Source organism: Amphiprion ocellaris, chromosome 7 (assembly GCF_022539595.1).
Source record: "Amphiprion ocellaris isolate individual 3 ecotype Okinawa chromosome 7, ASM2253959v1, whole genome shotgun sequence".
NCBI lineage: Eukaryota > Metazoa > Chordata > Actinopteri > Pomacentridae > Amphiprion > Amphiprion ocellaris.
The window spans coordinates 2551359-2623123 of NC_072772.1; the positions used below are offsets into that span (position 1 = coordinate 2551359).

At 38.7% G+C, this 71765-nt stretch overlaps 3 protein-coding genes across 8 annotated transcripts; 1 reads left to right on the plus strand and 2 right to left on the minus strand.

The window, feature by feature from the left end:
- The first annotated feature begins 1361 nt into the window (after positions 1-1361).
- LOC111565129 (zona pellucida-like domain-containing protein 1) lies at positions 1362-5260 on the plus strand. The gene is made up of 11 exons (XM_023265139.3): positions 1362-1392; positions 1968-2083; positions 2173-2402; positions 2678-2862; positions 2971-3043; positions 3127-3224; positions 3309-3389; positions 3479-3647; positions 3736-3853; positions 4267-4296; positions 4421-5260. The coding sequence occupies exons 1-11, from the start codon at positions 1379-1381 to the stop codon at positions 4549-4551; spliced, it is 1245 nt and encodes a 414-aa protein (XP_023120907.1). The 5' UTR covers positions 1362-1378; the 3' UTR covers positions 4552-5260.
- A 10483-nt stretch (positions 5261-15743) lies between these two features.
- sytl2b (synaptotagmin-like 2b) lies at positions 15744-37339 on the minus strand. Of its 2 annotated transcripts, XM_023265109.3 has the most exons (20): positions 35716-37339; positions 34204-34361; positions 32585-32748; positions 31922-32033; positions 30834-30882; positions 30645-30747; positions 30144-30546; positions 29863-30062; positions 25890-28226; positions 24043-24156; positions 23903-23953; positions 23704-23798; positions 23490-23606; positions 22186-22352; positions 21011-21113; positions 20769-20930; positions 20588-20672; positions 19622-19724; positions 19331-19536; positions 15744-17599 (listed from the first exon to the last, which is right to left on the minus strand). In XM_023265109.3, exons 2-20 carry the CDS (start codon positions 34302-34304, stop codon positions 17451-17453), a joined length of 4821 nt encoding a protein of 1606 aa, XP_023120877.3. In that variant the 5' UTR covers positions 34305-34361; positions 35716-37339; the 3' UTR covers positions 15744-17450. The 2 variants fall into 2 exon arrangements, with proteins under 2 accessions (XP_023120877.3, XP_035801783.2); XM_035945890.2 differs by lacking the exon at positions 23490-23606.
- A 118-nt stretch (positions 37340-37457) lies between these two features.
- On the minus strand, positions 37458-60550 carry picalmb (phosphatidylinositol binding clathrin assembly protein b). 5 transcript variants are annotated; one of them, XM_023265116.3, is made up of 23 exons: positions 59871-60550; positions 54208-54350; positions 54029-54104; positions 53838-53940; positions 52223-52316; positions 51919-52030; positions 51695-51801; positions 51572-51613; positions 50377-50462; positions 50130-50253; positions 49898-50031; positions 48402-48502; positions 48078-48230; positions 47615-47698; positions 45812-45904; positions 45480-45590; positions 43110-43226; positions 42964-42994; positions 42768-42867; positions 41731-41790; positions 40908-41012; positions 40411-40516; positions 37458-38887 (listed from the first exon to the last, which is right to left on the minus strand). In XM_023265116.3, exons 1-22 carry the CDS (start codon positions 59998-60000, stop codon positions 40424-40426), a joined length of 2199 nt encoding a protein of 732 aa, XP_023120884.1. In that variant the 5' UTR covers positions 60001-60550; the 3' UTR covers positions 37458-38887; positions 40411-40423. The 5 variants fall into 5 exon arrangements, with proteins under 5 accessions (XP_023120884.1, XP_054867927.1, XP_054867926.1 ...); XM_055011952.1 differs by lacking the exon at positions 47615-47698; XM_055011951.1 differs by lacking the exon at positions 40411-40516.
- Between the last annotated feature and the right edge of the window lie 11215 nt (positions 60551-71765).

A 71765-nucleotide genomic window follows, 5' to 3' on the forward strand; every position in this document is an offset into this window, starting at 1 on the left:
TATCAGGCACCTTTTCCAGGCTGTATCCTCATGTTGTATTATGGTGGTGTTCTTCGGGGACTCGGGAGTCTCTTTCGTTTCACGATGCTTCACAAAAGACTTTGGATCTCTCTCGGATAGGTGTGTCTTTTATTCACAGACTGTACAAAACAGCACTGAAAATGTCTATTTACAGTTTACACCTTGAGGCCATAACAAAAAATGATCCATTACAAAACTCTGAAGAACAACACTGAGACTTTTATCACATCAAAAGATCTCAAAGGAGAACACTCATGATCATATCACTGATTCTGGCCTTTCATAGACAAATGAATAATAAAACAATGTTTATCCGTATACATTATAGTTTCCTACGCAACACTCCCTGCTCATACGCAAGACAGCAATCAAGTGTTGTTCCACTGAACAACATTAAGCAATAGCCATTAAGGCCGCATTATCCTACATTAAAAATAACGTTTTATGACAGACCAAATGCAGGATAATTGCTAATGCACTTCTCGAGCTGACTGCTGTAAATGCAGCAACAATGCAAACATTTTGGTACCATTTCTGTTTGAGATAAGTGCTGATTACCCAATAGGTACAAATGATTACTGTTGCATGAAATATCTTATGTTCAATATCCAATTTCCCGTATCTGTCTTTAAATAACAACCTCCCAACAGCTCCTGTTGTGCAGTTTTCTTTCCCACCTCATCGAATTTGTAAAATCTCTCCCATCTGTTACATCACATTAATGATACCACTAAAGACAGGAACAAAGACAGAAAATGTCAGACAAACAAATAGGGTATAAATGAGTGGATTTTTTGACAACATGCTGTATTATAATTCTTTGATTGAAAGTTAAACATGTGATTCCATAAAATGATGATTTCTGATTAAGGCATAGAACTTATGATGAATATCTTCAGTTAAATAGCAGCATAATGTGCAATAATGGCAGTGACAAGGACTATTACTCAGTACAATTTTGAGGTACTTTAGATGACATTTTATACTGCTGTATATTTCTATACATTATCTGACAACTGTAGTTAGTTTTCAGGTTAAGAATTGACATAAAAAAGTGATTTAAGGACTTTTACAATGTTGAATCTCTGCTTTTAATGGATAGAGTATTTCTTCCCCCACAGAGTGATTTTTACCAAATAAGAAATTAATTCTAAAGCCTGTAAAGCATACATATGTATAGAAGTTAACGTGTTTGTGAAAGATTTTTTTGGAAAAAGTGCAAGTTACTTAATTTCTCTACACAATCAAAATGCATGTAAAAGGCCCAGTTCATGTTTCACCATTGTATTCTCTCACACGCCTCTGTGGAGACAGTGGTATAAATGGAGCGATCTGGTGGCAGAGAGCAAGACTCAAAATGAAGACTTGCAGGTGAGTCCCAGAATAACTCTATATGGTAGTCTGATACTTCAGGTTGTATTTATTTGTAATATATTGAATGAAAAAAAGATAATGCTACATGAAAATATTTACATTGAAAAAATAATCTTTAAACGTTGCTATTTTAACAACTTGCAATTTCAATCAAAATCACATTGATCAGATCAGATATAATTTGGGGAGTTAATTTTACACTTTCTTGATATGCAAAATTTCTGGATGTGTTTATAATATTGCATAACTAGTTTTGATCAGTTGTGTCTTTAAAAAAAATCTTTCCATCCTGCAACTAAATTTAAGGATGTCAGTAATTCAGTGTAAAGGAACTTTCTTGTTTCCGGAAAATAAACATACATATATCATGACAGTTCTGAATCATGTTTTTCTTGTATACTAACTATGTGTTGCATATTATCTTAAAGCTTTTCTGTCACACACAGGATTGTTGTCTGGATCTGTTGTCTTTGACATTTAAGACAGAAAAGGCCAGTTTACCTTCAAAGCAGTCTTGTTTGAAGGAAATTGGTGAATGCCTTGGCTCCCATTGTTTTGCTGTTTTCTCACAGGTCCACATTAAGAACAATGAGGCTGGTCATTCTTGTGTGCCAGCTTGGCCTAATTCTGAGGACTGATGCCCAGACGCCACAAGTCTGCATTACCAGTGACACAAACAGACCTCCAGGTTTATGGCATTTTCTTCGATATATTGTTTAGCTAGAGCTATTTTCAAACTTCTTTGATTTACATCTTTTCTGTTTTCATCTCTCCCAGTAAACACAGACATAAAGGTGGTGTGCGGCACCAAGTACATGGACCTGGATATCTACATTTGTCCGGTGTACCAAGCTCTTTACAATGAGTCCCTGATGGTGCTCAATGGTCAAATCAACAATCCTGAGTGTTACGGGACTCCTGACTGGAATGCTACCCCACCACTTTTGAAATTCCGATTCCCCATAAATGCCACCTCCGGAAAGTCTTTCTGCGATAATAGCAATAAGGTAACATTTGCAATAGCTTTTGCTATTGTTTTATGAGTGCACATAAAATGAGACATCTGTGAAAGAAGTTTGGAATAGTTCTGGATGCTACAGTACAAGACAGCACTATGTTGTTAAAGTCTGCTTTTGTTTTTTTTAATGGAAGTGAATAGCATCATATTAAAATCAGGGGTATGAAAGTCTATATATCTTGCATTAAATAATCAATCTAGTGACTTTACTGAAATATTTTTTTTTTTTTTATTGTTTGTTATTTGTCTTTTTTCCACCAATAGATAACCAGTGAGCGTGGCGAAGGAGTGTTTGCTGACTTCTCAAATGTCCAGTACGTCAACATCTCTGGCACCGTTGTCTCTATAGACCCCTCTGCAGGTACCATCACCTATCGGCGGCAAATCATGTACAAGTTTTCCTGTAAATACCCGATGCAGTATCTGCTCAACAACACTGAAGTGGCCGTGTGAGTATGTCATGTGACTCCCAGAATGATGCCTTCATATTTTGATCCATTTTGTTATGTATACATATACGCACATGCATAATATGAATTTATATTCATTTAATGCAGATCAGGTGTGAGTCTTGCCATAAGAGACAACAATGGCAGCTTTATCAGCACACTGAGTATGGCGCTCTATAGAGTAAGGAATGCTCTTCTTTTAGGAATTATTCATTCATATTTTATTATTCAGAGTTTTATATTGATTTTGGATTTACTTCTCAGGATGCCAACTACAAAGACCTGCTAATTGTCCCAGAAACGGGGCTCAGTCTGAAGACCAAGATCTATGTTGCAGTTCATGCAACGAACCTAACAGAAAAGTATTTAAGTTTTCACAGTTTTCACAGTATACCAGTTATGGTAATATAAAAGACACTAAAAATTCCATCTGTCTGTCCTCAAAGCTTCCACGTGCTGCTGGACAGATGCTTTGCAACAACAAAACCAGAGCCCTTCAATAGCACCCATCATGATCTTTTTGTAGGGTGAGTTGCATAAATGGAACCAGAAGATAATAATATCTTTTTCTGTTGCAAGCTTTTTGTACAAGTGCACGTCTCTTGTTTCAACCAAGGTGCACCTTTGATGGGCAGACCAGGGTGGAGATGAATGGGAAGGGACAAAAGGCATACTTCTCCTTTGAGGCCTTCAGATTTGTAGAGCACAAAAATCTGACCATTTCCACTTTCTACGTGCACTGTGCCGTCAGACTCTGTAAGGACGAGGACTGTGAAAATCTGTCCGTGAGTAGACTTGCATTTATAAATTGACCAAATCTTGTATATAGTTTAGATAGACGGGACGGAGTTCAGCTTTTTCTTTGCTCAATAGAATTGTACCAAGAGCCAGAGCCAGACCCAGGCCCTGAGGAGAAAGAGAGGGATCGAGGATGTACCGACCAACGGCACGATCACCTCGACCGTCATACGTGTGGGCACAGGGGAAAATGGTGCATCTTTAGGCCAAAAGACAACATTCTAAATTTTTACAGTGAATTAAGGCACAAACAGATATTTCTTGACTGATTTATTGTTTGTTTGATTTGAGCAATTGTTTAACTTTGAATTATTGTTTATCTTGATGAATAACTTGTGGCAAAATAGAGGATTTGCTAAAATTTTGCTAAAATATCTTATGAAATGTTTTTAGTTATGTTTGGAAACATACACCTTTTTCCTTTCTCGCTGAGAGTTTGATGTCTGTTTGTTAAACTATAGCCAGCTTTGTTGGCATGTTAATTAGTGAACCTTTTAGATAGCTATTTCCTACTGTTTTCATGCTGTTTACTAAGTGTGTTTTTGAAAAATGTACAAAAATGCAATCCTGCAATTTCCTGATCATATTTTTGGTTTATTTTTTTAGGAGATGCTCAAACTTTCGCAGCTTCTCAAGGTAAGACTCTGCATCACGTGTAACCTGTAGTTGCTCAGTCTGTTGTAGCATCGTTATTTAGTGTACCCTTGAAGGATATCATTGTCTGATAACTTAATGCTTTTCTTGTTGCCTGTCCTGACAGGTACGTCACGTGGCTACAGCAGCCCTGTGGTGGCTATAATCATCTGCCTTGCCATTATTGCTATTTTCATCGCTGCCATGGTCATATTCATTGGGGTGTACATCAGACGGAGAAAAGCATTTTCCTCGTAAAATCCCCTGACAGAGAGTGGAGTCTTAACATTTCTCCCAAAACTCAAACTGAAACACTTCATCATCTACAAAGCATGGCATTTATGCCACAGATACAGCAAAAATAAGTCATGAGAAACTATAGTGAGAAACATACAATCAAACATCGACGTAGATTTTCCATTTCACAAACATAGCATCATAGCACGGTGGTCACGCATGCAAGCATAATTAATATAAATCACCTAGCTTGTTAATATGAAGATGAGGATTCAGAAGATGTACAATAACTGTATATTACAATTACATTTTATCATGTTTTATTATCAGAGTCTTATTGAAGTATTTAATGAATGGGGACATGTTTTGTAATCCATAAGAAATGGGGTACTTTGGGAATTATAAACAAAATAATCGTGCTGTATTGTTTAGTAAAACATTAAAAACTGCCAGGTTAGAAAATAACCCAAACTTAACAGTACTGGTGGGTCACCATGGGACACAACATGTCCTTGGTTTTACCATTTAATCCATTAGGTTGGGTTGCTCATTTGGCCCAATCTAGTGAGGGAAATTAAGTCTCTTGATGGGTTAAATATTACCCTTTTACTGCGTTATTTCTTGTGTCATTGTTGTTGTACTTTTATAATTGCTGCTTTTACTTCTGAAGTTAAAGACCACTGTAAGCCCAGGGACTCTGGACTATGTAAATAAAAGTGACTTTAACTAACTTGACTCTCTAGCAAATGAATGAGAATGAATGAAACAAATAAAAAAACTCAAAATAACTTTACCTTAGAAATAAAAATAGAAGTAGTTCATCAAAAGCTACGGTAGGCTACCTAAATACTCAATCATACAAGATCATTATTTCAGTTGCAATACATCTAAATGTGTTTAAACATTAAATCATAGTCAATTTGTCTTTTTAAAAGAATTTACGAAAAATGCTCTATCATGTCAAAGTGAAAAAAGATTTCCTCTGGGGATTCATATATGAAACAATTATACCATGAAGACGAGAACAGAGAGTCATCGGTGTCTTGGTGGCCTTTCTCACTGGCCTCTTTCTTGCACAGCCGCTGTCCTGCTGTGGCTAGCTTTTACACAAGTACCATAATCATTCCATTTTTAAATGGTGGATTTATCTGTAGTCCAAGGAATATTCATCATTTCTTGTATCCATCCACTAATTTTTCAATAACCTTTTTCATGAAGTGCTTGGATTGTTCTTTTGTATTCACGGGGTAGTTATATCCAGGAGTACTGATTTATCAGTGACTGGACCTTCCAGATACAGATGTCTTCATAATCACTTGAGACACATTCACTGCACTCAGATAATCTCTATTTAACTAATTGTGTAACTTCTAGTCCCAATTGGCTGCAACAGTTTTGAATTACATAAGTCATTTCAAGGGGGTCGACGCTTATGCAATCTTAGTTTTTACTTTAACATGAAATAATCTTTGCTGTAAATTAAATTGATCATGATTTGATGTTGAAAAGCAATTAAAAAAGGAAAAGTTCCAATGAGTGGGACTCATTTTTATAGGCATTGTGTCACCTTGTTTAATTAAAGTGACATAAATTTAAGATAATAAACAGGCTCCTGGTGATAAATACTCTGAAAGTGACAAATGAGTCTGCTTTTTCCAGCATCATTCTGAAACTGTCCAGCCACATACAATCACATACCCGAAGTAAAATTTAAGATTAAGTAAATTAGATATTAACAACATCCCGCAAAATTTTCACTATGACTTAGCACTTAAAAAAAAAAAAATTAACAAAAAAAGCATTTTAAAACACGCTTGCAAAGTAACCTTAGCAACCACTTTTTGGTCTTTCTCCTATTCAACAACGATACGGGACAGAAAATTTCACTATTAACAGTTAACATCCAGACGTTACAGTCTTCTTTTAACTTACTTGTACTGTCCACCAAATCGTTTGTTGTAAATATCAGTAAAAACTCCATGTCCCCATACCTTTCTGAAATGACAGCAGAAGAATTCCCTAATCTGCAACTTTAGTCAGCTTGCTAAAGTTACATTTGCTAGCTAGCTAATGTTTTGTTAGCCTACTAGCTAACATAACCTAAAATTGTTGAGATAAAAGTGTGAAATATGACAGATAAAGTTACAGCAAATGATAAAATCAGGAAACTTCCACGCATTGAATTGGAAAATTCAAATATGCTGCAGATATAGAATGCTAACATTATACCGATCGCTAAAGTTAGCCGATGGGTACAATTACTTGAATCATCTTGGTAAGAACCTTCTTACAAGAATATGTATGATAACTGTATTGTAATGATTTTTTTCTTTGTATCATATTTCATTATGAGGATCATACTAAAGTGCTAGATGTATTTAGGCTTGTTTTTTTTCCTTTCTTTTTTCTTGCTCTATCGCCAGGGCAAAGAGGAGCGATGATAATGGACTTCCTTCTCCCATGCCTCTTGTTAACTTGAATGAGACAGACAGATAGATAGATAGATAGATAGATAGATAGATAGATAGATAGATAGATAGATAGATAGATAGATAGATAGATAGATAGATAGATAGATAGATAGATAGATAGATAGATAGATAGATAGATAGATAGATAGATAGATAGATAGAACATTTGTTGATCCCACAGCGGGGAAATTTACAGTGTAACAGCAGCAGATAGAACAGTTTGAATAAAAAAAGAGAGCAGCACACAATGCACACAGTGCATAGATATAAATATTTTCTCCTTCTAGAAGAAAAAATACAATATTTACAGCAACATTCTTATGAAATTGCCCAGCATCATTATGTACATTTTTATTGCACAGTTTGTAGGTGGGTGAACTGAGCTACTGAGAGCTTGACTGTAAAGTCTGACTGCAGCAGGAAGGAAGGACCTGCAGTATCTCTCCTTTAGACAGTGAAGCAGTCTGTCACTGAAGGAGCTGCCCAGTGATGTTACTGTTTCCTGCAGGGGGGTGGGAGGTGTCCTCCATGATAGACAGGAGCTTTGTCATCATCCTCCTGTCTCCCACCACCTCCACAGGATCCAGGGTTCAGTCCAGGACAGAGCTGGCTTTCTTTACCAGTTTGTTTAGTCTCTTCCTGTCTGCAGCCGTGATGCTGCTGCTCCAGCCAGGGATGAGAATGACAAATGGAAAAAAACTCGGAAAATGTCTGCCGAAGTCCCGATTAAGTTCTCTGTACTCCTCCTCACCTCCGTCCGTGATGAGGCCGACGATGGTGGAGTCGTCAGAGAACTTCTGAAGATGGCAGTTTGTGGTGTGATGAGAGAAGTCTGCTGTGTAGAGGGTGAAAAGAAAGGGGGCAAGGACAGTCCCCTGTAGGACCCCGTACTGCAGACCACAGTGTGGGACACACAGTCCTCTGCCCTCACAAACTGTGGCTGGTTGGTGAGGTAATCCAGCAGCCACATCATAAGGTGGGAGTCCACTCCTGTCTGCTCCAGCTTGTCCCCCAGAAGTGCAGGCTTGATGGTGTTGAAGGCACTGGAGAAATCATAAAACATGATTCTCACAGTGCTCTTCGTCTTCTCCAGGTGAGAGAGACATCTGTGCAGGAGGTAGATCACTGCATCATCAACCCTGATTCCGGGCTGGTAGGAGAACTGCAGGAGGTCCAATGATGAGCTCACCAGGGGTCGCAGATGACAAAGGACCAGCCTCTCTCTCTGTGATACAAGGCCATTTGTCAAGACAGAGGCCGTGGGCATTTTATACAATAATTTGATCCAATCTATAAAGCAGGATTTAAAGCCAAATCTCTTCAAAACATCAAACAGGTATTCCAGTTCAATTCGGTCAAATGCTTTTTCAGCATCCATCAAGACCATGGCACCAGGAAGTTGGTAGTGATTAAAAAAATGAATAATATTAATTAATCGTCTTGTGTTTTCAGAGGACATTTGACCCCTAATAAATCCAGTTTGGTCTGCCCCTACGATGTTAGTCACCACCTGATCTAGTCTATGCATCAGTACCTTGGATAGTATTTTCATGTCGACTCTGAGGAGGCTAATTGGTCGATAAGACGGACAGAGTTCTGGATTTTTTATCTTTTTTTAAGATTAATGTTATATTCGCAATATACATAGATTCCGGGAGTTTTGACAGTTCAAATGATTTATTGAAAACCCTTCGTAGTAATTTATTTATCTTGCCTTTCAGCACCTTGTAAAATTCAATAGGGAAGCTGTCTGCTCCAGGTAATTTACCTGAGTTAGGTGATGACACAGCTTTGTCAATTTCTAGTAAGGTGATGGGGCCTTCTAATAGGCTAGCTTGATCATCCGATAACTGTGGCATAGTTAGTTAGATAGTTCAAAAAGTTCCCTTCCTTGAGTTTATCTAAGTCAGTCTCTGAGCTGTACAATTTTTCATAAAACCTTTTAAATCTATCATTTATCTGGTGATGACCATTCTCATCCTGTACTACTGAGATAAAAGATTTAGCGGGGGCTTTCCTTGCTGGACGTGCCAGTAACTTATTTGGTTTATTGCCAAATTCAAGAAGTCTTTATTTAGCAAATAAGATATCTTTTTCAGCTTTCCTTGTTATTAAATTGTTTAGTGCCGCTCTGGAAGATTTCAGTTCCGTTAAAACTTCCTCTGATTTTATTGCATAATACTCTTCTTCTAATTTTTTTTTTTCCATTTCAGATTGTTCAGCTGCTCGCTCTTTTTTCTTCCGGCTTGCCTATAAGATGATAATGCCTCTCATATAGGCTTTATAGGCCTCCCATACAATTCTTGGGTCGGTATCTTTTTTTGTCATTAGTTTCCAAGTATATATCTGTCTGCTCTTCCAAAAATGTAATAAAATTAGAATCCAGAAGCAATAATGTGTCAAGTCTCCAGGAGAACGACCGCTCCGCAGGTCTAATAGGAAGCATCACTAGAGTAACAGGGGCATGATCTGAGAGTGCGATATGGCCAATGTCGCATTGTTCTATTAAGTGACTAAGGCATTTAGATATTAATATATAACCAATACGGGACGCTGATGAGTGGGGTAGAGAATGAAATGTGTAGCTCTTAGAGAAAGGGTTTACATGTCTCCAGACATCCAGCAGGTCCATCTCCTTCATGATATTTTCAATTGCTCTTGTATTTTTAACCCTAACCCAAACATTAGGAGCATAAATGTTCCCCAACAGGACAGTCTCGCCATAAAAAATTCCTTTAACCAGAACAATTCTTCATTCAGTATCCTTGTATGAATCAGTAGCAGTAAATGGCAGGTTCGTATTTATTAATATGGCAACGCCTCTTGTTTTTTTGATTATGATGAAAAATATACCTGACCAACCCATTCTCTAAGGTACTTCTTATGTTCTGCATCGTTTAAATGTGTTTCCTGCAAATATGCAATTTGGATCTTGTCTTTTTTGAGACAGTTCAGGACAGCTTTTCTTTTGATGACATTATTCGACCCCTTTATGTTCCAGGTGCAAATTTTTATACTCATATGCAATTGCTTAAGAAAGGACACATACTGTATACAAAAAGTGCTGCTTCATGTAGATGGGACCCAGCTATCATTTGACTCTGAACTGTGAATACCAAAAGAAATAGTTCCAAGCAAAAACCCAACCTACAGAGTATTTAACAGTTCAAAAGAGGAGAACAAAAACATTAACAAAGAAGAAGCCACTAATCTTGTCATACTCTAGCGTTTAACAGTATAAACCCTGGGATCAGTGTTCTCACCGCGTACAGGATCCTTAGCTTATTAGTGTAGTTGTGTAGTCTCACCAGAACGACCCGTGAAAGCATCTTCATCACCAATCCTCTGTGGTGGTCCGGCACAGTGAGCTCTTTCGATCCTGTCCGTGTCGCCCTGCATGACCAAAACCTCAGGGATCCACTTCTCAAAGAAAGCAACTGGGTATTTGCCCTCCATGCCCTCCTTCAACCCAACGATTCTCACATTCTGTCGTCTGCTTTGATTCTTCCAGTTGTCCAGTCGATCCATTGCCTTCCTGAGAGCAGTCTCCACAGAGTCCAGCCGCGGTGCGTTAGCCGAACATGTCCTCCAACTCTGAAACTCGTTGCTCCACAGTCCCAATCTTCTCGGAGACCTCAGTGACTGGTTTCAGAATAACATCCAGCTTACTGTCGAGCATTTCGGCAGTGTTGGCGGTGACTCGTTCCACTATGAAGTCGTCACGATGCGAGTTCACCTCCTCTCTGTCAGTTGTAGCCTTTAGCATCGCATCATCGCGGTCAGCATGCTCGTTGTTTTGGCTAGCAGGCACAATGCTAGTATTAGTCTTGTTGCTTTTCTTGCGACTTTTCCTTAATTTAGTCGAACCAGACATGGCGAAGAAGTTTTCCGGAGACGTAACAGACCCTGCCAATAACACTGAGTTACAGCACTTGGCAAAATACGTTTAAAACATTCTTTTTAGGTCAACCCAGTGGGGAAGCGAAAAAGTTACGTCCGACCGGCTGCGCGCATCACGTGACCCCTCAAATTGATCATGTTTTATTAAGAGGATCATATTAAACTATTTAATGAATGGGGAGGTTTTAAATTGTGTTGTGTTACGAAAGTATTCATGCTTTATTCTTCTATGAAACATGCACCGATATTAAAGAAATAAAGATTTTTTGATTTCTTTACACTGGCTTCCTGTCCAGCAAAGACTTTGATTTTAAATTCCTCTGATGTGCTGCTGAATCACGGTCTACAAAAAACAAAGCACAGAGAGGTAGCTTTCAGTTTTTACACCCCACATATCTGGAACAAACTCCCAGAAAACTGTAGGTCTGCTGCAAATGTTAGATTTTTTTGTTTGCCTCGGCCTTTTATTGAAGCAAATCAGAGGTTTGTGTTCTTTATGTTCCTTGTATGCTTTTTATGTTTTATGGAAAGCCTGTTGAATTGAACTGTTTTTGAAAGTTGTTATACATGTAGACTTGCCTTTTCTTAATTGACTACAGCAGAGAAAAGTGAATCCTGTCAATTCCTGACCACAATTTTGGTCCACTTTTCTAGGAGGGAGTTACAGTCACTTTGCTTCTCAAGGTAAGAATCTGCTTCACATGTAGTCTCTGTCTGCCACTGCACGTGTCTGTCTTTATGAATGAACATCCTCAGCTTTTCTTCTTCCCTGCTCTGACAGGTACATCACCTAAGAGCAGCTACAGCAGCCCTGTGATCGCTGCAATCATCTTCCTGGTCATTGCTGTTATTTGATCATTGACTTTGGGTTGGATTTTGTCTCCTTTCGTATCTCCCAAACCTCAGAGCATAGTCATCTACAAAGACTGGCGGTTATGCTGCAGAAACAGCAAAACAAATCATCAGAAACTATACTGAGAAACATATAGCCATTCTTCAATGTAGCTTTTCCATTTCACAAACATCATAACACAGTAATCAGACATGCAACTACATAATCAACATCAGTCACATATTCATTCATATCACATAGCAGAATATGTGCAATAACTAATTTAATTTTATCGTGATTTATGATCACTCATATTGTACTCAGAAAAATTGCACTTTATAATTGTGAAAATTATGATGAAAGGATGGATGTCTTGCTCTTTATTCTGTTCTGATTAAACAGTCAGAAAACTAGCATGTTGTTGTAAAATGATGAATAACTGGCAAAAATTGATAGATATATTAATGTATACACTGACAACATGTTTTTGCTGTATTGTCTTCCGCTTCTACTTTAAATTCTATTAAGGTACAGCATTAATGCAGAGGGTATATACTTGAATAAACTATACTGTAAAGACAAGACTGTGTTTGAAAACCAGTTTGTCATTTGTCATTTACTATTCATTGAATTAAATACAAGCATTTTTGGTTATCCTTCACTATAGGACAACAAACATGGAAATGGTTACAGTTTTCACCCATGAGTAAGATGTCTTGAGGCCCTGTTTCTCAGAGCATCTTCAATATTTCACTTAAGTTTATACAGTGCATGTCCTCCAGCTTGAAACAGAGGATTTTATGGCCCCCTGGAGGCAACAGAAGAAAGTTATGCACACACTAGTAATGATATATTGAGTTAAAAGGACAAGTTTGTAATTTACGCATCCAGCAGCAGACAGAGGCAACATTATAATTCAGTTGGAGATGTATTTCTGGACACCTGGAGAAGATAAATCCAATCTTTTTAGCTCTCTTTCTCCTGAGGAGAAATGTGTGGCCGCTTAGCAACCAAATGCACCATATGTTCACCAGTTAACTGTCTGTTTGGTTTGGCCTGCTGTGACTGAAAACTGTGATATGAGCGCAATGAGAGGGAACCAAAAAAGTGAATGAGCTGGAACTCAATATAAAACTCCATAAAGATGAGGGAAGCTGCAGATTCACATCATAATCTTCTTGATTCATCACTGAATGTCCTCTCTTATTATTGCATCGACTTAGTGTCTCCGTTACTGTTAGGATAAAGACTAACAATAAATAACAAAACTTGTAAAATGCAGATTGCACTAAAGAAAATCTCAGGGGATGACTCCGCTTGACAGTATATATTCTGTACAAATTCAGAGATGTTTCAGTACACTGAATATATGCATCTCTACAAAGTAAAAAGCATTTAAAATTGACAATAATCAGTGAACAGTGAAAAACTGCTTGTTGACTTGGTTTTGCTCTTGCTTTTCTGTGGAAACAGTACCAAGAGATGCTTATAAGGGTTGATGTGCCATTTAAAGCTACCAATCTCAGAGACAGGTACAGAAAATATAGGAGTTATACTTTTTTGTTTTATTATCAAGGGTCACATGACACATCTGAAGCTGCAGAAAACCTCAAACAGGTGGTTACACAAGAAAGGGCGATGACCAGACTATTTCTTAGCCGAAATAGTGTTTTTCTGTCGTGTAAGTCCTGGTAAAATACATTTTTCTTAAAATATTTTGTGTTTTTCTTTTTGCACGAAAAATAATTGCAATTTTACCAAATTAAAATAAAAGCGTGTTCTGTTAGAATAGCTTTGCAAGTGGTTGTAGGTAGATTTTGATTGAATTTTTCTGTTTTATTCTGATTTTTGTCTACCATTGGACAGAGGATGGAGGGCTGCTTTTTTAATGTTTGTAGTCTTTATGCTAAGCTAAGCTAACTGATGTCTGCAGTTTCTCTTTAAACAGACAGATGTGAGAATAGCATCAATCCTCTCATCTCATCCTGAGTGTATTTCCTGGGTGACACTGAATAAAAGGTCAAATTGCTAACAGTACCTCAGTTTTCCATCAGTTTTATTAGTAACTGTCCCTGAAGGTTCAACACACTGCGACAGGTTCAGATCCAATGCACAACACCTCTTGTGACCTTTTCATAAGGTGAGTTGGATAACCATAACCACAACGTAGAACACTTTTCACTTACACTGACACTCAGTTCCAAGCTCTTTTATACTTCCTGCCCTTTGGCGAACCGCTCGTCTCTTTTTCAGCCAAGATGCCGGCTGCATGTGACGCACAGACTGAGGTGGAGCTCAGCTGGTAATCACAAAAGACACACTTCTCCTTTGAGGCCTTCAGATTTGTGGAGCACAAAGAAAAATTTCACTTTCTACGTAGCTGCACGTTGCCACCAGCTCACTCCAAACTCTTACCACTAAAACACTGTCTTCTAACCTTTTTTTTTTAAAAATTGCTCAATGTGGTGGCACTTTGGTGATATTTCATTTATTCGTTTTTACCTTGTTTTCCAAAACAGTTCGGCAAGTTCACATCTTCATGTTTCCAAATGTGGACACATATAGAGAAACATAAGCTTAATTTGTCCACACTAAATACAGCTAAGATGCTAAATCCTGTTATTTCCTGACATTTTTCCTTTGTAAGTCAACAATAGACAGATCATTTTGACTGATACAGACATACTTTAGATAAACAGTGCAGAGTTTCCTTTGTCCGTTCTTGTTTTGAAGAGAACTATGCATCAGCAGAAGGGAAAGGCGCTGCAGTTACATCCTCCTGGGAAAACTGAGCGCCGGTGTGTCTTTCAGGTCTTAAAAGTATCATCCTATCAGTCTCAAACATCAGTACAGCACAAAACAATGCAAATATAGAAGGAACAACAAAAAGTGTAAAACAAAGAATATTATCAGAAAATTATATTTTTCATGATGAAATAATCATATAGTTTTTTTTTAAAAAAGTGTAAACCTTAAATGTAATCAGTTAACTAACATTACTTTTGGTATTTCCTTGTAATCTTTCAACAGAACAGCCATCTGACTTGGTTTTTGACCTCCAGAAACTGTACTGAAAGTGTTGTGTTCCTATCTTTGTGTATTTTATGTATTTGTATGCCTGGGCTGAGGTATGCAGACAGGCAAAAAACTGTCTGATCTTCTATCTGATTACTTATACAATCATGTTTTTTTTTTCTTCTTCTTCTTGTAAGAGACAAAAATGGCTGGGATGGCAGTGGCAGTTCTACCTTATGGTTTACTTGTTTCTTAAATCAAGAAGGTTCCTACCCCAAAAAATACAGTACCAGTCAAAAGTTTGGACCCACCTTCTCATTCAATGGTTTATATTGATTTAAATTATTTTCTACATTGCAGATTAATACTGAAGGCATCAAAACTATGAAAGAATACATATGGAATTATGTAGTAAATGAACAAGTGCAAAACAAAGCAGAATATGTTTGTCTTTTCAATTCTTTAAAGCTTTGCACATTCTAGGTATTCTCTCAGTCAGCATCATGAGGTCGTCTCGTGGAATAGTTTTGAATTACCAGGTGTGCCTTGTCAAGAGTTTACTGCATTTAATGTGTACTACATAATTCCATACGTGTTCTTTCACAGTTTTGGTGTCTTCAGTATTAATCTACAATGTAGAAAATAATTAAAATAAATAAAAGCTATTGAATGAAAAGGTGTGTCCAAACTTTTAACTAATCCTGTAGGAATACAGTAAAAGAACATGAAGTACCCTCACCCCTCTCTGACACTGTCTTTATCAGCTATAAAGTATTTCCCCAGCAGTAAACAGAGTTTCTCCTGGTTCTGAATGGGCCTTAAGGACGTGACAGTAGGTAATGAATCTGTATGACTAGATGTTTGAAAGAAATATATGTATTAAAAGTCTGTTAAACTTCCAAACAGATTAGATATTTTTTACAGGGTAAGAGGAAATCCAAGAGCATGCATCATTATCTCCAACAGATTTTAAAAAATCAGACTTGGGAAAATGCTCTGCGTTAAGTTTCTTTAATTCATCTTCAGGTTAATAAAATTCAGAGAAGCAGTTGAATCTGCTGTCCAATTCATTTAGATTTATAACAATACTGTCAAAATTAGTGTTAGTCTAAGAACCCATGGTTTCAGAAGATTCAGCTGCTTAAATAAAGACTATAGTGACAGTTTGAGGTCATGTATCATAGATAAAGTATATACTTTAAAGGTATTTTTCCAAAAGGCACAGTGCAATGAAACATGCATTACACAGATCCTCCGTATTGTTTGGCAAGAACAGGTCAAAGTGAAGTAAGTTAAGGGAGATCTGCATCAAATGAGGCATCTGTGTCACCCAGGTCATAATTCCAAGTTCTCAAATTAGAAGGAAACCAGACTTCTTATTTTGGTTCTTGAAGACGTTTCACTTCTTTTCAAGATTGTTTGACTTAACAAGATATTTAAGATGCATTGTCTTAAAACAAGTCCCTCCATCTGCTGAAATGTCTCTTGTTAAGTGAATTTATCTTAAATCAAGTGGGATGAGACATTTTGACTAAAAATAAGACAAACAGACTTGGTAAGATTTTGAGTTTTTGCAGTGCAGATGTGTACTGTCATCCCCAACTTAAATGGCTGGTGGCGTGCAAAGGTGTGAATGGTTGTGAAACTTCCAGGTTAGTGGTAACTTAAAATTTTAATGGTGGTGAAACTTTGTGGGGAGAGCTTCAGACTGCATTCTAAGTACCTAATAAGTGGTCTTGGAGATCACCTCTTTTATTTAGAGATGGCTGTTCCAGTCAAACATAGATGCTTTCCGTATCTACATCTTTGTCCAAAATGTGGATAAAGCGATCCTGAACTGCTGAGTCTTGTCCTGAGGAGCTGCTCTGCTGTGTTAGGTCTGTACACTCCTTGCAGAACTGGACTGCACATGTAACACTGCTCAGCTTGTGTTGGTGTGCATTATCTTCAGGGTGAACCAGAATTTGTATAAAAACATTGCTGGGTCTGAAGAGCACTGGTATGTTATGTTTGGAGGAAATTCTTCTCAGTCTAAGACACTAATTATCAAGTACTTATAATACAATCTTGAAACCTCTTCCCAGCCATTTTCACCACCATTAACATCCTTAATCATTCCTGAACATAATAGCCAGTTTCAGATATATTTTTAGATATATTTCTGACAGTGAAATCTGGGACTCCCCATCAGTCAGTTAGAACTTGGAAGCATCTTGGATGAGAGATGGAACATCTCCAAGAACCAAAAAAAAAAGAAGTCCAGTCGCCTTCTACTGAAGTTCTTTGGATCTCACTGGGCCAAAGTTCTTTTTATCCCCTCATATAAAGTTTTCTAATCTTCTGTCTGAATCTCTACACAGCTCAATGTAAAGAGAGGTTTTTGTTTCTACTTTCATCACACTTTTCTTTAAAAACCTGAGGAGCTTCAGTTGACATCCTGGAGTGTTGACAATGCCAACCTTAATAGAAAATTGCTTTGTTGGAAGGCTCTGTAGGTGTCTCTAAATGACAGCCACATCGTTGATTCCAGCCTTTCTCTCCAGTGCCTTCATTTTATTTTCACCTGACTTTTGAAATTCTTCCTGACTGAGTTTCAATCAATGCAGTGGATCCTTATAAAAATTAATTTATATAGTTTTTACCTGCAAAATATATATAGCATATATAAATATATAGTTTTGTATACATTCGGTATAGCCTACTTATCTAGACGTGTTTTTTGCTGAGTTCAGGATCCTCAGTGGAAGAACATCCTCCACCCATTCAGTTGGAGAAGCCATCATTCGCTCCCATAGAGCCACTTCATAAGGACTAGAGTCCATCCAGTCCACCACTGCTCCATAACTCCGACCTACAGAGAGACACAAACACAAGCACTGAAAACATGTCTATTCATAGGCAACCTGTGTTTTACAAAACCCTTACTTTCAGCTTCAAACTTTAAAATGTTCAACCAATGTAGAACATTATTGGAAAGAATTTTCCCTTTCATAGCTTTTGTGTGTTTTATAATATTCACGCTTTATATAACAGAAGTCAGCTCTTTCCTTTCCAACATACTTTGATCCAGAAACGTTATTCAAAACTTAAATAGGTCACAGCTTCTTTGAACATAATCAGCATAGTTTCAGGTTTCTGACGCCCTTTATCCACTTTGTTTTGTGAAATTACATTCTGCACAGTCTTCAGACTATAAAGGCTGTGTATGGGGCCAAAGAGAGAGAGTGTTGAAATTAATAAATGTAGTTATTTTGCATGCTTATTATACAACAAAAGTTGAAACTCTGCTGACTTTCACTCATTAGATAAACACCATTATGAATGACAGAGCTTGTGTTCTCATTCCCATTCGCTGCCTCTGTTAAAATCTTTCTGCACAAGTCGTTGCACTATTTTAATATTATGCACAAAAATCACATATCAGCAAGTTTAGTCACTTCTGTTGCAACTTCAGGTGTAAAAAACTAAGCGATAAGATTCTGGCCTTTTAAGTTATGTTTGTCTACATAAGAGGTGTCACTGCATTTATCCAAACAGCTGCACAGCCAGTCGAAGTGCTGGAATTTGAGTAATTAGATTTGCCCTCAATGTGACTGATTAAGGTTCGTAACACGAGCTAAAGCTCCCCCTTATCTACAGTCCCAGTCAACCTATGTAATTTTCCTGTTTTCTATCCTCATGTTTCTTGTTTACCTTCATTGAAAACAAACCAACAGTCAACATAGAGAAACTCTGAGGCAATGTTCATGTAAAAATATCCAACATTTCCAAGTTCAACCTTCTAAATTATGATGCTGCTGCTGTTGTTTTTGTCTTACATAAGAGCAAACTCAATATTGTTGGAATTTAGACTCCATGGCTGCACAAAATCAGCAATTTGAACAAGTACTCTTGACAAATGGGCAACTTCCTAACTCGATTTGTGATCTTTAAAACCATTTTAGTGACTTTCCCCCCAAAAGGACAGCAGCAAGTCAAGTGATTTGTTGTGCAGACTCTTCTCCCTTGAAGAAAAGTTCCAACACGTCCCAATGGATGTGCTCTGCTTTTGGCTCTGACTCTGTTAACGATCGAGCAGCAAATATGTGCAGCAAATGACCAGTCAAGGATCACTGTACTTTATCTGGGGAACACTTCTCCTATCTTTTAGTATTGCCATATTTTGATGTGACTCTTCTTCTCACTCATGATAACGCAAACACGGTGGCTTCTAGCAAATTTACAAGCAGGAATTCAGCCCTGAAAATAGTTGGCAACACTGCAAAGATGCTGCTTTGGGCCGCAGGAAATGTTGATGAGAATTAGTAGAGAAATATATCAGAATATCAGCCCAGGTAATGACATCTAAACTGCTAAACTGTTTGTGAACTGATAACTCCATTACTTTTTGATTTGAGGATGTGATAGACTGATAAGGTGTCAAAGTTCTCGCCAATTCTGCTTCTCAGTCGTTTCATTTCACAGCAGTTGCACCTGATTTTCTTCTGTTTTTCAGCGTCTATATGAATCTGTACGATGCTGCAGGTAAGATCTGTTATCAGTTTGCATGTTTTGACCTGACATGAACTCCTTCCACTGGTACCTGTTCCCCCACCGAGCCTCAGGCCTCCCAGCAGATTGCTGGCGAGTCTGTCTCGGTCCCAGACTGTGAGCTCCACGCAGGCCTCAGTAAGATCGGCCTCCGTGATGCCGTCATACACCATCGTGTGGTTAAACACCGGATCCACCGTCCTCCGCAGCACACGAGTCTTCTGCCGACTTTTCCTGCTCGTGTCTGGCAGCACAAAGCTTAAAATGACAGGACAAAGAAAACATGTCGACTGGCTCGGCAGTAAACTGATGCTTTTCCATGAGATGAACGGACTGTTCGTACCACTTAACGTATGGGTCGATGGTGGCTCTGATCAGAGGCAGGTTCTTGCATTCTTTCACCCAAATGTGAATCTCTCCGGTGTTGGGACCATCTTTAGCTATACCTATAAAAAAAATTACACACAGAATGTTCAGGAGCTGGCAAAACTCAGGAACAACACAACTGTTGATGGAATTAGACTTGATTCTGACCTTCTGACATCTAATTTATCACAGTAAAAGATATTATAATACAGAAATGTGTGATTTTTCTGTGAAAACAGCCTGTGAAGTTAAGAAAGTGAACTCAAAAATGTACCAAACTGCAGTATGACAGTACTTTTACTGTTTTAATACTGCATTTAGGCAGCAAAGATTCAGTGTTTCAGTGGGCCTCATTGACCTTTAAATCACATATTTCACCACTTATCAGAACCAGAAACTGTAAAAAGAGAGAGAATTATTGGATTTTCAATTTTTCAGTGGTCGTTGAACTACTCATCTGTGACATGTGGCTCCAACTGTTAATTTACTCCAATCTAAGCTAATCTAAATTGTGGTATTTCATTAAAATCTCTTCTCATAGTCACATTTAAAATTCTCCAGAATCAATTAATTTGCATTTTAACATGTAAACAAATAAATAAAGTGGCCAAAACTGGAAAGGTTTGTCTACATCAAAAATCTGTATTTCCAAAAAAATTTCAATCTCTTTTTTGTTTGTTTTTGACCATAAAATTACACTATATTTTGATGTATTTAAATCAGCAAAAAGTGTCATATCGCCCAAATCTTAATGTATGAAGTTGTAATTTCATTCATTATTTTGATTTCAGTGCAAATAATCATTGAAAATATCAACAAGCAGACATGTAGCAAAATAGTACAGCAGATGATACTCTAAGATTAAGTTGATATTCCTGGATAAATGAGTTAAAATGGACAAGAAAGCTGTAAATTATATCATAAACCCTTTTTTTTGGTAGACCTTCACTGTGGGTGATTTGTGGCAGGAAACGTATAGCGAGTCTCATCTCTCCTCGGCCATTTGATGGTGCTACAGTCGCTGTTGTCTGAAACAGAGGAGGACACATGTACATGATATAACCAGCTCTGACAGAACTTCTTAGATACACCGCAGTTATTTGATGAGAAAATAACTCCGTTACCCTCGGTTTCAGAGCCAAGTAATTCATCTGGGTGTGGTCGAAGTCCCACTTAGACAGCTCCACGTCCACCTCACCCAGGAAGCTGTTCCTGCCAAACGTGTCGTGATGCCAAACGGAGAGAATGAGCGTCTGGGTCCTGAGATACTCCATGCGAACTCGATACTATAAGGACAAGAGAGCAAGATGCTTTTGTGTTCTTTTACAGTGTGGGAAACTGTCTGCGTTGGCATAACGTCGCTTACTCTGAGGATCTCGTTGAACGTCGGATTAAGCGTTTTCTTTTTCACAGATGTTTTCCTCTTTCCAAGATTAGCTTTGTCAGGAACCAGGTAGCTTTTGACATACCTGAAATGGAAAAAAACATCTGGTTAGTGGCCAAGAATGTATTTTCCAACTCACATGCTGACAACTGGTAAACTAAAACACATTTTCCTGTGATATCGAGTTTACATAGTGAAGACAAAAGCAGTGTAATATTTAAAATTCTGCCTTCTGGTCAGTAAGAAACATAAAAAAAACATAACCAAACACCATAAAGCAAATATGTAACTATACTCTTTAACATGAGTGAGATATTTTTTATTATTTCAAATTAGCCATTATGTTGAATAACTTTCGATCCATTTGTAAATGTTATAAATCAACTACAGGTGTATAAATCTTTCAACCTTACCTTAAATCCTTTCTCTTCAGCCTGGGTTTTGATTAAGTATATTAACATTTCTCACTTTGTTATTCATTGATTTTCTAGATTTTTATATCATTGCATTTTATTCTATTTCTATGTGTTTTAATCAGTTTTATTAGGATTCCAGTGTAGTCTTTATTGTTTTATTGTATTTTTATGCTTTGCCTTTTAATCTAATTTTGTACATTTGTTATGAATTTCACGGTTTGACTTTTTAGTACTTTTTGATTTATTCTGTTTTAATCTTCCCACTCATTTTTCCTTATTATTATCCCTTCAGTCACCTGTGGCACAATTTTAACCACAATAAGCTGCTTAAAAGGAGCTATACAGAAAAATTGGATTGATTAGTAGTGATTGATTCCCCATTCACACATTTTACCTGTGATTTTACAATCATTCTAGAGTTTTTGATACTATCCCACTTGCACCTTCTTCTGTTTTACCATTATACACTGTTTTTTATCCCAGTTTCAACAAACACCACATATAATACTTGGTAAACTCTCACAGAAAGCAGCTTATCTCGGTTTGTGAGCAGGTGCTTCCACAGCTTCAGTTATCTTGATAAATGAAATCAAACAGGGTAGCAATGATGATTTAATGCTGAAATTAAAGTGAAAATCAACACAGACGCATTTCAATGGCTGTTTTTATGGCCTGAAGGCGCCACATCATCTTTCAGGCACAACCCTGTCAGCTGGTAACCAAACAACAGGCGGGACTCACGGATCAGATCGGCCTCTCTTCGGGTCGACTGCAGCCAAGTCTCGGCACTCGGCCACAAAGATGTGAAACTCTCTGAGCCTCTGGATGTAGTTGATGGAGAACTGGATGTTTCCCTGCACCTCCACGTTCCCAAAGTCGCTGTACATGGTCATCACACTCCCACTCAGCTGGGAGCAAACACACACAGGTGGGAAACATTTTGAAGTAGAAATGATATAATACTATGACAATGTACACATACGCTGAGCTGTCAGTGGTCGAGTTTCTTTGTTGGCAATAATGTGTAGATTAAAAAAAGACAATAATTCTGGTTAAGTTACATCAATTTTCATCCTAATTTTCATTTTCACTTGTGCAATTGACAATGTTATAGGAGGGAAATAATAAACTTATGGAATACGGTTTAATGATTGTGACTGACCAACTGGTCCGTAGACGTGTTCGAAAAGTTCCAGGAAGTTGCTGTGCTCTGAACTTTAACCCTCTGAACCATAAAACCTGATTTGAAATGGATACTGCCTTTAAAAATAACCAAAATTTTACCATTTATCAGCGTCAGAAACTGTATAAAGAGAAAGCATCACTGGATTTCTAACTTTCTGATGGTCCTTCAACTACTCAGCTGTGACATGTGGTTCCATCCGTAAATTTAACCAAATCTAAGCTCATGTAAATCATGATATTTCATCAAAATTCCTTTATACACAAAATATAATAATAATAATTTTTTATTTATGTATATATATATATATATATATATATATATATATATATATATATATATATATATATATATATATATATAAAAATAAAGTAACATGCTAATTGTAAAAAACAGGCCAAACTGTACATAATGCCCACATCAGAAACCAGTATTCTTACAAATAGTAAATTTTTCCTTTGCAATGTGTGACTGTAAAATTGCATTGTCTTACTGTATCCAAATTAGCTAAAAAATAACATTAGCAGTGTTTGTAATTATTCTCATTGGTATTATAGCATCTGAATGTCCCACCCTTATTCCAGATTTTTTTTTTTTTTTTACATTTTTCATTTCTCTTCCATGTAGACTCATACAGCCACTGTTAAGAACTTGGATATTAGAGTGCTGACTGATGCTGCAGCGTATTAGCAGTTCTGGGACGGGGTTTTATTAATACACATGCTTGAACAGATCAAATCAGCTGCTGTGAGAAACATCTATTTCTTGTTAAAGCTAACAAGCAGTGGAGTTTAATCAAGCTGCATCTAAATGGGAAACATGCTCATGCATAAGCAATTCGTTCCGCTGTGTGTGAACATACAGACGACACAGAGGCCAAGCCAGAGGAGCTGGTGAGGTTAGTCATTGAGGTGCCCATCATTAGTCTTCTTCGGTGGTAAGTGTCCTCATAAATGGTGTCAGAGTCTCCATCAGTGTCCTAAAAAACACAGACAGCAGGTGCAGGAAGCTCTGTGGACAGGAAGCAGAGCAGAGTTTGTCCTCATGGACTAAAAAACAAGAAGGAGACGCTTTACCTCCTTCTGTAAGAACGAAGGAACTGATTTGCTCATCTTCTTCAGGTGGTCTGGGTCCGAATACAAGGACGAGGAGGGAGATGGGATGGTGGAAGCTGAAGAGCGATTCATTGGGAGGCAGGGAGGAAGAAAAATCTTGACCATTTTGCTAATATGTTTGCAAAAATATCTATAATGACAAGGATTAGACAGTTCTTACCGTCACTTATGCGTCTGAGGTCAGGACTTGGGTCTTGTCTTCTTTCTTGTCCTGTGAGAAGCAGAAAAAGAAACAACTGTTATCTAAAATCATCTGTACAAATTCTGAAATTTCGACTGAAGAGTCAAAGACAAGCTCACGTGGTGATAATGAAGCGGTGATGTCCTCCATGCTTTTAGCCAGATTTTTGGGCCGTGTCTCTGCTCGCCATAACGCTTTCCTTACAGGATTCTGATCATCAACATCGTTTTCACCTGTATTACAAAGGAAAAAGTTGTGCATTTGTTGGTTTATGAACAGGTTTTCGCAGGTTTTGACAGTAATATTAAACAGACAAGATGTTTAATGTAGGACAGAGGCTATGTTTTAATCTCTGACAGCTCTGAAAAATCTGAATTTTGACATGTTGGGCTACAATGTCATTTTTTGTCTGTCTATACTTATGATTAGTCTTCAAGTAAAACATATTTTCACAATTGACTATTATGTAAATTTTTTTTAAACTGCACAAAATATCCACAACAATATCCCAACACCACATCATGCCATCAACTGTGTGGTTTTATTTGTGCAAAAGTTGAAAAAGTTTCAGCTTATTTTACTTCCAAAAAAGCAGCAGATTATCTAATCTGAGAAGCTGAAATTAGAAAATGTATGGCATTTTCAGAGGGATTTAAGAATAGTTACAGATAAATTTCCTTGAATCAATACATTTCTACTTATAACCAATATACACTAAAGAAAGTCCAGATATCTGCTGTTACCTGTGTGAAATAAGTTAATAAATATACAAAGCAAGTAGAAGTGGATAAAAGAAAAAATGGATCATTTAGTAACAGGTAAATCCTTATATACAGTGTATGTTGTTAGATATAAGTCCTTAATTTGTGTTGTCATTAGCTTGTTATAAAATCTAATGACGTTTTGCATTTTCTGACATAAAATAGTGTAATAACCAAATTTGTCATCAAATGTGCCTTTCAGTAAACTTTCACATACATTTGAGTAACATTAGAGTCAACTTCAGATGTTAAAGCAGCTGTGAAAGAAAGTTCTCGGCTGGTGAAACTTTTCAGTGTAGTTTCAGTAAACTTAGAACTGTAAATTGTTCAGCCCACAAACCAAACATGGGCAGCTGACCACAGGCTCACATACTGTTTACAGAGATCTGCTTCTGCCAACACTGATAAGCGACACGGACACGATATCAAGGATCTGCTGGATCCGACCCAAGCTGACGATAAACTGTCTGTGAGTCTGCAAACAGCAGTAGTGGAGACTAGTTCATAAAAGATATTATGTATACATGACATGCTGTCTAAATATTATGAGTAAAATGCATCATGTAGAAAATCTATATGCTCATTTATTATTTTTGTCAGATTTATATACAAACTTAATGAAACAGGTTTAAAGACTGCAAAGATTGACGTGTTATTGGTATTTTTGCAAGAATTAGAAGTTTCTCTTTAGCTTAAATACATTTCTATTTCTGCTACTTGCTTAAAATCCTGTTTAGTTTAAGACATATACTTATTTATGTTGAATTATTTGTTCTAACAAGTGTCTTTCCAGCCAAAATCTTGCGTAATAAATTTGGTTGCTTTTTCGCAAGATGCATGTTTTGTGTTAGTGTGCAGTATTTTCTGTTTTTTAAATTTGAAAGACTTTTTCTACTTTTTAATGCATTTTAACTTGATAATTCGGTGTTTTCATACCACAGATATCTTTATGTACACTGAAAAAAACTATGCAAATTATCTTTATTATCTTTAAAAGTACCAAAAATCTACTTTAGCTAAATTTATGCACTTCAATGCATAAAGACGTTACTCACTGAAAATTAACAAACTCAGATATAGGTATTAGTTGATTTATGTCTATAAGAGCCTGTTGACATGCATTAAAGTGCATTTTAGAGAGAAGTTCTTGCTTTAAATTACAGTAAAAATGTCTTGTATACTGTAAAAATGAATCTGGAGCTCACGATTTGAGCTGTTCCTGGAGGTGGACCAGGTTTCTGATGTGCTGCTCAGAGACGACTCCTGTCCGGCGTCTGAGCTGCTGTAATTGGCCCACAGGGGGCGCTGGCTCATCTTGCTGGCCTTCCTGCTGTAACGCTCCTCAGAGCTAACTGGAGTACTGGCTCTTACTGGTCCACTCATGTCAGCCTCAAACCCAGATTTGCCCTCTGACCCTTCGTCCTTCAGGGTCGGGGTGAGTGACGCGTGGACGGTGGTATCGGTCATGCCCAGGTAATGGCGGTAATCTCTGGGGACAAACGCTCGAGCACGTGGAGTCAAAGTCTCAGCGTCCTCTGACGATCTTCTCTGTCCTTTCTCAGAGTTCAGTCTCGGCTTCCTGCTCTGGGAGTGAAATGGGCTCACATCCACTCTCTGATCTTTGTCATCCACGACACTCAAAGCGAACATACTCGTTACACGACGCAAAGAGTTTCCACGACTGCTGGAGTTGCCGAAGCTGTCTTTTCTGCCTTTTGGAGGACGGGTTTCTTTTCCAGAACTGCTGTGCAGTTTTGAGAACTCTCTGTTGGACTCCTTTGAGCTCCTCCTTGACTGCCTCTGCTGGCCCGCTTCAGCTGACGTGTAATTATGCAGGTTGTTCTTGCTGTCACCCAGCGCTCTCGACCCCGACCCCGTCTGTCTGTCGTGAGGCGACTTTGATCGATTTTGAGGAGGCGGAGACGATTTCGTGGCAGCTGCTCTGGTTTTTTCGACAGTGGAGGATAGGCGGTAAACGTCTGGGTCGCCACTCTTTAGCTCCAGAGATGAAAGCTGGACACTTAGCAGCTCTTTTCTTTTGGGGCTCTTGGGCTTGTCAAAGGGAAACGATCCCTTAGAGTCGGACGTGGCTTCATCCCAGAAGTCACGCAGGGTGTTAAACTGTCTCCGGCTTGTGCCAAGACTTGGGGACAGCCTCTCCAATCGTTGATTTAACGGGAGGATAGTGAAATTTGGATGATTTCTGTAAGTGTCTTCCTCATCGCTACCTAATTCGTTTCCAAGTGATGTTAGATCGAACTCTGACTTTGTGAATCTTTTGTTCAGTTTTGCCTGATTTGCTCCACGTGCAACTTTACCATCACCGAGAGGTTTAGGTTTGCCAGTGTAGAACATTGGCTTGTTTCTCTCCTTCTCCCAGAAAGCCTTGAGCTGCTGGATCCTCTCTGCTGTACTTTCTTGATGTTGATATCCTCTCTTATTGGACACATCTTCTTTTCTCCTAGGAGGTGTACTTTTATCCTCATTGTCCCTCCTCTTTATGTCTTCACTTGAATCTCTGCCTCTGACCTGGCCTTCACTCCCACCTTGTTTAAACTCTACATTCTGGCTGTTTTTGGACAAACAAAGCTTCTCTGTTTGGAAATCCTTATCGATCTGAGACACAGGAACAGTTTTTGACATGTTTTCTTGCAGGATTTCTTCTCTTGATTCAGAGTGCAGATTTGGTTCAACAAAAGAGATGCTCTCAGACTCCGGATCGACGACCGTCTGTGCAGATGGATTGAACCTGGTTAATAAAATCTCATTATCAGACTCTTGGGGACTGGACATCAGCTTTACATAATCTGAGCTGTATTCTGAGTCATTATTGTTCCTTTCAGATGATTGAAGATTGTTAACTTGCTGGTGGAAGTAAAGATCGTCAACCACGTCCATCTGTGGACTGATCACCAGCTGATGCTCTCTTTCATCACTTTGATTCGAGGTGTAATCATCATGAACTTCCTTCTCACTGTATATTCCAGGAGTAGAGGACACATTGGACTGTTTCTCTGCTAAGAGTTGAGCAGGTTTTCGTCCTTTGTTGCCAATAAGTATTTTAGGGCCTGTGCTGCTTTTCTCCCACAACGACTTCAGATGAGAGATATTAGGTGTTTGACTTTCATCAACATTATCTTCTACATCCTGTGAGTGAATTCTTCCTCTAATATCAACCTCATCTTGTGTTTCCATCAGTTCTTTGCTGCTTCTTCTGTCTGTTGCCCTTAACTTTTTATCTTCACTGCTCTGTCTTTGCAAATGACTCCTCTTGTCTGTCTTTCTGTCAGCCCCGGCGTCTTCACCTTGTGATTTACTGACTTCCACATGTTTGTTTGAGCTCTTTGGAGCATCTTCAATATTTAGCCAATCGCCGCTGTCCATACTGCGACTGAACCAGTCCAGCACCTTATTAATGGAGTCCTCCTCATCACCGGTAGGACTGGTGGCCTGAGTGGATAATTTAAAGATATGTGCCTGGTTTGACCTCTGGGTTTGCTGATCAATAAAACTGAGATCATAAGATGTGGGAGGATCTTGGTCTGGAAAGAAAGGAACGGAAATTAAATACTTAGAAAGAAACTACTTGCACAAAAACTGCAGCAGTAATTTAATATACCATCAAAAACAGTTCCTGTATTGTAGTTTTTCCTAACTGAAAACTAGTGAGATGAATTAGGTTGACTTTTTTTTAGCAGTGTTGCCAGAGGAATGTCAGTGTTTGTCCCTGGAGTGTTCAGTTTGTAACTTTGGATGGATTTCCATCACATTTCTTCATCACATTCATGCTGGCTTTGGTACTTCTTTGACTCTTCTCAAATATTTTGTTTTATGACCAAATACCTTCAGACTTTCCCACTATCCGCAACTGTACTTTGAGTTTGGAAATATCTTGCAAATGTTAGAAACTAAAATTGATTAGCACGGTGAACATTCAACTTTCTCCAGGTTCATTCTGCTTCAGTTCACTGAATGCTCCACACTCGACCATCTTCGAGTTAAAAATTCTGAAAGAAGGTGAGGTCATGTTGATTTTTGCATCTTTTCTTTGTACCAATCTGCGGATCAATGTTTGAAGTGCCATAATTTGAAAAATAATGTAGCTAGAGTCTTGAAATTTTGCAGGTTCATTGATATGTACATATGGTTTTCATTTGTATAACCCTGCTTTGATAGAAAAATACAAACCAATCACATGATGGTGTAAATTTGGTCAAACAATTTCAATGTTTCTGTCTACTCAGAGGCCAGTCAGAGGTGTACTTTATGAGAAAAAAAATGTGTGATACATGAAACCAATTGTGGTCCCAACTGGAAGAGTTATATATTATTGTTGCTGGGCTAAAAGAAAAATTATGGTTTCCCAACTAATGGTGCGTCAAATAATTTTATGGTAGAGGACGGCTCCAAACATGGTGTCACCCATGTGCTTTGCTAGACGCAGGTGACATTTCATGGGACCATAGTTTGCCCACATAATTATATGCTGTAGGTCCCCCATTGGCTGATATGTGTCTGGCTTTATACGACTGGTTGTAGTTTTTTCAAACTAATCCAATTTAAAATATATTTTCACCCTTCTGTTCAACAATAAATCATAGTCAATTTAATTCAGGTTTTTTTGACAAGAATTTCCCCCAAAAAATTCTTTCATGTCAAAGTAAAAACAGATTTCTACAAAATAATGTCTATTAACTAAAAACATATCAAGTTGGATGTTTTGTGATGACAGCCACGAGAGGAAATGGACTGGTCTCACTTTAAATTTGCTCTATAAACAAGTGTTGCTGGAGTGAAAGAATAAAGAGAAATGAAACCACTTTAACATCACTATGTCTAGTTTCCTGCCTATTCTCTATTTTTTCTTTTTCTTGTGAAAAACTACAGACTTGGGTGCCCCTGTAGCTCAGCTGGTTGAGCAGGTGACCCATAAACAGGGTCTATAGCCCCCAACGCAGTGGTTCGAGTCTGAGCCATAGCCATTTCCCCACTCTTCTGTCCACTTTCACAGTATAATAAAGGCCAAAAAGCCCAAACAAAAACTGCAAACTTTCACCTTCAGACCTCCTGCAATTATTCAAATCAAATTATCTCAGAAGATAGAGAAGATGCCAGACATGATACAAACCAGTGGCTTAGCACTGAATATTTATTATTATGTCATGTTGGTGAACTTACCCACAGTGCTTTGGGGCAAACTCAGCTCCTCCTGCCTAATTGTTGTTCCCACACTACTGTTATATTGTTGGTCCTGTGTGTTGCTGGTGTTTTGGGCGACAAGGTGCAAAGCTGGATGATCTCTTTGGGTCTGATCGTCCTGTTCTTCTCTCGTATGCAGCATTTGTCTCTTAGTGGATACATCGCTTCTGGAGTGCTGTCTGAAATTCAACAGGCTGTGAGTTGCATTAGAATGATGAGGGAGTTTAATTAAACAGTTTGGGTGAAAGGCATCCACTAACCTTGTTATAAAAGGTGGTTTTCTTTCTCTCTCCATATTTGAATTGGAGGAAACCTGAGGAATATCATTCGGCAGCTGCAGGGAATTTTCCTCAGCAGACTGAGATTCCTGATTAGAAACTGCACCTTTCTGGGACATTTCTTCTTGGCTCTTGGGGCAGGACTGGCTCGAGCTGCCGCTGGACCCCCGCTGGAGGCTCTGTCTCGGGGCAGGAACAGTCCCAGCTGACCCCACCTGAGCGTCTGACCCCACACCGCTGCTTTCTGTTTGATTGCGTCTTGAGAGAAACGTCCTCTTCTTTGGCACCGGCCTGAAACCGACAGAGGATCCCTCTGATGTGACGGAGCCGCCTGAAGTCTGGCTGGTTTCACCGGCTGGCTGGTTCTTCGGCGGAGAGATGGGCTCTGATGGGAACACAGAGGAAAGATAAGAGCGTCACTTTGCCATTTCCTTCTTCACAGCCTTAGAAATGTGTTTGTCTGGTCTTAATCTCAGCTCAAACCTCTCTCTGGAGACTCTTTGTCCCGAATGATTGAGAAGTCATGGTTATATTCAGGAGGCTCAAAAATATTAAGGGAAGGATGGTTAAAAGGGTTTTGCCTTGGCTGAAAAGAAAAAGAACAGAAAACATGATTTACATTGCAGTAGCTACAATATGATGTCCTGTCTGCTTGGTAACACACATGCCTACCGTTCTTGGGGAGCGAAAAGTTGAAATTCGATTCTCTTTTTCTGCATCACTGAGAAAAAAAAGACATTTGTCACGTTAGTGAATTTAGAAAGGTGAGTTTAAAACAAACACATGCACTATAAATGACATTTTAGCATGATGTGTCTGCTGCAGAACATCCCAGTTTCTCTTTTTTTCTCAACTGTATACTGTCCTATGCATGACTGAGGCTCGTTCATTCAGAAATAATGATGTACAGGAGAAAGATGTTCACCCACCCAACCAATAAAATATCAAAGGAACTCCAAACGTGTGAGAAAGCAGGGGTGTTTTGTTGCTCAGAAAAGAATGAAATCTAATTATCTGAGTGCATTTAAAGCACATGTGATGTAATAATCCAATTAAAAAATTCACAGCAACCCGAGCACTGTCACAATGCAAATACCTGAGAGGGTTTTACAGCCTTTTGCACAAAACCCCAAAGCTCAGCCAAGTCAAATATTGACTGTACTACAATAGACGTGTGTCAACTGTGGCCCCTTTGCTCTGTTCAGGGCACCCTCACTGGACTACACTGTAAAAAATCATGCAAGTATTCAAGATGTTGTTAAAGTCAAGAATAAAAAAGTCAGAATCTCAGATAGCATCATGCAGCAGAGACAGGCAGAATGAACAAGCTCTGAGTTGTTGTGTTTGTAAAATAACCACAACAACTCACTACTTCCTGCTCAGAGTGATTCTATTGAGCTCTGTTGGGTTTTGATTAAACCATCGATCTGTTTTTCTTGCAGCGTTGTGAGCGGTACAGTAGCTGTCTGCTGGGCAATGAAACAGCCACATTCCCAGTCAGCACCACCTATGTTTACACAGGTTGAGTCACAAGACAACGCACACTGTATACACACACACACACACACACACACTTATGCCGATAGAGCGACCAAAGAGAAAGATTATTCTATTATTTTGAATGATTACATCACATTCTTTGACCTCATTGTAAGCTTAAGAAACATCCATACAGTTATAATACAGTTTCTCCAAACTGACTAAATTGTGATGACGACTTGAAAAATAGAAATTAAGGTGAACAAGAAGGCATTTTATACTTGATCTCCGGTGGCTGTAATCCTTCCCAACATCTGGCAGGTTTCACTGGAGCAACATTTTCTGAGCCTCGACTGCTGGGCGTCTTGGATCTGTCAAGTCTGAGAGATCCATCTGCAACAGTAAGACGTTTGTAGAAGTCTGTGAACAACGTCACCGTGCAGATGACATATACAGTTTGATAAAACCAGATTACTGAGATTCCTGGCCTCATTTTTGACCTCAGGGCACTGATTCAGTCACTGTCTATCCCAATGACTAAAGCGTCTAAATTTGATGTTTCAAAAATGGAGAATGTGATTTTAATCCAATACAGTTTTTTTAATCAAATTTGGTAAATATGTTCTGTCAAGGTCATCTTGGTTTCTGTTCTATTTGTGGTCTGTAAAATGGTAAACAAAGTGGCTCCACACAACATGATTCCAGCATATCTTGAGAGAAAACGGGGAAAGTAAGCAAGTGGGATCATAAATCTGGCACATGCTCAAACATTTCATCAATTTGGGCAGATGTCAGACCATGAAACTACCCCCGAAGACAACCTGTTCCTAGATAGAAAGTAAAAAACAACACGCTAAAGTGCTGGGGTCACAAATAAAGCTGGATTCTTTCTTTAGCCACAAAATGTGCATTAAATTAGACACAACAGTCCAGAATAAACACACCGAAACCAATCGCTTTCCCCTGTTTCATGGAGGCCAGAATGATCTCTGAGCCGTGGATCTTGTCCTGGTGTCGGCGGGACTTGGCCTCATAAAACCACTCTCCTGTCATGTACTTGAGGTTGGTGTCTGACTGCGTTTCACTGTTCAGTATTTCCTCCAGTTTCCTGTTGGAGAAAAACACAAAAGAGACATGTGCAAATGCTCAAGTCAAGAGGTTTTTCTTGTACAGTCATTTATAGCTCTTTTGTGCAGCATGTTAATCCTAGCTGAGTGGCGTGTCTCGCTGAATGGCTGCAGAGACACAAAAAGAACAAAAGCAAGACAATGCTCGCTATAGGCTGCACTGAATGAAGAATCTGACACCGTTTTGATTCAGTTTAAGCAGCACTAATCTCCAAATATGAGATGCAACATAAAGCCAGGAACAGACAAAGGAAAGAGAAAGCACCTGAAGGAAACAGAGGTAGTTTTGTTTAATGTTTAGGCTGCTAGTTTTTATACTGCTTGCATGATATTTTTTGATAACAACTTGAAAGTTTTGCTTTCACGAGCATTTTAATTACACCATAAACGTGCTACTTTCATGTCATGTCAGCTGCACACGACTGATCTGAGGGAAGGAATTCAGAAGAAAACATTTTCATCAAGTCGAAATTGAATCAAAGAGGGAACAAAATAATACTCCAACTCATCTTCTCTCTGGACAGAGAAACACAGCAGTCATGTGAAAAAAGGGTAGCAAACTATTACAGGCTGTTGGCTTAATCCTTTTCCACTGGGCTGCTGGAGACACAGCGAGCATTCAGCCTCCCGCTGATGAAAAAGTCAGCCAGCCAATTCCATTAAACTCACAATGAAAGGTCATTGTTTCACGGCATTTTTGACTTTGAAAGTCATTTTCAAACCTGACACATTTAGGGTTTATTTGTCAGTTTACGTTCAGTGCTGCAAGTTTTGTTTCAGAGGAAGTCAGAGAAGAATAAAGCTTCTTGTTTGTCTTCACAAGCCTTAAACATACACAGTGAGGAATGTCTGACCCTCCCAAAGCCGCAGTATTGAGCCAGAAAGCAGCAGATATTAATTTTAAGCTGCAATATGTCACATATGTCTTTCATGTTAAGCTAAACAGAGGCATGTCAGGATTCGTGTTTCCCAACTTAAAACATTTGCCCATCAGGCTCGACACAGCTGATGTGTCTCTCATCACTGAGGCCTTTAAGGTTTTCTATTCTTGTCCATCAAACCGGCATGATCCTCTCCCATGTGTGGACTTCAACTTGGCCGTAATCTAATTGCTCATCTCACATTGAGGTTTCTCAGCAGCAGAGGCAGAGTCTGTATCTGGCAAAGCTGTTATTGCGTTATTCCATTATGGGCAGACAAGTATTATTTGGACCGTCCGACAAAGAACTCCTCTCAGAAGGACCTTGGGAGCGCTTATTGAATCGATCAAATGACATTAGCTCAGCGACACGACATTAACTTAAATGTTTCGGCTCATGTAAAACAACTCGAGTAGGAAAGAGCTCCACAGCAGAAGAAGACAGAAAACAATCACTTCAGGTTGTCTGAATATGATGTTTTTTTGCATGATATGTGATGGAGACTTAGGTCTCTACCTGATTCTCTCCTCCTCGGCCTTCTTCAGCTCGGCGTCCCTCTTCAGCACCGTCATTATCACCCCCTGCTCCTCCTCTGTCAGGTGGCTCAGGTCGATCATGGTTCCTCTTCCTGCTTCTCTCAGGTGTAGAAACTCATCGAACGATGGTTCTGTTCACTGTCAGATGAATCACATGGCAACAAAGCTCAATGAAAACCTACAAAGATAAGCCCCTCTCCAAGAAAGTGCTGAAGACACATCAACAGTTACATGAAAGTCAGTCACTAATTGTTATTTTGTGAGTTGTTTCTGAAATAAATGACCAACACCCCAGAGTGCAATTCTTCAACCACTGAACTACACTGACTTCCATTAAACAGGCCTCTGGGTGAGACTGATGACTGCACCTATTAGGTCAGTTTCAACCAGAAACCTCTGAGGCAATTATTATAAATAACTCCAGCAAATCAGTTGTGATTGCAAAGTGAGAACTACTGATTCTGTAGCGGTTCTGCAGTGGTGGAAAGTACTTCACTCATTTCACCACATTATCTGACTCTTATATTTGCTATTTACACTGCAGAAGATTTACAAAAAAAACAAATGATAAACTGATAAAAGTCCCCTTTATTAAAGATCATACCAGTAATTCATCTACTGTTTTATAGCTTGTGACACTTAACACACCCTAAAAAAGTGCCCATGTTCTCACTTTTTAAAACTGGTACAATTATCCTGTCAGTTCATCGATAAATGTTAGGGTTAGAGAAAAAGTTTTAAATAAAAAGAACACGCTTTTGTGTGTTATCAGTTGTCTAACAATCCCACAGACTTTCCATGTGATCCCAAGAAGGGATCAGACCCTTAGACTGAAAATTACCGACCACCATTACTGAGTACAACATTAAAATGTTGCATACACATTTATTCGCCAGTTAATGATGGCACATATGATAATAAATGACTTACAGGAGGCATGATACTGTTGCTTTTATGCTTCTTCTTCATGTCTAATAGTATTATAAATGCAAGACTTTTACTTGTAATAAAGTATTTCTACATGTTTGGTAGGTACTTCTACATAAATAAAGGCTCTAACTACCTTTACCACCACTAAGTCTGCATTATTAGGTGTTTAAATATGCCCATTTCGCTACTTTATGTAGAGAAGAAGCTGCTAACACCTCAGTTAAGCTACACAAACTTTGCCTTTGTAGTACATGACAGTAAACTGATACCACAGCTGACCCTGCATTGCTGTGAAGCTGCTGATTGTTCAGATAAAAGTGGAGAAAAAAAACAAAAACTTCAGGATGCAGAAGTTTGTTTGGCAAAGTAAAATCAATCTGAGTTCATTAAAGATTGTAAAGTTAAACTTTGCCTGGAATAAAGCAAATGTTACTTTAATAATATAAGAACAAGAGTGACAGAAGTTTACTTTGAATGTTCTGAGAGTCCTTCCTTTCTTCTCACCTCAAACTCAAGTGAGACAACTTGCCTTGAGGTATTACTTATTGTAGTATTTGCCTACCTTACTGTGCGCCTGCAGGGTTGTCACAAACCGCTCCTGCAATTCCCATCTTGCTGTGGTGGTGAAATAAAAGGCCCAGAGAGTTTGTAGCTCCTCCACAGGTCTGCTGCGGCTGCTGGATGCGCTGGAGTCTCCGGACAGGAGCGCAGGAGAGGAGGCGGATCTGTGCGTAAAGATGAGGAGGATCTGATGCGGCGGGAGGAAGGATGAGGAGGCAGCACTGCAGGTGGTGTTGTTTTTAAATGTATTTATTGGTCTGCCTTTCCCTCTTTTCATTTCAGATGCTTCGTGAGGAATTCGAGGTTTCATCTTTCTCAAACTGATGAAAAATTCAGACATGGGCGTTGATCCACCGGCGCTGTAATGGCAGGAAGAGTCCAGCAGGTGTCCCCAGCTCACACAGGTTGATGTGATGTTTGACAAAAGGGTGTGAGCTTCCCCACAGGCAGGCATTTCATTTCATGTCCATCTGTTCTGCGCTTTATTTCAATATACAGGCAGTAAATGAAGGTAAATATTCCCCCTGTGACCCTGATGTGACTCTGAGACTTCCTGATCACATCCATAGTTTCAACACCTGACTCCTCCCTGGTTTTATGCTTAGAAAGAGAATAAAAACAGGTGAGAAACAGACTGACAGAAGCTGCAAAACCTTGCAAAACCTATCCTTAATGGGATATTCTGCTGACCTACTTGTAAAGTCCATGTGGAATACTTCTCCAAATTCTTTTTTGGGAGGTGTTCATCCATAAATCCATGAATAAACCATGAAATATTCTGATGATTTTAATTGTGCAAAACACATTTTAGTTTGTAACTGCTTAAAACAAGATCCATATTGCCTAGAAAAAGCATTAACCCCCCCGAGACGTTTCCCTCTTTTATGCTGTTGTTTTATGCATGACGCTTCCACGAGGATTAGACAAATCTTAACAAGTCTAACCCTTATTAAAAACTAAAATAAGGGTATTTAGATTTTCCTCTAAATGTTTCCGGTGTTAGGATTTCTTATGCCCTCTCCAGTCATTGATAAAAGCCCCCGCATCTTTCTTCACTCGCTGCAGCTCAAACCCACCAGCTCACTTTTACTAAAATGATGTAAAAGTACTCTGCACAACACAATAACAAGCTATACTAGAGAAACTCACCTGTTCCCTTTCGAACCGGAAACTAACCAAACAAAAAACACAAATTGACAGTATCAGTTCCTATTGTTTGGTACATACTAAGCTGACTCACTGGATGTAGCTTGTTAGTATTAATCAGTTACTGGCCAAGCATTTTGTGCAGTTTTCTACTCCTTCTCTGCTGTCTACATGCTACTGTTTTCAAAATCGCCTTCACTGTAGGAAAGGACAAGAACAACCTCAATCAGTTTCAAGTTTTGCTAAAGATGTGAATTGTGGATTAAGGGAGTCCTGCTCGTTTTTAGTGAAGTGGCCATTTAAATGTGTTCATCTTCCCGTGTGCAAGTATTTCACAAAAACAAGTCGCCTGTCACTATTTTGAGGGGACACCGTCAACAAACCAGTTTTCTTTTCCACTTCCAGCAGCATGACAATGAATTGCAGTCTGATCCACAACTAGCTGCCTATGAAACCCGTGGAAATCCTCAGTCTGCCATTTCTGCTCATGATGCATCTTCCTGCACATAAAAACACAAAGCTAACAAGGTCAAAATTTAGATTTTACCCACTGAGGCTCTTTAATTTTCCCCTTGACAAAACATACATAAGCAACAGTTTGTGGAAGCTGCTCTTTATTTGTAAAAGAAAGAAAAGACTTCAGTCATTGTCTGCTACACGTTCTAATTACATAAAGAAAATATCTGCGGAGACAAACGCAGAGAATATCCTGAATCAAACTTAGGTAGAGTCAAATTTGATTGAATTGCTTTCATATTTCATACATCTTTCGCTTTTGCACTCAAAGAACAGTCAGTTTTTATATACACAGAGCACCGATCAACAGTGCTCCTCATCTCCACCCTGGTCCTCGGGATCTTTTATACAATTAATTTACATCAAATCGCCGCCGCCGCCCCCCCGCCAACATCGGTAACCAGCAAGCAGACCACCCGCCCCCCCTCACTCTCCCTCTCGCTGAGGAACTGTAGTGTGGAAAGATGTGTGCAACATGAAGACAACTCTTTCACATTCAGAGTAAAGGCAGCCTTGATTACAGTCAGTGAGTCAATGGCATGCCAAGCTTAAAGCAAATGGAGCCCACCACCCAGTGCGACGCTTCAGATTCGTGGATGAAGTGTTTTTCAACTAGTCAGGAAACTGATCCATTGCAAAATAAAACCCTAGGCACAGAATCGACTATATACTGTTAACTGACTCATACTCTAACCCCGTGCACTTTAAGTACAATGGAGACCGTGAAATCTTTCATCTAGTAAAAAATTTTCTTAACACAAAACTCGGAGAATATTTAGTGCTCTATCATTCCGCTTAATAGGTGTAATTTATATAATAGCTTTTTTTTTTTTACTCTACCTCTTAATGATAGTCTGAGATCCTTGTTTAATGCTGAAGCACTCCCACAGGTGTTCAAAGTACTGTAGATTTTACATTATTTTTTTCCCCAATCTTAAACCAATAATCATAAATAAATACAAACAACACACAAGGAATGTCTACTGTAAACACGGTAAAAAAGACAAAAACTAAACAGGTGTAAACGTCATTAGCATCACTACTTAGTGACAGTTAAATAACTGCAGGGAATGGATGACTGACGATCGGATCAAGAAAGGGAAGGACCGCTCTCCTTCTTCCTCCAGCCCCTCCCCGCTGAACATCAAGCCTTTACATCCAACCACAGTATCTCCAAATACATTAACATTAAAGTTTCTCAGCACCCAAACTATCTTTACAGATTACACTGTAAAACGGATAAGGAATCCTCTTAAGGGGGATTTAGACAGCAGCATCACTCGACGTCTCGGACAAGTTACAGAATAATGGGTGTGAGCTATCGCCAAACGTCATTTGGACATGGTTACCATGGTTTCGGACAGTCGTTGCACCGCTGTGTTCTTGACATGTCTGTATCTGGGGGATGTGTGAATGTTTCTCTGAAGAGCTGGACTGCAACGAGGACAAAGTTTTGCTGCTAAGTGCTTCATCTTCTGAGAGACACTTCCTTCAAATTACATGAACTGCATCTGCAAGAAAAGCGATGGACAATGTCAGAAATAAGTGGTAATGTGCACAGAAATACTGTAAATCTGTTAGTTTTGACTGATCGCTGAGCCTTTCCCAAAGGCAGCATATTGTGACAGCAACTATATCTAAGTACAGCTTTTGACCTGTTTCGAAGTGCTGATGTCCTTTTAGCCCTTAAAACTACAAAACAGAAGTGCACAAGTAAAGGAATGTGCAAAGCAGTGTGTTAAATAGTTACCACGTTCAGGTAAATTGGTAATTAGTGGAGCTACAGTTTTAAAAAATCAAAAAACCTGGTTTAATCCTCTGTACCCTTCAGCAAGTCTGAGAAGTATGTTTTCTTTACAAAATTGACAAAAGTACACCATTTATCAGTCAGAAATGATCAGATTGTGAACTTTCAGCAGACCTTAAACTACTTATCCATGACATGCTAATTAATGGGAAAACTTAACCAAATCTAAGCTTGATATATTTATTAAATCATTTTATTCTGTAACAACAGATTCTTTTCAGTATTGGCTACACCTGTAGGCACTTGACAGAAAACCGTACCTGTTGATTCCAGGTATTTCTGATTTCACGAAACAAGTAATGAAAGAAATTCAATTTTCATTTTTTTTGTTTTTGTGATTTATGCCATTATATGTGTTATACTGTACAGGAGACATCTGTCTACTTCTAGCCATAGTTTTGCTGTATGCATAGAGATGCAGGGCTTTGTTGCATTAAAAAAATTGCAGAAAAAGCCCAGAAATTGCGTAGGGTTCAGAGGGTGAAGACAAATGTAACAATAATGGTTAAATCCTGGTCTATCGGATATGGGAATCCCCAGTATTTCGTTGGTTAGTTCTCATGCCAAGTGCCTCTGATCTTGTCACATTAAAAATATATTCTTTGAAAATGTCAACATGCTTGTGAGCTTAGTAGTGAGTGTTAGACTGAAACAACAGTCTAATTCAGCACCACAATACAAGAAAAAAGCTGTTTCTTATTTCCATGTCTTCTACAAAGATCATCATGGGGATGATGATTTTTTTTTGCCTAAGAACCTTATTCAGTTTTTTTTCCAACTCTTGGATCTAAGTCTGGTTTAATTAGGTAGCTAAAGGCAGTTACAAATGAGTAGTTTACAAAGTAAAATTGACACTGAATTTTAAAAATAAATTGCCTAGCAAATGCAGCTGCAAATTGCTTTTAACAATAACTTAGGGGGAGAGAGCTTAGCGAACAGGCAGTTAGATTCACAAATGGCTGCAGTGTTCAGAGAAAGCAGGTTTGAGCAATACGTGATGGCAGCAGAGGAACAAAGGCTCAGAATGATTCTGGCTAAATCTGCCAAAACAAGCAAGAAATCCGAGCAACAAAAGTCAATCAAAGGAAATGAAGTGACCATTATACATGCAGCATCTAATCAGATGGAGAAGACATCAAGTATGCAAAGGTAAAAACAAACAAACAGGCATTAGCACTGGACATGCAATGCATGCAGGCGCATCCGCAGGCAAAGAGCATGATGTACCTAAAGAGATGCTCTACAAGAAATCCTTGAGAGAGAGGTGTGCAAACGGGTCCTGTCCAGGGGCTCGGAGAGGACTCTGGCTGGAAGGACTAGAGGCTGCAGAGGGCTATTTCAGGAAGAAATACAGGAAGTAGGAGGACCAGAGGAGAAGTCAGAGTCAGTACAGAGACTCAAGGAGGGATGATATTAGTTTGGAGAAGCTGTGATGTATGAAAGACGGGTTAATAGAAAGGAATTGTTCGGAACAGGGAGTCAGAACAAGGGAGATGATTCACAGTTTGTTCCTTTCAGCTCCGCAGAGTGAAGGGCTCATTGTTGAAACTGTCATCATCTTCGGCAGTATTCACACCGACAACAAAGCTTACACAGTGACTAACTATGGTACACGTCACAGCACAATGGATACACCTATTTACTCAACCTGATAACTGTGCAAATAGATACCGACTTCATTGTGCATCACGTCGGTGCAGTAGTCAGGGCTGCTGTGCACCCACCTGAGCACTAGACACGGAGCCGAAGGGGTTGGGTGGCCTCATGACGGGCTGGGAGTACATCATGGTGGGTGGATTCATCATCCCCATAGAGCCCATCTGTGGAGGCTGCAGCACAGAGATCAGATTATTTGCTCTACAGATGTAAGAACACTGTTGACAAAGCAAGACTCGGTTGGAGAAGCTTTTAAATCCATCTGCTAATGAACGGCAACTAAGATTTCTTATATTACAAGGTATTTATATATATTCTATTCTTTTGTATACATTTTTATAACTTTACCCACTGTTTCCAAGGTCAAATAATTATTTTGAAACTTGAAAATACCTTTTATGTCACAAAAAGAAGATTTTTCAACTGCATTTTAGCAGCATCACGATAATTAAACTTAAGTTGATATGACATGAGTGCATCATCATCATCAAATACACAATTAAACACACAATCTGCTTCTCTTCTGTGATCTAAAAAAATTATTTTTCTACTTGAATTTACAAAGAAAAAAATGAAGGCTAAAGACAAACTCATGCCTGCTGGTGAAATATTAATATTTATGAGGCGAATGTGCTTTAAATAAAAACTATTGAGAATTCTCCAGCCTTTATTTTATTTATAAAACTTGAGAGAATATTCATAACGGCAAAACATTGACTCACTTGACCCAGTTAAAGCGCATTTAATTAGTTCTCTAAACGATGCGGAGCAGGTAAAATAACAAAAGGATTTATCTAACATGAACATCCAGGGTGTGAAATCCAATTCATTTCTTTGACTTCAAAGCAGATGAGGAGCGAGACTCGACACACACACAGTATCTACACTTACCATGCCATATCCCATCATGCCTGTGGGTGTGGTGGCAGGGAAGGCCATGATTGAGGGTGGCTGAAGAGACGAGAACACTGTCAGTAAGAATTTAAAACGCAGTAGCGAAGCAGCACGACATTACATAACAGTGGAGATCAGGGCGTCACATCCGGTCCAGTCTCTGTATATAAGTGACTGCAAACAGTCATTCTTGTGGCTTACTTTACATGCTGTGCGACAGATCGGCATCCACTACTACATACCGACACCTTTGTAATGTTAACAAAGATAAACAGCAAATGTTTTATGAGCAAAGATGAAACAGCAACTCCAGCCATTTCCATAAAACTCATCAAAGCTCTCATATACAATTATTCCTCCATATTTCTTGTTTTTTGTAGTTTTAAAACCCCGTGCAAAATCTATTTTTATACATATACTAGAATATATGCTATATTATTATCTCTCTTATGTACAATCAATCATGTACAATATAGATAATTTGTGCAATATTAATACTTCTCTCAGAATTTCTACTCATGAAAGATTCTGTGGAATACCACTGATATGTGCAACACTGTTACTTATAGAACTAGTACCTATGTATATTTTGGTTTATGTTTGATTTTTGTACTACATTCCTTAAATGGCTGCACTATCCCCTTTGCTGCTGTAACACTGTAAATTTCCCCACTGTGGGATTAATAAAGGCTTATCTTATGTTAGTTGTACCGTCTGCTGCCTAAAATTAGTTTCTACAACACATGAAGATGTAGGAGTATGTTCAAGAAATATTGAAAAAATATCCTTAACTAAAGGTATAACATGAGCCACATGGCACACGGTTAAAAAAGGCTCAGTTCCAAGGCTGTATTCTCTGTAATTAGCGTAATTATATATGTTAGTGGGGATTCTGAATGAGGTTTAATTATTTCTGCAGCCCAACTCTGCAGCTCTGGTTCCATGTCAGCTCTCTAGTAAAATACGAGAGGATGCAGCAGAGGCACCTATCATGAGCACTACAGTGACTACAGAGAAAGGCCTGTGTGTGTCACCATGGAAACGGGGTTCCAGGTCGTGGTCGGCGCCGCCTTGGGCTGCCAGTTGGTGCCGCCGGTCATCCTCTTCTCCCCCGGCTGGCTCCAGTGGATGTCACTGTGGATTAAGACAGTTGATGTTAGCGCCGGCTCCCAAGTGCCCTGAAAGCACAGAGCTGCTGGAAAACACACGCAGCGACGAGCCGTCACTTACTTTTTCATGGTGCCGTTTCCAATGCCGAGGTCTGCAAAGGAAATTTCAAGGAGCAGCTGTTAGTCCCGCTAACGTTTGGTCATTTCTGCGCCTTAATGAACGCGTGCTGTAATTAGTGCAGCAGAAAGCAAAGCATTAACACTCACTGCCGACAAGGTTGGCCAGGGAGGAGTCAAGGTCATCTGACACCAGCTTCTCTGGCTGCAGACTGGACGGCTGGTTGGAGCCGGCAAGAGTTGGTTTCAGGATGCCTCCAGTAATATCTGACAAGACAAACAAGATGAACTTTTAATAAGTCACTAGGGTACATATACGCATTTAGCAAGGATTTTATGTTGTGCCAATAAACCAGATGCATGACTGTGTTTTCTGTTATTATTATCAGTTCTTAGCATTTTTATTATTTCTACTCTAACCTAGCTGTCTTATATTATTATTCTGGTGCTTTATTTATTCTTAGAAAAGAGACTGCAGGAAATGAGGGCAGGGACACACGGAGGAGTGACATGTAATAAAGGGCCACAGCCAGATGACATCTGGGGGACGCTCCAGTTCACGGTGGCCACCCCATAATAAGTGTAAATGCACATCAGCGCTCAATCTTCTGTTGTAATCTCTTGTAATGAAATACACTGCAGTTACACCGCAAAAAACATCTGACTTCACATGTCTCCTGGTCTCAAATTCATCTTTTGGGACATATTTTTCGTTAAATAAGAAAAGTGTCAAGTGGGGTGACATTATTAAACTGCATTACAAGTTGCCTATTTTGAGTGTTTCTTTAACAAATCAGTGAGTACTGACTGCTATAGAAACAAGAATTAGCCTTTTTTAGCATTGTATTATCTTACTACTACTATTCAAAGCACATTCAGGTGGAGGAGGAATAAGAGCTCGAAGTCAAACAACTAAAAGCCTGTTTACAGAGCAATTGTGCAAATTAAAAACATCACTTTTCTTACTTTATGGGACAAATTTGTTAGCAAACAGTTGTACACATGTTACTACAGCATTAACAGAGCTCCATTATCATTCATTTGTTGCTGTGATCTTCAGGTGAATATGAGACAAATATTCACTCATTTAATTCTGTTTAGTCAACTTCTGAAACAATATCTGGCTCTAGATGCTAAAAGGTGTACAGATATGTTTGTTAACTAGTAGTTCAACATGTTTCTCTGGTCTTTGGTGCATTTAGAGCTTTTTCTCTCAAAGTAGCGGCTTGTTTTATGAGAAATTATGCTATGAGAGCAGTGAGAGTGAACCAAAACCATGTAAAACTCCGAGGAGTGCTTCAGATAAGACATTATTTGATGTATTTTTATTTTACATATATGGACTATAGCTGTTTTAAAGAAATTATTCGTACTTGTTGAAATGGCATATATGGTAAATGGTGAATGATTTTTGTCCCTGTTCTATTAGAGATATATTAATATAACTTTTCAATTACACTCTGAATTGCAAGTTTGGAAGTAATGCTGAACATAACTATGATTTGAAGTCCATTAACCATCAGTTTTGCCATGATTTGTCTGAATAAGAATGTTTATACTCAAAACGTGAGGTAATAATTTAATAAATGTTGAGCATCAAGACTACTGTGCAGACTATACATTTCCATGATGACTCACGTATATTTCCATCCAGAACCTCCATCATCACATGGATGTTCATGCTTTTTGTGTGTTTTTGCTGTTTGCAGATACTAACAGTGAGGGGTAAAAATAGCCAAGCGCAGACAACAGTATGTTCTTGCAGTGGCAACCTGTAAAACAGGGCTGAGTGCTGCAGACGTTTCAGCTGTATCCAACATAAGGACCAGATTCAGATCTCTGAAACAAATAATATGATCTATTTTGTTTCTAATGTTGTGATTTTTTTCTGTTATTTCTAGAATCGACTGTAGCTTGTGTGGAACTGTTGTGGATTTAGTCAAGAATCGCAACATAATGGGAAAAAAACCATCAGTGGACCATATCTGCAACATCTTTCAAAATGCCATAGATACTTTACTGTGCTGTGTGACCTGTGTGAACAGAGCTCGCAATGTGGTTTCATGGTTACACCAAGGAGCGTAGATTTTTTTTGCTGTTGTTTGTTTACAGAATCTGGATAGAGCAAACAGTTTCTTTTTGTCATTTAAAAAAAAAAAAAATAGGCATGTAGAACAAGGTAATTTTGATAAAATGTCATGATATTAAATCTTAGATTTGGCTAATTTTCCCAAACAAACAGCATTTCACAGATAAGCAGGACTGTCAGAAAGCTCAAAATCTGAAAAGTCTCTCAGTTTTTAAAGTTTTCCGTTTTGATAAATAGTGCAATTTGGCAATTTTATGAGCAAAATAACTTTAAAAAACACCAAGGGATTTTGAAGGTTAAAAGAAAGGCTTTAAGCAAGGCTGGGCTTTGATTCATCATCTGCAACTGTCAATTAAGCCTGTCTACCTCAACAAAATGCAGAAATCTTCTGAAGCAGAAATTACGCAAATACTTATACTTGAAATCCTCACCATCAGAATTGAGGCTGCTGCTGCCTGTGGCTTTGGCTCCAAAAACTGACTCAAAGTCCACCTGGAGTCCACCTCCTGACTGCTGAGGAGGGGCCTGTGGCGTTGAGTATCCTTCACAAAGAGATGCAGAAGAAGACAGATACAGTTATGAAGCTACGCGAAGTGAGATCACTGAAAACTGTTCACTGCTTGGACAAAAGCTTTCTCTTGTAACTACAGTGTCTATATTTAATTACAAGACACTTGTTGCAGAGAGCAGAGCTCCTCTTCAGGGGAGGAAACTAGCATGAATCTACCACTGAATGTGCTGGAGAGAGCCTTCAGTACTCTACCTCTGAATAGACCTGCTACAGTAGAGGGCTCAGTGGGGAAGGGAGCCTGATGTGGGAGGTGCTGGGCAATGGACACTGGACCACAGAAGGAGTCTGACACGCCACAGGAAGCAGAACGAGGAAGAAGAGAGAGAAAGAGGAAGAAAGAAAGCAAAAGGCATTTCAAGGCCAGGCCAAAGAGACAGGTGGAAAATAACAGAAATACAAGCAGGAAGAAGACAGCTAACGTGTGCAACATTTTTTAAGTTGTTACTATTTTTGCTGTTTTTTTTTTTTCTTTTTTTTTTTAACTTAAGTAAAATGTAGGAGAATAAAACACTTCAAAACAGTATTGTAGCAACCCAGAGGGAGGGATTAAAGGAACAGTTTGACAGTTTAGGAAGTATTTTTGTTTCTGTACAGTAAATATGAGGCTTCAGCAAGCAGCCAGTTAGCTTAGCTTAGCTTTAAGACTGGAACCAGCTGGACTGCTGTTCTCATAAGGCAACAAAAACCGCCTGTAAAGGTCTGTATGACAGAGGAGCAACATTATTGCTTTATGCAAGATTTGGCTGGAAGATAAGGGCTTCTTGAAAGCAAAACCTCCATCTAAAAAATTGCACCCTTGGGTCATTCCACCTCAAATCATCAACAACAACTTCTGCTTGACCTTTCTTATTTGCCTGAAATTTTTATAGCAAAAAATATGAATAGTTGAACAGATATTTATGAAATTTTAGCCTAAAATATCAAATACATTCAAAGACAAACATTTCTTAAAAGTTGCCAGTCAACCCACTTTTATCACACATTGAAATCTGAGGCTGTTTGGGTGACGATACCTTGAGAATTAATAAACAAAAAAGATAGAATTTTTTCATAATTATTTCTCATCATAGATCAAATGGCCTCTGATTATGAGTGTGTTGAAATATTAATAAAAATCAAAGCCATCATGAAAAGTTGCGATGAAAAATTACTTTCTTAGTCATATTTGGAGAATCATTTTGGAACTAGAGAACTATTAGGATTAGGATATCTAGCAATAGCTGTAATTTCTGTGGTACAACTTGTCATACCTGCTCAGTCCCTTTCTGTGACCCAGTATTTTACATCTATGATATGTTTATATGTTACATGCAACTACATGTGGTTCATAAAATATCACTAGTTGACTTCTGCATTATCATTTGTTTTGTTAGTTTGTGTTCAAAGACAGTTTTTTTTCATATTTCAACTAATTAAAGATTATTTGATCTATTTCATCTTTGCAATATTGGAGATTCCAAATCAATGGTATGATGAAAAATAACAAAATTTTAGGCTACAGTCTTTGAATTTGCTCAGCGATTGCCATTTAAACATAGCTTTAAATTTCAATGTGCTAAATAATAAGGTGAAAGTGGGTCAACAGGCAAGTTTTTTATTGTATTATCTCGGAAAAGACAATCTAAAATTTCACAGATATCATTTTTAATGCATTCACTACTAGATATAAAATAACAAGTTTCAAGCAAATCAGTAATGGCCAAGCAGGAGGTCCCTGATGATCTGAGATGAAATTATTCTCTTTTAGTTTGTGATTTTTCTCAAAGAAGAACATAAGTCAAGTGATTTACAGATATTTAAGAGTGGTACAAATCTTGTCAAGTAACTGGAGGCACGAAAATGAATGCATAATTCTCAAAATGTCAAACTTTCCCTTTAATACTCGTTCATGTCCACATTTCTACCATAAATATCAAAATAATGTCTCTGGGGGATTTGTACAGGACCCTATGTTTGCCAGGAAACATAGGCTGAGATGGTGAGCCATCATAGTACCTGAGATGGAGTGTTCTATCCGCACTGTGCGTTTGTAATTGGTTGAAACAGATGAGTTTGTGTCAATAAAGGGATTGTAACGATCTGGAGAATCAAAAATAGTGTTGGTAAAAGGAGAACAGGTTTCAACTTAAAGCTCTACGGCATCTTTGCACTACAATGCAAAACCAACTGTTCATTAAAAGAGGATGAGCTGTAAAGCAAATGTGCGTATGTTCTCTATTGTAGGACACGGAGTCTCCTGGTTGACAAATAAGAGGAATTAAGAGGCTAAAAACAATATAATCTAAGCTTGGTATGAACGGCAATGACAAGATAATTTAGACATTTGCACAGACAGAGAAATCAACATTCAAACTACAGCAGCACAGTAAACATGCATTCTATTCATGCTCATAGGTAACTACAGACAAATGAACAAGAGTCGACAAGACTTCTGAGGAGGAACAAAATGAGTCGTTACCACCAAACATTTCATGACCAGATGTCCTAGAGGAAAAGCTAACACCGTCTGAAGACACGACAGGTAAGTGAGTGGCATCGACAACGAGTTTTGAGAGGAAAGGGTTAAGGTTTGGCATGGAATCATCTCCAGCTTCAGCAGAGGTGAAAGGATCTACGCAGGCAGAGGAAAGAGAGACAGAGAAAAAAAAAAGGAAAAAGACAGAAGAGAGTGGAGAGGAAGAGGTGGGCGTCAGAGTCAGACAACAACAAGAGAAGGAGAGCATGCAGAACATGTCACCAAAGTCCAGAACAACACAGATGTGGTTTGGAGGCGGCTCTTTACCTGCCCACGGTGTCGCCACTGGAAGCCCTGTGGAGCCTGATTGCATGGAGGGCTGGAAAGTTGACTGGAGGTCAAAAAGGTCGCTTTCCATCTTCACAGCACTGCAGACAGACAACCATAAAAATCAACCCTTTTAAAAGCACAATCTATTTTGTGCTGGTGCAGACAAACAAGTCAAAAATAAAATGGCTCCAATCCTAGAAACTTTTCGATTACAGATCCTGGTCTCTTTGGAGAGGTAACTCTGGGAAGTTAACAGGCTAAAGAGCTGCTATAGTCCTAAACATATTTAACTATTTACAGACACAAAATGGTTTAATATGTAGTTTTTCCCCCTTTTTTATAGACTATATTAATTTGGTTAACTTTAGCATGCACTGCTACATAAATCATAGCTTGAGTGATAGGCCTTTGTGCTTCCAATATAAAAAATGATTTTCAGGTATGTGTCAGGATTCAGCTAGCACCAAATTAGATGTTCTCTTTACTTATTAGCTGATTAATCGATCCATAACCCATCATTCATCTTTCTACATAATATATAAGCCACTGACTATGTTTGTAATGGTACTAGTAATTTTCCATAGAGAAATTTCCAGCTTGTCAATGTAAAGATTCCAACATTTTTTGTCACTTATTTGGGTTGCAGACTGCTGCTTCAATAGAGCAAACAATGCCAATACAATACACAGGGCGGTAGGTGTTTGTCATTACTTTCTGACATTTAAATATCTAGTGGAGATGAAAATGCTTCCAAAACCACCAAAGAATTTTTGCACAAGTACGCAGCAGGCAGTATGGAGCAAAATGGAGCAAAACTTACTGAATATTCATGTAGAGAGAGATAACACACTCGTAGCATTTACTTTTTCACATAACCTCCAGGACTGCTTACGTTAGTGTTTCTGTGAATCCGCGAAGACATTTTTGATAATTAAGCATAACATGTCAGGATATTGTATGAAATGCCCATTATGTAACCCTCTGAACCCCAGTCGGTTTGAAAGGCATATTTTTTTAAATCCCCAAATTATAGTATTTAGCAGAAACTGCAGCCACAGAAAGAACAGACATTTAACTTTCCATTCAATTTTGTCAGGAAGCTAAAACAAGCTCACACTTAAAAACATGATATATTATCAAAATCATGTTATTACACCTTTCTCATTTTAAAAACTGCTCAAAATAAAGCACTTGGACTAACTAGATTATGTAATAATCTAAAAAGTCTGTGCTCCTCCACACAACCGTGAAACAGTGACTGATAGAGTCACTAAAATGCCATGACAGAATATACCGACAGCTTGGAATAAGATCATTTTTAACCTTACAGCTGCTTAACCTGCTTACTGGACATTAGAGAAGTAAAAAACAGTCATCAAATAAAGTCAAACTGGACACAAAACAGAAGCATCAGGTTAAGATCCCTCATTCTTCAATTCTCCTTCCGTATTGTTAAAACTACTCAGCGGATATAGTCTAGATCTTAGAAGTACCCATTAGAGCAGCTGGGTGTAGAGAAGAGGTCGATGGCTGGTGCTGTGCTGATAGTGCCCCCTGTGGTGGATATCGGTGATGTATCAGTGGTGGCGAAAGACGGCCTCTTCGAGAGCTCTTTAAGCCTTTGTTCCTGTGAAGAAGTTCAGGTTAAACACAACCAAGACGCTGCAGTAAATGTTCAGTAAATGCACATAATCTGTACACTTCTGTCTCAAATGGCACGCTAACCTTGAGAGCTTTGAGTCGGGCCTGTTCCTCTTCAAGAGCTGCCTGCTTCTCCCGCTCATCCACTTTAGTAAAAGACATCCCCGTGCTGGCCAGTGATGACACCGCATTGGACAGAGTGCTGGCCCTGCAGGAAATCACAAATTCACACCGGATGAAGCACAGACAAGTCAGTGTTACTGAGCTAATACAGCTGGTAAGGCAGTGTCTGCAACTCAAGGATTTCAGAAACAGTGATGGATTAATGTACCTGCTGGCAGCAGTGGAGTCTTTGACCTTCTTGCCCTCTAAAGAAGCCAAGTGTTGCTCCAGAGCTTCAAGAAGGCTACTGGGAGCCTGTCGTGACAGAAAACACAGAGTCAGCTACTTCCTTAGACACAAAAAATGCAGATTGTATGGACATCAAGACCACAGAGGACAGTGGTGGGCAACCAAGATGGAGCAGACAACACTACACTGTAAAATACAGAGTGCAGACTGCCAATTTAAGTCTTTAATTCATAGGATTCCACCAACGTTTGGATAATTAGTTACCCACCACTGATCAATGACTGCATTCCAGCCAAAAAGCTACTTTGGATGAGAGTAACATCTGTGTGGGATGACGTACTGCACCACAGCACCTTCAACAACCCGGCCGTTGTTGAATTGGCCGTGTCTAAGCACAACAGTTCAGCCATTTCACAGGAGATGAGCTACACTGACTTACACCTCAATAACACGACCAAAGTGAACAGAATTTACCACAGCGAGTGTTTTTTCCTTCAACTGTTTTTCACCACGATGTGGGAGACAGAGTCGGAGCAGAGGCATGCAAAAAGACAACACTGAGGCAAGTCACAGACATAGAAGAAGAGTGAAATGATAGTACTTACACAAACTGTGAACTAAAGTGGAAAGATAAGGGGAAAATACAGAATATAAAGGTGGTGACAGTCAGAGGGAAATGCATTTTAGCTGCAGTTCTTCGGGGTAAATTATTTATGTAAAATTGGTCCCCACAGAAGAGCACGACTGTATGTGCAGTTTATTTTTAATTAGTTAACATCTAACCGTCACTGTGCAGATTTACTAAGTGGATTGTGACTACAGTGCAGACTTGACACCTTTATTTACTGTTGGTAGAATTAGAAGAAGGAGGAGGAAAGGGTAAGAAGAAAAGGAGAAGAATCAGAAGCAGAGAAGGAAGAAAAGGGGACAAGAACAAGAAACAGAAGAAGAAGACCACCTCCTCTGGCAAACATGCGCTCAAGAAGGAAATCATGCAAAGTGTCCTGCTTTAAACAACATCTGTGTTGGGTATACTAGAATCTGGTCGGACAAAGACAGGGCTAATGAAAAAAGAGCAGTCAGAGCTGGAAATAGAAGAAAGAAAGCAAGGCAGGACTTCCTATTAAGAGTGGAAATCTGATGTTTTCAGATTGCTCTGAAGTGTCGGTGCTTACCTGTGAGAGGTCTGGAATATCGCCTCGATCAATGCCCACCTGCTGTTAGAAAGAAAATCAAATTACAGCTGCAAAAAGACCCATCAGAATGCAGATCAGTGAAAAAATTTTAGAGATATTTACCTCTGCTACTTTGAGGAATTCTGATATCCGGGTCATTCGGGTGAGAAACTTCTTGTAAATGTCCAAGCCTTCTTTACACTGAGTCTTCTTCATGTCAAAGTATTTCTCTGTTTGGTTACAAAAGACATTTAAGTGAATATAATTGGAGCTGGCAACCACAAAGCATCGGGACACAATTAAAGAAAGGCAAAGAGAAGGTTGAAAGTGGTTCTTAAAGGTCTTACCAAGCAGGTTGATAATGCCTTCATTATAAGCAGCAAAGAGCCTGATGGAGTCTTTGAAGAGGAGCATGAAGGCTGCATTGATGACTCCATTAGTCAGCTCGTTGGCATTGACCTGAGGGAAAGCAATCCGCCAAGGCATTTATCTTACGGCTTCTTCACAGTGATTTGTTGACACACAAAAACAAAACGTCTGCGTATGTGAATTAAGATAATGCAGCAGCCTCGGCGCAGCCCTCACACTCCAGACAAGCAGCTCCATATTACACGAGCTGCAGAGCTACGGGAGGCTTCACCTTAAACTCACATTGAAATCGAGGAGAGCGTCCATCTGGTTCTGAATAATGGGGATAGTCTTGAGCAGCTTCTCTGTATTCATGGTCCTCATTACGCCGTCCACTCTGTGTGGACACATGCAGAGTCGGAGCAGGAGAGGGCACCAAAGAGAGAAATGAGAAGAAACAGCGTGGCTCTTAGAACAGACTGACTGCTGCTTTACATGGACTGTAGGACTGCAAGTAACTATTATTTTTTATTCCCATGTAATCTGCCAAATGTCTTTAAAATGTCAGAAAATATTGGAAAAATGTATATAATAAAATGCAGACCAAGGTGACAGTAAATCCCTATATTTAAGAACCTGAAACACACAAATAGTTGGTGTGTTTGCTTAAGGATCATTTTCTATATTGATCACCTATATTTGTCTTATAGTCAACCAATCCCAGACACCAACAATGAACTGATCCTTCTAGCCTGACTTTGCTTATTCCATTGAGCTTTGCTGTTGTGTAAAAATGCATCACTAAGCCACACTGCTGCACTTCCTTCAGTACAAAAAAAAATATGAGCAGTATTTAGAAACAGCTTGACAGCTGAACAACAGCAACAACTTTCACATCTTTGGGAAGTAAAAGGACAGAGATGATCACTGATTTGTTCACTGAAAGTAAAATAAAATAAAGAACATCACCATAATGATGCTTTGAAAAATAACACAAATTAGGGTTAAGTAGTTTACAGTTAACCTACTGCTGATCAACTGATTAATAAATCATAAAGCCCGACTGATACGTTGGTTACCCAATTTTAATGGGCCGATACTGGCCTATTACAGATATATAAGTATCGCTGTGTATGCAGTCAACAGAAAAACAGTATTTTTACAGAACATAATGCTGAAAAAGATGCTTAGAATAGTCTGGAAATGGTGTAATCACAGCTTTGACTCCACTGTTTCCAAAATAGTAGTGTCTGCAGCACATGAAGCAGAGTACACATGACAGCTGAGCAGAATCAGGCAGTGTCTTCTCAGTAAATTAATAATGACTTTGTGAAATAAATGCTAGATAATTAATAAACCATGGCACCATTACATTTCTTTTTCAATTGGACTATATGTGTGTGGAATATAGGCGAATGTCAGAATTCACTGTTTTTTTGCAACAGCCCAAAACTCCACTGTTGGTTGGGTTCTTAATACCTATTGTTTAAATGACTTGATATTTCCAATTACACTACTTGGGGTTTTGTCTCACAACTAATACGAACACGGCTGAAAAGAGCCATTAATAAAAGGAAAATACAAATATTTGTGGTTTCCAGTCTCTAAAAATTCCAAACAACTCACTGCTTTTCTGCTACTATAAATTGAATATCTTGGTTTTTGCAGAGTTGGTCAAACAAAACATTTTTTGAGGACTTCTTTGAGCACTGACAAAGTGTAATCACTATATTTCACTTCCTTCAAACATATCACAGACTGAAACATGAATTTTGAAAATACGTCACATTGACTGATAACAAAGATCATTGTTTGTTGGAGACCTAAATGTAATCATTAATTGTTCATATATGTAAAAATGAAAAATAACACATTTCCAGTTTTTATATCATAGAACATAAAATTTGCAAAAACTTACCCGCGTTTCACTTTTGTGAAGTCAAAGGCAACCTGTCTGTATGAAACAGCTTTCTCATTCAGGTATCGACTATACCTCCTGATAAACGTTGACATGTCATAGCCTGGAAATGAAACAGCAGGTGCCAAATTAGCTTTTACTGTTAATACCGTTTTGTTAAATGGTTAAAACTGCTTCAATCAAAAAGTTACCTTGTAACCCACTTTTGTCCAAAAAATTACTGAGGTTGAAAAGTGTATTCCTTGAAGCCAAGTACTGGACAAAACGCTGCATGAGGGGGGAAAATATACATAAATAACGTAAGGATACATGTCATTTACAGCCTTGCTGGAGGGTTTTGATGTAAATGTGATCTGCTGAAGCATCTCACCTCGTTGCCGTAGACCATGAGGTGGTGTGTAGTGATAAGTGATTTGAACACAACCACCCAGCTGGTGTTGGTGGTCCTCTCAAACAGCGAGTCAGCAAGTTGAGGAATGTTCACGTTCATCTCGTTGGTGCAGTGGATCAAATCTGAAAATAAAAAGACAGTTCATAAGATCACAAACTCATCATTATAATAATGCAGTGTATTTGTGATAGATACTGTCCAAAGCCGCAAAACAAGTCCATCAAAACGAAATAAATCTTAGAGCTCTTTATTTCACAAACATTTAATATTGAAGTTGCAAAAGCAGCTCCCATGCAGGGAAAGCTGAGAGAATTATCTCAGTGCTGAGAAAATGAATCCGAAACTACAAAAAATAAATGCTTTGAGCCTCCTAAAGCTGTTTATTTGCTGGATCTCTATTATCTCTACTCTATTTTGTCTATCTTCAGGTTGTTCTGACATTTTTTAAACCAACAAGTAAACTGAATTAAAAATAAAATAAAAAATATTGATATTTTGGTTTGTATTCGTCATAAATTCTTGATATACTGTAGCCTGAATGTTGCATATTCTAGCTTTTCAATGCTCAATTGAAATCTCCCTGTTCACAACTAGTTAAATCAACTTCACTCATATGCATTGTATGGATTTATTTTTGATTAAATAACCACCTACTTTAGATCAAATATTGTATGAAACACAAACAGAAAAACACAAAAAAATGAAGATTTCTGAGTGTCTGAGAGAGCATGTAGATTTGTCTGATGTATTTCCTATGTCAACAAACATTTTAAACTTCATTTAGAAACCAGCTTTCCTCTGAGAAGGCATATTTGCACACAGAAAAACCAGTATATGATTATGATTGTCAGGCGGGCCTTATGCTGAGCTGCTGAGCAGACGAACACCTGCTGCTGTCTAGTGTGAAAAAGTAGAAATTGACCACAGATGCTCAAACAAAATTTTTGGGCATCTGAGCCAAAAACAGTCTCTGATACTTATGTTCTCCTTTGCGGCTCACATGGTCACCTTTAGGTGGCATCAACAAACCCCAAAAATTACAACACTGACTGATTATTGCACTTCAGAGGACATTTGATCCGGACAAAACTGAAGATGTTGAAGAGGAAATGGCAAAAAAAAATAGACCCCAAAGATGTGAAGAACACCACCTTCAGCGGTGCTGCTCTGACCTAGCCAGAAACCATCAGCTTATTGAAAAACGCCAATAATCTGGGGATGAAACAATTACTTGATTATTTAGTTTGCTAGTAGACTGAGAGGAAATTGTAATGCAGCAATTTGCTGCTTTTAGCTTCTTAAATGTACAGATTTGATGCTTTTCTCTGCTTAATAAATGTTTTGGACTGTTGGCATTAAAAAAGCACATCCTATTTTGTCATTTTACAGTTTTCTGTCTCTTTATAGTCTGATTCCAGGCATGTATTCCTGTAGAGAATACATGAATCGGGTGAAAATGTGTTCTAAGAGACATTAGTCCTTGGAGGCATGTTGAACATACATGTGTAATTTGAATTCAAATTTCTTGTGTACGTTGCCAGCTTCAGGCCGTTTTTGTACTTTCTTTCCCCAGATATTTTACATCCTAAAGAATTAATCAGCTAATTAAGCCTAATTAAGCAAATAAGTCAGAGATTATTTGATAAAAAATAGTTAATAGAAACCCTGCACTGTATGTCCACGGTACAACAATGCAGTTACTCTATTCAAAATCCTCTAAATCAATTGAATGAAATGGGGCAACAGTTCGCTAAAAAGAATGTTTTCCAGATGAAATTTGTATCACAAACAGTAAATCGTATCTCGTTGTGCCAGTGCAATCAGGAATTGCGGTGACAGAAGCTGAAACCGATATTGTTCATCGTAATTGGTGAAACCCATGTCTAGCAGACCAACATTAAGTGCAGGGCATTAAGATGTTAACCATACATGTTCTGTCCTACTTCCCCTGCTCATATGTTCATCCTGCATCTGTTGAACGATGTTACTTGGAGCAGTTGAGCCCATCAGTGCTAATGACCCTGTCATTCACAGCAGTGATCAGACTGACGGGGTAATTGGGCCTCCCTTTCTGTCCTATATTTGACTTTTCAAAAGGCGGGGGACTCTAAGTAGGACAGGATAACCTTCCAGAGAAGCAGCAGCAGGAGTAGCAGTTAGCATGGGTGGCTGAACTGCCCAGAGAGGAAGACGATGGAGAGGAGGAGGAGAAATATGGGGGGGAAGGGGGATGTACTGACAGCACTGTCACGTTAGAATCAGCCTGCTAACGATCCACAGTGGTTGACATTAACAATTTCTAAATGAGTTAATTCACAAGCGGCAAATGTATTCATGTCACAGCCATGACAATGTGTGAAGCCAAAGTGGAAATAAATCCCCATTAAGTCTGTGTTACATGCTTTAAATCTGTGTGTGACAAGCAATCAATGCAGGATGTCAATAAGAATATGCTGAAGATGTGTTTTAACAATAAGAACATTGCTAATATGATATCACATTGTTATTCTGATATTCATTTTGAGGTGTTTCTTCCTGCTATAGTATGATTACAGTTTCATATTAAGACTCTACTAGAATAAGATCATATATAGTAGTATTTTATAACATTAATTTATTGCCCAGCAGCTCTAATCACATGCAGGCTTTAGTATCAAACCTCAGCACTGTTTTGGTACCAAGCCAAAATGTGTCCACCACACGAATCCTAGGTGTGAAAACCAACTGGGCTACTCTTTTAGGTTCATGAAGATGTTTAACCCTTCGTCCAAGAAGCCTTTTCAGTCCACCACATAGACTATTAAAACACTGTCAAGGATCAAACCTGACATCAAATGTCTTTATAGATTCCCAGTGTTGTTTTTTTTCAATCTATAATCAGGTAATTTGTCTTTGAAAACCCTTGTGCAAATCTTGTAAGACTGCTTGTATGCAAAAGGTTGTCATAATTTTTCAAGAATCGTGGTAAATGTACAAAACGTGTACAAGTGTGTTTTTCAAATTGGTGTGTCCAGTAAGTAATACATCAATACCGAACACACCTAATTCATTGACAGAAAATCAAACAACTAAAGCTCTTGTTTGGTTCTGCTTCTCAACTGTGAGCGCTTCTATGTTTTCTTTGTTTTAATGTGACAGTTCATTCACACTAGCATAGTAAAAGAAATCTGTCACCAATTTCAGACGTTTTATAGTTGAAGAATTACTAAGATTACTCTGAAGCAAAATAATCACTAGTTAAAGCTGATAAATGATTACTAGCCAGCCTGTGCCTAAAGGTGGGTATCAAACCGCAATATCACTTTGTCTGAAACGTGGCTGTATTGCTACGTGCCAACAATTAGCACTGAATCTTGGGTTGTCTTGTTTACTTCTCTGATTCAATTCAATTCAATTCAATTAGAAAATGTTCTTGTACATTTGCATTTGCATGGATGATATTTGACATTTGGAGACTTTGCTTCCTCCTGTTATATAAAAAATGTTGTGTAAAACGACTAGTATATATAGTATTTCTCCTATTAGGGTAATAAAATAAAGTGTTATCATATCATGAGTCAAACCTTTGTCATTTAGACCAGAGCTTTAGAGGAGTGGTCTAGCCTTAAGGGTGCAAAGTTTGCTCTAATGATCTGATTAGTTAGCAACAATTCTGATAACTGAAAAACGCAAAACACTGATTGGCTGAAGCTTCTCAAATGTGATAATGCTTTTCAGTCTTTAAAATATTCAATTAAACTAACCACCACTGTAGGTGAAGATTTCTGTAAAGTTGCTTCCATAAAGTATCTGGGCATGTCTGCAGCTAAAAACACTCAATGAACTCCAATAATGATGCTGGACATTCATAAAGTCAATTTCTTTCTTGACAGGATGCATTTAGAATATGTGAAACTATACTTTGGTTCTTCTACATCTGCATTAGCCTGGAAAGTATTTTGTCATAACTTTTGTTATTAGACCAGAACCTTAGAGGTGTGGTTAGCTTTAAAGGTGCAAAGTTTAGCCACATAATTGGATTAGTCAGCAACAACTTTGATTGCTGAAATGTAAATCATTCACTGGTTGACACTTCTCAGATATGACAACGGAACATTTTCATGTCTGAAATATTTCAGTAAAACTAACCATGACTGCAAGTAAAGGCATCTGACTTCTATAAAGTTGCTTCCATAAAGTACGAGAACTTGTCTGTGGCCTAGAACACTAAACACACTCTTAGTGAACTCTCATAATAATGTGGGATCTTCATAAGCCAATTTCTTTATTGCCATGATGCTTTTAGAATATATAGCAAATTATCTTTAATGTTTTTTCACATTTTCAACAAAACAATAAGTGGAGAGAAGTAATTGGGAGTAATTGATAATCATAAATTATCTGGTAGTTGTTCAACGCCTAACAACTCACAAAAGGTAATAAAAAGCAGAACACTGATCCTGACGGTTGCAATTATACAAAGTAATTGCTTCTCTTGTGTCAAAATCAAGAACACAATCAGACAAAAGGAATCCATGTAAGCGTCTACTGAGCTGCCAAACCAACCCTTCCAGCCTTTGCTCGTGTGTCAACATACAACAAGAGGACACTGTGCTATTATCTACGCACATCCAGGCCGTCTGCCGTGTTTGTGCGTGCAATGGGACACGTCAGTCACGCCGGATTGCTGGCTGCGTTGGGCTGAGCTAACAGAGTGTCACTCTGCCAACTTTCACTCATCTCACCTCAGGGGAGTCAGTCGCCTGAGCTGCACAACAGGTGTGGAACCCGCAGCCTTAAATGGCAAGCCAAAAATACTCACAAGTATAGAGAACAAATCCACACAACACTGTACTGGGGGTTTGCAATCTGAAACATTACACACTGTTTTTTTTTTTTCATTTTTATTCCTCAGAGTGTGACTGAACTCTTAGGATGATGCAGGGGCCTTCATAAAACCACGTTCATTACTGTCTGTGTGCATTTGCAAGTGCAGATCGATATGCAGAAACTCCTCTGACTATAAGGGCATCTGACAAGGATTTAAGCCTTTATGCTCACGAGTACACATATGTGACTTGTCTGTTTCATTTTTCCTAACAGTATGAGGAAGTGAAACCTCCTGCTTTGTGTCACCTCACAGACCTCAGGCACAAACTGTGATTTTTGCCCTTAACAGTGTCACCTCATCAGCAAATAGCAGGTATCACATTACTCAGTCACTTCAGCACAGATCAGAAATCCTGTAAATGTTCAACCAGGGCCTGGGTGAGAGCAAAGGCCGACTTCCTCACTGATTTTTATACACAGATTTGTTGCTATGTGGGCTAAACATTGAAGCTACATGAGAAAGACAAAACCAGACAGCTAGACAGGCTAGTTTGACAGCAGTTAATGACAAAAAAATGAATAAAATGACTATTTATGGCATAAATAAAGACCAAGTCACCTTTAAAGCCTTCTTAATTGCGCACAGTAGTATGTCAACAAGGCCTGTCCTCAATGTTAAAACAATATAATCTCCCTGACATACTAACGTGCTAGCATGTAGCCTCCTTTAGCTAAAGGCTTTGTGGCCTCCACCATCGCCATAACTCAGTGGCATTTCATTGAAGCCTGGCGGTGATTTAAACTTAAACACTGTGTTTAATAAAGATACTCACAATCCAGGTGTTTCTTTTTCGGGCCCATTATTTCGTGTGTGGTGGCCTTGCATACTGTTTTCGACACGGCGGATCCCGTTACACTGTGCTGGGCTGCCGTTATCCGGTCCGTAATGCTCTGCCCCGACATCTTCGCTCAGTCACTCACTCAGCGCCAACAAAAGACTTTAAAAATCTAAAGGCTCGGTCGGTTTTCGATTTGAGTTCTGTTTTAATAGATGGAACTAAATCTCCACCTCCTCCGCAGGCTCACCGGACCCCCCTGTTCCCAGCCGGGAGGAAACAAAAATCAAAACTAGGCTATGGCAGCCGCACACCGGGGGAGGGCGGAATAAAGAGAATCTGACAACAACAATCAGAGGAAAAAAAACAACGTTAGATCGCTTCTTTCTTGTCGGGATTCATTCAGATTTCACGGACGCCGTGACTGCACGGTCCACTCGCTGACTCATCCGACCAGGGTCTCTGTCTCGCTCTCATCCCGATGTGGCACACCGGATCCCTGCCTGCCTCCGCCGCTCCGCCAGTCGTCGTCGTCGCCGCCGCCGCCGCCGCTCCTCCTCCTCCTCTTCCACCGCCTCCTCCTGCCGCTGCCGCCGCTGCTCGGCTTTAAAGCGCTATGAAAGAGGAAAAGACCACCGAGGAGGGGAAATGGCGGGCCTGCTCTGCTCTGCTCTGCTCTCCGCTGTTCGGTTCTCCGGGAGGAAAAAAAAGGCCAACACGCCGCCCTGCAGACCCTGAGTCAGATTTTGCGCCGCCGTTGTCCCCTGACGTCCGCTGTGGCGCAGGTGCACCAAGACTGACCGCAGACCAGCTGGAAAACACACAAACGCTCAATCACGGAAGGCCTGGAGGAGACATGAAGCCTGTATTGATTTGAGGAGTGGACTGCTGCAGGCCTGTAACTCTGAAGGAATGACACACAACACTTGTGTTATTGTATTTTTCCAAATTTTGCAGCAAGGGCTCCTATAATTCTAAATTTTCTATGTTGGAATCATTGAGACGCATGCAAATTTCTCATCGAAAAAGCAATAATAAATTTTAGTTCTTTCATAGGTCTTCTAGAAATGTGACAAAATCTGGCTCAAATATATAAACACAGCAATACTACTACTAATGACTCAACTAGGTGCTTTTGGTAGCTGTCCACAAGCTTCTGGTTGTGTCTGTGACCACTCCTCTTGACAGCTTTGGTGCAATTCAACTGAATTTGTTGGCTTTCTGACACAGAGCTGCTTCTTCATCACAGTCCACAGGTTCTTGATGGGGTTTAAATCAATACTTTTAGGAGGCCAGTCTAAAACGTTACTTCTAGCTTGATTTAATCATTTTTTAAAACCACTTTTGATGTGTGTTTTGAGTCATTGTCTTTTTGGAACACACAACTGTGCCCAAGACCAAACCTTCTGGCTGATGATTTTAGGTTCTTTTGAAGAATTTGGAGGTAATCCTTCTTCAGTATTTGATTTATTTTGTGTAAAGCACCAGTTCTACTGCGAGCAAAACAGCCCCAGAGCATAATAATGCCACCATGCTTGGTGGTAGGAGACCTCACCTTCTTTGTTCCAAAAATATTTTTGGTCATTGTGACCAAATAGCTCAATTTTTATTTCATTGGATCATAGACCCTTCCTCCAAAAGGCCTTTTCTTTCTCCACACAATTATGAGCATACTTTAATTGAGTCTTAAGATGCTGCTTCGAGACGAAAGGGCTTCCCTTCCTTTGGTGATTCTTGGTTGGCTCGTAAACCATCCTGACCAATTGTGTCTCAGTAGCAGGTGATAGCTTGTGCTTTCTTATTCATCAATTAGAAGCTACTGGAATACAGATGTCATATAATGATAATGATAGTAAATGATAATATATATATAAGTACAAAACTATAATAAAGTACAAACTACAGCTAGGAAAATTTGAAGTAATTGAACTGAAAATAATCAAAAGCAAGAAAAGAATAAAGTTGTGAAAGAGTACAGAATAATATAATTTTTTAAAAAAGTACTGGCCATTCAGAGCAGACTTCATAAATAACATAGATTGATTAAAAGCAGTTGGGGAAAAAGAACTGTCTTCAGCTTTACTTGCACATTGCTGATTTTGGGGCAAATCAAAGGAAACTGGTCCCAGCAGCATAATGACTAACCAGCATTTCACCATGTCTGGTCTGAACTCTGGACTCAAGTATCTGACTAACCATCCAGGCTTGTAGTCTGCAAACATATCTCTGATATATTTTGGGCTCAGACCTTTCAGAGACTTACAGACAATAAGCAGGGCCTTAAATTCAATTCTATTTTTAACTGGAGGCCAGTGCAGGGACCTAAGAGTCTGAGTAATGTCGTCCCTCTTCTTGGTGTTCATCAGTATTGTAGCAGCAGCAACTTTGAATGATGGTTAATTGGAACGCTGATGGCACAAAGTTTCCCACTTTGATTTTTTTAAGGTGCCAGAATGAGGATTTAGTTGTAGCTTTGATGTATATACAGATTTGATGCAGGCCCTCCATGGGATGTTTGTCCCATCTCATGTCATCAACGTTACTGCCATAAGGGCGATTGATCGGATTACACTGTCAGATGTTTTAGTCCAGATTCTAATTGGTATGTCTGACTTGTAAACGTTTATTTAACTGCATAAAGTGTTCCACATGCTTTTTGTTTCAGTGTATTCATGGCCAGACTAAAGTTACCTGATGCACAAATGCCCCAAAAAAGTTTTAAAATGGAGAATGAACTTAGTAAATACAGCTAAGATGTGAAAAAAAAGTTTTCAAAAATATAACAAGTTTTTTTTTATTGTGCAGTATTGAGACTTCTCATAAAGATGCAGTTGTTATTATACTGTAGGTATTAACACAGCCCTTATGATATTGTAATATCTGTCTAAAATGCATTCAATATAGGAGAAATTACAAGTCTGTTCTCAGCGACATTTCTGCAGTGGGATGGACTTCTCATGAGCTTATTGTTCATTCTGGGATTAAAATTTTAAGGGGCAGAGGTCGAATCTCATTTTACTGTTTGTTTCTGCAAAGTCCAGATCTGCAAGGTGAGGTGGCCACTATTTTACGCTCCTGATTACACAGCTTAAGAGAGCACAAACCATCATATCTTATCCTCGGCACGTACTTTCAAACTATTAAGCAGATTTTCTTTACTAGCAGTTTTCTTGCCCTTGATGGGGAAATTAGATGTGGTAAAATGCCTGGTGGTTGGAAGTATAGGCCAGTTGGAGGTCATTTTAATGCAACAGGTAATAGTTTTGTAGAAGTGTGAGAAACTATGTCATTTTGATGTTGCTTTGTTTTATCGTTTGGATGTGTTTTTCCCCTTTATGTTATAGATATCAAGGTGGAACACTGATCTTTATAGCACAAACATGTTGCCCTTCCCACTGTCTTGCAGGCCGTCCTGCAGCCTCAGAGGGCAGCTGGCTGATGGGAGCTGATGCAGCTCTCCTGGGTCTAAAAGCTTCCTCATACACTCACACTGTCTCTTCCTTCCACCCTCCCTCTGTTTGCAGCAGCTCTAGCACTCATCACACACATCCACGCTCTGCTTGCATTTTGCTGACTTGTTGCTTTGTGCTACATCTAGTCTCATTAAATGTTATTTGTTTTAAGGAGGTCTCTTGTGTGAACTCTCGCCTTGTTACTTTCTTTGGGCCAGTTCTTGCCAGCAGTGTTTTCTCCACTAGACAGCTTCATTTAACTTTGAACGAATGGGAATTTTTTCTGCAGACCAGAAACTTTATGTTTATAGGCTTGTTTCCTTGTTGTCTCACTGTGTTCTTTTTTATTCTCTTGCAACGATTTGCAGGAATGAACCCAGCAGAAGGGAGACAAGAAAATACCAAAAATAGAAAGCAACACTGAGGTGAGTATATAATAAAGTTAATAACAGGGTTGCATTGTGATATTTAGTTTGTTTTGTGGGCTTTAGACAGTTTAATACACCTTCACACTGCTTCTCCATTGTGCTGTCAAAAAAGTGGTTCCTCACTGTTCCAGGGTTCAGTTCTATTTTCTACATTTCTACATGTATAAATGTCAACATCATCAGGGATTCCTCTCAGTTCTGCACTCTTAGGACTCATTAAGACTTCAGTCCAGACGATCCTCACCTTGAGACACAACAAGCAAACATGCAAATAATGTTACTACTGCTTCATTTGGGGTTAAAAATACTATTTTGATGAATTTCCATTGGTAATATTTCCAGATATTTGCACTATTAGTGAATTTCGTTTCATTTGCTGTGTTCTCCGAGCTCAGACACTTATTATCAGTTTGCACAGTGTCGCATTGTTGTAATGTATTTGATTATCTTGGGTTGAAATTCAAAGCAAAACCTATGATTGCCATTAAAGGGATGTAGTGGGGACCAAAACTCTCCTGTTGATTATTTTTGATATTTTAGCCTAAATGAAAAAATATGAAAGCAGCAGATGTCATGTTGACAGCGACATCTCGTTAAAGGTTTCAGATATTTAACTGCCACAAACACAGACAGTAAATGCACACTTTATGGCTGCAGTAAGATTAAGAAAAAAAATACAAAGATTTTTTTTTAAATTCCAAAAATGCCCAAATCTGTTAAAGTTTAATATAATCAAATTTATACAAATATTATTCTTAAAGAATCTAAATGATCCAAAGGTGACATCAAGAAATGTTACTGTGTTATTGCTTCTCCAATAAACAAGAGATTTTAAATGATATTCATGATCCCTTTCCTTAAAGCACCTACTGTATACATCCTTGTATGACAAATGTTGCATTAAAATTCACCTTGAGAGTCTCTAAAAGTGATTTCACAGAGCCCTAAATGGTGCTAGACTTTCTCTCTAAATAAGAACATAAACGAGTAGGTGTCTATTTTTTTAATTAGGTTGAGTTCTGAGGTATACTGAGGCTTGTTTGAGTCTATAAAATATACATAGACCACACAATCCACAAGAGATATACAGACAAGATGGATTTAACTGTTGTAGTCTGAGTTATAATACATCTTGACTCTGCTTCAGATCAGCAGACTGGAAATGTCTGAAAAGCTGATTTTTTTTCTTGAAAATGGCTTTTGTTACCTTGCATTATTTTTTAATAAAATGCACTTTCTTTCATATTAGTTTGTGTCAGAAGGATCAAACCTCTTTGTATTGCCCCAAACATATTGTTTTGCTTGTTCTCACTGTTTTATTTGTTTTGAACAGTACTTCACAAATAATGGGCTTCTTCTGCCGTATATGAATTGCATCCTACTGTACAAAGTGAAATTAAAACTGAGATTTTTGCCAGAGAAGGTTTTTTTTTAGGTGAGGACAGAAATGGTAAATAACATACAAACAATCGAAACAAATCTTTAATTCTGATTTAAAAAAAATAAAGGCAAAGTAAGAGTAAGAAATGAGAGTAAATCAGACCTGTAAGAGAAAATAGTACAAAAATGTGATGCTCACTGAATCTCTAAAGTCCCTTTACAGTCAGTCTTTTCATAGTTTATTTCAACAAGTTGATATGATCTATTTCAGATTTTATTTCACAATACCACAAAGAGAAAAAACCCACACAAAATGAAAAGCAAACCCAAACTATTAAATGTCTGAAAAGAAGTAGGATGAAGTTTACATTATTACCTCCTTCCTGCTACATGTCCGTACATTTAATACCTTATTATTTCCTTTTTGCTTTCAATCTTATGCTTATATCAACTAACGTTCAAAAGATTGGGGTCACTTAGAAATGTCCTTATTTTTGAAAGAAAAGCTGCTTTTTTTCAATGAAGATAACATTAAATGAATGATAAATCCAGTCTAGACATTGTTAATGTGGTAAATGACTATTCTAGCTGGAAACAGCTGATTTTTAATGGAATATCTCCATAGGGGTACAGAGGAACATTTCCAGCAACCATCACTCCTGTGTTCTAATGCTACATTGTGTTAGCTAATGGTGTTGAAAGGCTCATTGATGATTAGAAAACCCTTGTGTAGTTATGTTAGCACATGGATAAAAGTGGGAGTTTTCATGGAAAATGTGAAATTGTCTGGGTGAACCCAAACCTTTGAACAGTAGTGTACATCTTTTAAAAACAAGCCAAAAAGGATACCAGGTTCCATTTGTAGTCAAGTTAAACTAATAAAACTCATTTCTTAGAGGCTGCAGCTGTGTGGCACAGAGACCACAGGGGGGCAGCACAGTAACACAGTTATCTCCAAACATAAAGTCTGCCATGTTGCTCACTGAAGATTTCAAATTGTCACATATTGTTTTACTGTTTTTATCAGTTTTTTATCTTACTAATGTGAACGAACTCCGCAAATAAGTCAAATTTGAAGGTAATCCAGGTCATAAATCACAAGTTTTATGATATGGCCTCACTATCAGGCTGAATTTTAGGCCCTGCCATAGTGTTTACTGTAGTCTTGGTTAGCTGATCTATTCTCAAGCAGCAACACATCAGATATTGACGTGCTTGTTCAGTTCTTCAATTGTTGATTTGTTGTTTGTCTCTGCAAACAAAGGACTCAGCCTTCACATGAATCTGATCTTCAAGCCTGTCGTCCACATATATATGAATGTGGATACATGAATAAAAAACAAAAGATATCCTCAGTTTCTTGAGTGATATCCTTGACAAGGTCATGTCATTGAAAAGCAGCACTCTTCACACATTGTTCTCTAAATACAGGGCCGGGCTTCATACATAAACAATAAGTCGTCCTGTTGTTTTTCTATCTCACCAGGGAATTTTCACCATTTCAGTCCAACCAAAGAAACTGAGGCTTCTGCAAACCCATAACAACTTTTCAAAAATGCACACCTAGTATATTTATTTTCATTTTTTGAAAGGAATCACCTTGAGAAACAAACTCTTTCCTCTTAATCATTTGCATTAGTAGAGCATTATAAATACAATTTTATTACATTTGCTAGTTTTGCCTTTTTTGTTTGTACTACAAATCATCTGCAGCAACAAATAAACTTTTTTTTCAACCCAAATACATTATAAATTTGCCCTTCTGTTGTGGTGAAAAAAAGAGGTTTCTGGCTTTTACAAACATTACGTACTCACTGAGGATGAAATCGCAGCAGGGTCTTTGATGAAGGCTCCGCTTTCCTGCCTGTGTTAAAACTGGAGCGTCAGATTACAGCCGTACTCTCACGGGTTTTGTGCTGCAGCCCAGATTGTGTGCTTTCGATGTCTGTTTGTTGAGTCTGGATGTTTCAGGTTGATCAGATAGAGACGGCCTCTATCAGGCAGATCTAAGTTTGGCGGTTGGTCCTGAGCCATTAAAAGTCTCCGAGCACAACGACCTGCAGGAAGCGTCTACAAAGCTCAGGAGAGCTGCACACAGACTCAGGGATAAAGAAAGTTTCCCTCAGATAAAAAGTAGCAAATGTGGGTGAACATAATGTGAAATAAGGCAGCTTTTTGTGCCAGATTACCACACGTGTGATGAAAGTTATTATAAAGGAAATCAGCATGATACACAACACGCTGTGCATTGTTTTGACTGTATGGGTGCATGTTTTTCACAGAGCCATGAGTGTGTGATTTCCAGTCTAACCTTACATCTTAAAGAAAGTCATGTTACTGAGACACAAGCACATAAATAGAGCATATGGCTATACATTAGCTAAATAGGTCATGTGCAGGGTGGGAGTTGTAAAATAAGCAGGAGCATAATGGGTGCACCATATGTATTCATTTCTTGTGTTTGTGGCCATCCGATCCGCTCTGCTCTCAATGGTACTTGTCCGCTTGTAAGCATTTCATATTTGATTTCAGCCCTACCTCATCTGAGAATAGCGAACACCTGCAGCCAGCTGTGTTTTTCAGAGGCCGGCAGGTGCCTGCACGGCTTCTAGTCCGGATCTGAGCGTGACACGTGAGCCCACGGGCGAGGATGAGTCTGAACCGAGTGACGCACAGGACCTGTGTTAGAGGAGGGCATCACTGCTGGGGAGAGATTTACAGTCCAAGCACATATTATTCCTATTTTTTTTCACACTAAAACATACACACTGTATGTATAAAACATGAGGGATGCTTTTATCCTGAAAGACAGCAACGGTGTGAATCCATCTAACAGCACTGATACAGAACTGGGCGACAAGTTAAAGTAAAAAACAACAAAGTGTTTTAGTGAGGTGTTTGGCCGCCAGAACAGCTTCACTTCTTTTTGGCATTGATTCTACAAGTCTGTGGAACTGTACAGGAGGGATTTTTTAAAAAAGATATTCCCTCATTTGGTGTTTTGTTGATGGTGGTGGAGACTGATGTCTAACATCCAAAAACTCATATGAGTGTTAAACTGGGCTGTGATCTGGTCACTGCAAACTCTATAATTTTTCTTAAGCCCTCAATGCCCAATGGATGGGGACATTGTTTCCCTGGAAGAGACCACTCCCATCAGGTTAGACATGTTTCTTAAAGGTGACCAATCAGAATAACTTTGGATAGATTTGCAGTGAGTCTTTCCCCTAAGAGGATGAATGGACCCAAGCCATGCCAGCAAAACCAGAATCATTTATTTAATACAGCATTGGGCTGACACAGTGTTAAATCATACAGGCTGTATAAATAGTTGTGATATAAATAGAAGCTCTAAAAGACACATTCACTTAGGGTGAAGCTAGTCTGACAGCAAAACAGGGTTAACTCATCTGGAAATTTGACGTTATCATTGCACCCTTTCTCATTTTTAGGCATCCGTTGTGCCAAACCGAGGCCCCTCAGTGACCATCTCATTAATTTCTTAAAACTGCCAACTTTTAAGTCATGAACCTATTTAAGGTGAAGTCTTTGTCACACTCACCCCAGAATCAGTTTTATTACTAAGTAGGCTTTTACATACAAGTGCTGTTGTCAGTCTGCTACTTTAAATCGGATTGTTCTTGATTGATTGTCTTCTTGCACTTTTCAAGGTGTTTACATTTTCAGGCGATTCATTTGCACATTCCTGCACAGTGAAAATGTCTCTACTACTTTTTGTGATTTAGAAACCTTTGATTACACTTACTACTAATTTGACTTGCTTCTTATTTGTCTTATAACACTTACTACCTACTGACTAGCAGCATTTTTTCTTAAATCTGTATGTCACTGTTTACTGTTATGCACTAAGACACCAAATCAGATTCCTTGTACATAAAAACAAGTGGAAAAAAAACTTTCTGATTCTGAGTGTTATGTGTTAAATAAACATCAGTGTAGCAAATCTGAGGGATTGTAAGTAATAAAAAGTAATAGAAATATTAACAGTGTGCAGAAATGTGCATATTCACATGAGAATGTGGAAAATTCTGGTGTAAACAAATTGACATGTGCAAAGGACAATAATAATCCAATTTTAAAACCTGTGCGTTGGTGTAACGTATCAAGTTAAAGTCTGTGTGGGAGGCAGCATCACCGGAGGTTTGTGGCCTTGGTGATGCCTCCTGAAGCTTAACTATCACCCGTCTGTATTTTAGTTTTACTTCTTCAATGTAACCAGATTTAAATAGCTTTTTATCCGCTGTTTTGTTGACACAAATATATAAATATAATAATATTTTTTTTTGTTTTCTGGCAAATCCTCCCTTTACTGAAAGCTGTGTTTGTTCACTTAATGAAGATGAAGAAATACAGAAATGAACATAAGGCGCAGTCATTACACCAAGTAAAGACAAGTATCATGCTTTATATGATATATGGGCTATGTGGGCAGAAATACTATGAGCATGCTGCTTTCCAGAAGTACGGCCAGTATCTAATTTGACTTATCTGGAATTAGGAAGAAGCAGTGCAGCATACAAATTACTGTCAACAGCATTCAGAAATACGAGGCTTCTGATAATCTACAGCATCCAATCTTGTTTTATAGATGCTGCAATGTAATGTGCTCTTTTCTGGGGCTTTTTTTGACACGTCATCAGTTTTAAAAGTTTATAGGCAATCCTCTGTATAAAGCCGTGGTAAAAATGTGAAATAGTGCCCAAAAGTCTCAGAAAGTTTGTGTTGAAGCCCCTCTCTGGTTATTGATTAATCCCCTAAAAACTCATCTCCATGCGTCAAAAAATTACACATTTAGAAGTTGTTCCAATGAAAATAACTCCTTGCTGCCTTAAAATGACTCAGATGTAACTCTACACTGTTACTTTCTTTAAAATGTGATGATGTGATGTTCCTCGTTCTCTCTCCAGCTACTTTTCCCCAGTTGCTGCAGCTCAAGCACACACAGGATTAGTTATTTAGGCTTATTACATACAAAACCCCATCCATATTTCTGAAACAGTCATCAATCCCGGCTTATTTCCGTCCTGATGCGTCTTTTAGCATTTAAAAAACATCACTTGAACATGTTATCAAGGTAAAAAAAATGAGATTTTTTGCTGGAGGAGGTCTGTGAAATGCTTTGCAACAACCTGCATAGGGATTAACCTTCAGTGGCCCTGCAGAACTGAGCTGTGCACCCACAACCTCTCCTCCCCACACATACAAATTACCTCAGTACCTTTTGAAGGTGCATCTGATGTACCATCTGTTTGCTCAGTATGCAGAGAAATACACAAACACAGAAGGACACAGAAACATTTCAAACGGAACATTTGAAAATGGACATTTAAAACAATTTGCTCCAAGGTAGTTTGTCTCTATTTTGAAGGAAAGTCTTCAATTGAAAAGAAATAATTACTGTGAAAAATAGAAAATAAGTTGTTGGTCATACTGTGGAGCAAACAGCCACAAATTACAGTTTTATTGATTAAATTTACAAATCAAATAAGTCAGAAATTGAATTGTTTTTTTGTTTTCTTTAAGAAATCTCCCCTTGGTGCTTTGCTCGTAACAGTCATTATTTTCTAACAGCAGGTTTCATGAAGCAAAAAACAAGTATTTCAAAGGAAATCTCTGCTAGTGGTTTATAATTTACTTGTTATTGACCAATTCCATGAAAACTTTAAGAGCCAACATGAACTGATCTTGCTGTAAAGTATGACCAGATGAGTCTTCGGGTAAAGTGCTTATTGTTTTGTCCATAAATGAGTAAAGAGGCATCAGTGAGCCACACCATTGCCCATTACAGTTCATTACCTTTGCATTCATTACAGTGAACCTCATACAGCATCCTGCAGGTGGTAACGCTCACAAAAGCTCCAAATGTGTGTTAATTCATGACTGGAAATAGTCACCAGAAAATGCACTATTTATTGCTGGTTTCATTTTTTGTTTTTTTTAACTTTTTGGGGGATTTTTTGTGGCATGATTGTAAAGAGTTACATGTACACTCCCCTCCAGAAGTATCAGAACAGTGAGGCCAGTTCCTTTATTTTTGCTGTTGACTGAAAATATTTAGCTTTAACATCAAACGATGAATAGGAGATGTGAGATCACCATGTCAGCTTTTTATTTCCAGGTGTTTACATCTGGATCTGACGCACAATTTCAGAGATAGCATTATTTGAAACGGAACACCTCATTTTTAGGTGAGCTAAAGTATTGGAACAGATAGACTTCAAATAGATTAAAGTGAACAAGACAATATTTAGTCGCAAAGTATTTGCTTGCAATAACGGCATCAAGCTTGTGACCCACTGACATTTTTGCATTCTTCTTTTGTGATGCTTTTCGCAGCCTCTTTCAGTTGCTGCTTGTTTTGGGGGATTACTCCCTTCAGTCTCCTCTTTAGCCGGTAAAATGCAGCTCTATAGGGTTTAAGTCTGCAGATTGACTTGTCCAGTCTAAAACCTTCCACTTCTTGCCCCTGATCAACTCCTTTGTTGTTTTGGCAGTGTGTTTTGGGTCATTGTCTTGATCTCCCAGTCAGTTTGGTTGCATCTTTCTTTAAATTGACAGACAAAATGTTTCTGTAGACTTCTGAGTTCATTTTGCTGCTGCCATCACGTGTT

What these genes read in the sequence shown, in the direction of transcription:
- LOC111565129 (XM_023265139.3), top strand. An exon ending in TGACACAAACAGACCTCCAG is followed by an intron (nt 2,084 to 2,172) that starts GTTTATGGCATT and finishes CATCTCTCCCAG; the next exon opens with TAAACACAGACATAAAGGTG. An exon ending in CATCATGATCTTTTTGTAGG is followed by an intron (nt 3,390 to 3,478) that starts GTGAGTTGCATA and finishes GTTTCAACCAAG; the next exon opens with GTGCACCTTTGATGGGCAGA.
- sytl2b (XM_023265109.3), bottom strand. Translation starts at nt 34,304, where the DNA reads ATGATCGACCTGAGCCACCTGACAGAGGAGGAGCAGGGGGTGATAATG. An exon ending in CAAAGAGTCTCCAGAGAGAG is followed by an intron (nt 30,547 to 30,644) that starts GTTTGAGCTGAG and finishes TGTTCCCATCAG; the next exon opens with AGCCCATCTCTCCGCCGAAG. An exon ending in CACCGCTTCATTATCACCAC is followed by an intron (nt 23,954 to 24,042) that starts GTGAGCTTGTCT and finishes TGCTTCTCACAG; the next exon opens with GACAAGAAAGAAGACAAGAC.
- picalmb (XM_023265116.3), bottom strand. Translation starts at nt 60,000, where the DNA reads ATGTCGGGGCAGAGCATTACGGACCGGATAACGGCAGCCCAGCACAGT. An exon ending in TTCACAAAAGTGAAACGCGG is followed by an intron (nt 52,317 to 53,837) that starts GTAAGTTTTTGC and finishes GTGTCCACACAG; the next exon opens with AGTGGACGGCGTAATGAGGA. An exon ending in CCTGGAACCCCGTTTCCATG is followed by an intron (nt 41,791 to 42,767) that starts GTGACACACACA and finishes TCGTCTCTTCAG; the next exon opens with CCACCCTCAATCATGGCCTT.